The sequence below is a fragment of the Diceros bicornis genome, chromosome 2 (assembly GCF_020826845.1).
Source record: "Diceros bicornis minor isolate mBicDic1 chromosome 2, mDicBic1.mat.cur, whole genome shotgun sequence".
In the NCBI taxonomy this organism is placed as follows: domain Eukaryota; kingdom Metazoa; phylum Chordata; class Mammalia; order Perissodactyla; family Rhinocerotidae; genus Diceros; species Diceros bicornis.
The window spans coordinates 88,111,865-88,183,953 of NC_080741.1; the positions used below are offsets into that span (position 1 = coordinate 88,111,865).

Here is a 72,089-nt window from a genome sequence, read left to right on the forward strand (position 1 = left end):
ACTCATGTGTTCTGACTCATTTCATGCCAGACGATGAGACTGAGGCACAGGGAGTGTGCACCCACACAGACGCGCGCGTGTGGGAAAAAACATGTAGTTAGTATACAGCGGGGCTGGAACCCGAGCTCCAGCTGGTCCCAGAGTTCCCCCTCTTGGCCAGGGGTCGGCGAACTTTTTCTGTGAAGGGTCAGATAGTAAATATCCTGGGCTTTGCTGGCTCCACAGTCTCTGCTGCAGCCACCCAGCTCTGCCCTTGTCGCTCTAAAGCAGAGGAAATGAATGCGAGTGGCTGTGTCCTAATGAAACTTTATTTACAAAAACAGGTGGTGGGTCAGACATGGCCGGGGGCCATAGTCTGCCAGCCCCTGCTCTTGATCACTCTGTTCTACAGTTTCCACCTTAAGTCACATTTTAAAACAGATTATTTTATCAAGATTTACAGACCATGAAATTCACCCGTTTAAAGTGTACATTTCAGTGGTTTTTAATATATTCACAAAGTTGTGCCACCATTACTGCTGTCTCATTTTAGAAACCTTCGTCATTACTAAAAGAAACCCAGTGCCCGTTAGCAGTCACTTCCCATTCCCTGCTGCCTCCAGCTCCTGGCAGTCACTCATCTACTTTCTGTGTCTAGATGTGCCTGGTGTGGACGTTTCGTATAAATGGAATCACACGATAATGTCTTCTGTGACTGGCTGTCACTGGGCACCGTGTTCTCAAGGTTCGTCCACGTGGCAGCATGTATCAGTACTTCGTTCCTTGTCCTGATCAGATAACATTCTGTTGTGTGAGTACACCCCGTTTTGTTATCCGTTCATCCGTCGGTGGACACCTGAGTTGTTCCCCCTTTTGGCTGTTGTGAATAATGCTGCTGTGAACACTCTTGTACAAGTGTTTGTGTGGATGTAGGTGCCCGTTTCTCTTGGGTACACCCCTAGGAGTGGAATCGCTGGGTCACAGGTAACTCTACGTTTAGTTTTTTTGAGGAACTTCCAGACTGTTTTCCACAGCGGCTGTGTTATTTTACTTCTCATCAGCAGTGCGTGAAGGTTCCAGTTTCTCCACATCCTTACCAACACTTGTCATTGTCCATCTTTTTTGTCACAGTTAAGTCATTTTTAAGTCACTTCTATTTTTCCCCTGGGCGCGCGTCCTTTTCCTAAGGCGGTTGGTGGAGATGTCAAGATTGGGGACGTGGCCGCTCCAGGCTTCCTGTGCAGGACAGATGCTCAGTGGCCCTTGACAGGACCCTGGGCATCCACCTTTCACCCTGCTCCCACTTCTCGGTTTCGATGGCACGTGCAGCCCATTCCAGAGCAGGAGGTCGAGGTTCACCGGCTGGCCTGCACCCCCTGGGTCATCACGAACAGCCCCATCGAGACCCCACCTTTGCAGTAAACAGGTGGTGGCTCCCTTCCTCCTTGTTCGCTGTGAGGGTAGCATACTTTCTGGTTGGTCTTCGCTGCCAGACATACTTGGACTAGTACCTTAGTTATCCCTTCTTCTTTCTGAGCCTGTGTCTTCTTTACTGGTCAGACTTTCTTGTGGAGATGAACTTGACCCTTGTAACCTCTGAGGACCTTGCCGCCTCAGAAGGGACATACCTTATCTGGATGGGTGGGTGGTTGTCCAAAAAGAGTCTGCTTGTGGCTCAGCAGACATTGATCGGTGCCCTGTGTGGGCCAGGCCTTTTCCAAGTGCAGTCTTTACCCCCCATTGTGTAGGCAAGCAAGCTGAGGCCCAGAGAGCTTAGGTAACTTGCCCAAGGTCACACAGCTCGTGGGTGGGAGAGCAGGGCCGGATCTCAGGGTGTGGGACTCTGCTGCCTGAGCTCTTGTCCGCTAGGCCACACTGCCTGTCCCATGCTGCTGCGTTTTTCCTGGGCGTTGGGGGCCCTCTGCGTGGGGGCTGGGGTTGACCTTTTTGGCCTGAGGCCGTCTGCAGAGTGCCTCCCTGCAGTTACTGTGTTCACAGTTATCTCCCAGCCCGCACAGGTGCTTTGTGCATTCGTAGAACTGGGCCGGCTCGGGGTCACCAAAGATGCCCCCTCCTCCCCTTTCCTTGTGCCCCGTGTCCTGCTCAGAGCACCTTCCACCTTCCCTTCCCGTCTCTGCTTTCAGAAGCCCTGGTCCTCTGGGCACTCCCTCTCAGATATCTCTCCTCCGGGGACGTCACCCTGACTACCCAGGGTGAAGTTCGTTCCTCTCTTCTGAAATCAGCAGCAATTCACTGGGTACAGGGCATTTTCACGCTGTGTTGTCAAGTTCAGCAATTCGAGGGCAGAATTGGGGTCACTTCATTCGTGCGGACTCTTCCCTGTTTGACACTGGACTTTGGGCCCAGTTGAATTGCTTCCTGTTTTTCTGCTGCCCTCCTGGGCCTAGGACAGGGGAGGTGTACCCTCCAGAGACTGGACCCCTGGCTTTTCTTTCTTTTTTTTTTTTTTTTTGTGAGGAAGATCAGCCCTGAGCTAACATCCATGCCAATCCTTCTCTTTTTGCTGAGGAGGACCAGCCCTGCGCTAACATCTATTGCCAATCATCCTCCTTCCCCGCACCCGCCCCCAAGTCCCAGTAGGTAGTTGTATGTCGTAGTTACACATCCTGCTAGTTGCTGTATGTGGGACGCCGCCTCAGCATGGCTGGACAAGTGGTGCGTTGATGCACACCCAGGATCCAAACCCGGGCCACCAGTAGCGGAGCGCACGCACCCAACCGCTAAGCCATGGGGCCGGCCCCCCCCCACCCCGGCTTTTCCTCGTTAATGTTAGCACTTGGCTGTGAGGCTTCAAGGTGAGGGCTCTGTCTGACGCACATAGTAGGTGCTAATAGCTACTTTTTGAATGGAAAAAGCAAACCTTTAGGTAGAAGTTTCTTGAAAACATCCCCCTCCTCCAGCCCTGCAGATTGCTGCTGAAGTGTCCGTCTTGGAGCCTGGTGTTGGCTGTGAGGTACCTTCCTCACTCACCCTCCGCCCTGGCTGGTGCTGGGGTCACAGTGACAGTCTCCTGTGGTTTTATTTTGTCACCTTGTAGTTGGTCCCTTCTTCCTGCGCACAGAGCCAGCTTCACACAGGGCCTCCTGCTCAGAAGGGCCCAGGCTTGGTTTAGTGCTCTGCAGGCAGCTCCTTCTGGAAATTAATAATTTCATTTGTGTTTTGCGAATGGCATCCAGTGGGACAGAGGAGCATGCACCGGGGACTTGGAGCCTCAGTAATTTGAGGTCCTGTTCCTTGTCACCTCCCTGCTTCCTGGGATGGGTTCTCAGCCACCTGCTGCTCCCTGTACCCTGATGTCCTAGGTCCTGCCCAGCCTCTCCCTCCCCATCCTTGCTCTGTGACTACTGCCACCTGGCATCCCCGGTGGGGTCTGGGTGGGGACGGCTGGGTGCGTGTGCCCCAGGGACGTTGGGGTGGAGTGTGGTGGTGGCTGTCCCTGCCCCGGGCTGGCGGCGCCAGGGCACGTCTGGTCTGGAGGCTGCGTATTGGCCAGAGTGAGCCTCTCACCCACCCTCATCCAGGTACCCAGCCCATCCTGGTGCACAGGCTTAAAGGGGCTGAGTAAGGGATCAGCAGGCCGTGGGAAGGAGAGATGCCTCACTCAGTTTCCCCAGAGCCTGCGTCAGCTGGGACGTGGCGTGTTGGTCCAGTAGCTGGCAGGAGGGAATCCCAGTGGCTGTCAGCCCCAAATTGCAGGACAGGGCCTCTGGGTGCCTTTAAGGATCTGCACTCACCCTGGCATGTCCCTGCACCCCAAGGGAGCACTCCCTCAGGCCAGCTCCGTACCTGGGGCCCTCCTCTGTCTCCTTCCAAGCTTCTGAGTCTGACTTGCCTTCCTCGGGCACTCGCTCCTGCCTTTTAACGAGAGGCCCCGCGTTTTCATTGTGCAGAGCCCTGCAAATGATGTAGCTAGTCTTGCAAGTTGGTGCAACTTATGGAAGCCCAAGGACGCTTCCTGCTCTTGGAATTACACACATTCGTCTGTTCTTCCACGCTTGAACGTGGTGGGCTTCCAGGGGAGACGGGGCGAGGGGCAGCAAAGATGCTGGGCAGCAGAGCTGCACGCGTGGCCCCTGAGGTGGAGGAGGACGGGGCTCCCATCGCACTTTCCACGTGGAGAGACCCGAGCAGGCTCCCCCGCCTCAGAGTCCGTGTCCTCAGAAGGCCGCAGGGGACAGTACTTGCTCCCTGGGGCTGGCCAGCACGTTCCAGGCGCCTCGCTGGGGGTGCTTTCTTGTTCGATCTCCCCGACGACCGTGTGGGTTGCTGTTTTCATTCCCATTTTACGGAAGAGAAGAGTGGTGCGTGGAGATGACCGAGCTGGAAACACCCGGGGTAGGTGTTCAGCACGTGTTTGTGATGTTTGAATGGACCTGTGATAAGAGAGCGGACTGTCTGATGGGCTTTCGTGTTGAATTTTTCTTTTTTTTCTTTTTTTTTTTGTGAGGAAGATCAGCCCTGAGCTAACATCCGTGCTAATCCTCCTCTTTTTGCTGAAGAAGACCGGCTCTGAGCTAACATCTATTGGCTATCCTCCTCCTTTTTTTTTTTTTCCCCAAAGCCCCAGTAGATAGTTGTATGTCATAGCTGCACATCCTTCTAGTTGCTGTATGTGGGACGCGGCCTCAGAATGGCCGGAGAAGCGGGGCGTTCATGCGCGCCTCGGATCCGAACCCGAGCTGCCAGTAGTGGTGTTGGATTCCCAAGGGGAAGGGGAGGGAAATCCCAACTCACCAGGTCTCGGGATGACGCGGGCCCACAGACACAGAAGACCGAACTTGATGCAAACGCAAGAGGTTTATTGAGCGGAGCTCCGGGTCGACTCGTGTCTCTCGCAGGAGACAGAGGGGTCGACCCCGAGCCTTAGGGGGCAAGTTCTTTTATAGGATTTGGGAGCATAAAGCGGGAAAAGGTTGGCGCGGTTTTACATGATTGGTTAATTCAAAACATTCAGACAGTTACATTTTATGGTGCGAATTGCTACGGCGCGAAACAGCTATCAAGGTGCACACACATGTCCCCACCTGGCCCCCCTCCACCCCGACCCTCCCAAACTTATCCCTCTGTAGCACTCCCTTGTTCTCAATTTTCTCTGAACAGTTTAGGGTGAGTCTTCCGCGAACAGAGTCAGTTAGGATCGATAGACTCTATTCATAGAAGACTCGCCCCAACTGCCCCTTAAGGTGTTAACATATTAAATTTTTAACATAATTTACATCCTTCATTCCCCACTTCTTCTTTTGTCCCTAGTTCTAATCTTAGAACTTAGTTTTCGGTGTCTGCTATTAGTGGCTCATTGCGTGGGAGAGCTTGGTAATGGCGTTGGAGCATCATAGCATGCACTGCATTGACTCTTTTTCTTATGAAAGTAGTGATTCTATTGAAAACACACGGTCCAAAAACCAAAAGTAGAAAAAGAATTAACAAAGGCCCTGCTAGGGAGGATAGTAAGGACGTCACCCAGGGGGACTTAGCGAACCAGGATTCAAACCAGCTTTGTTGGGCCTCCCTGCTTCGCTGCCTCATGTCCAATCTCTTCTTTAATTTTTGCATTGAATCTCGGACCACCCCTGTGTGGTCTGCATAGAAACAACGGTCTTTTTTAAGAGCTGCACAGAGTCCTCCCTCTCTTAAAAACAGCAGATCTAATCCTCTTCTATTCTGGAGCACTACTTCAGACAGGGAGGTGAGGGACTCTTCTAATTTAGAGATGGACTGTTCTAAAGTCCTGAGGTCTTCATCTATAGCATTGCTCAAGGCAGTTAATCCCCTTTCTCCTGTGACTAAGGCCGTAGTGCCAGTCCCTACGCCCGCGGCAACTCCCAGTCCCAGGAGTACAGCCAGGGTGAGGGATACTGGTTCTCTTTTCCATAATCTGGATCTCTGGTCAAATTCATCCTCGAAACTATTGGCAGTATGATAATAAATTCTAGGCACCAACTGCACAAGCACGCAAAAATCTTGTGACGAATTGAATACGCTAGTTGAGATGCAGGGGGTTAGGCCCGTGGTGCAGGCCCACCACCTATTGGGTCCTGGTACCAAAAAATGACCAGGAGTAGTCGGAAGGCTGACTTCAATCTTATTACATAGAGCCTGGTAGCCTGGGGGAATTTTTCCTAAGCATAGTCCTGAACCGGTCCCCGACACATCCGTTAGGGTTAGCCGCCCTTCTTTGCCCCAAAGACAAGTCGTGTGGTCTGGGGTGTTATTATAGACCCCCATGGTGGCAATTCCTTCATAATAAGGGGGGCTGACCGCTAGGCATAGCCAGCATGATTCAGTCATTTCAGGGTTGGAATCATTCAAGGCGTAGTAAGCTCCCCATACTAAGTTAAACAGTCTGTGCCATCTTTGCTCAGTAGGTACTGCGGGAGGTGGCGTAGATGGTGGTCGCAGAGCAGATCTGGTGACCATATCTACGGCCCCATTTAGGGTTATGGATTTTACCTGGGGGGGTTTGGGGCTATTTAACCCTATCGGTCTGCTGGCGGGGGATTTTTGGGGCAGAGGGGACCTCTGATCGGCTAGGATCCCGTTTGGCCCTATTGGTCTGCTGGCGGGGGGTTCTATTTTTAATCTAATAGAGAAGGTCAGGCCATCATCGTACCGTTCTTTGTACAATCTTATTCCCCATGAATGACCATTCCCGATCCAGGTTTTAATTGTTTTTCCCTTCCCTGTGAACTGAATGGTTAAGGGGTGGCACCAGGTATTGCATTCTGAGCCCCGACTCATCTGGTGGCTATAATTTGCTCTAACCCTGATTAAATCCCAAGAAGAGGAGGGTTCCCAATAAGTAGTCCCACTGGTTTCACATCCCCAGTTTTTACAGTAGAAGTCTTCTTTGCCCCCGCACCAGGAGTCAATTGAACGAGGTCTGTGGTGACCGGGGCACACGTAAAAAGGGGTATGCCTTTAGTTTACCCTTGCGAAGGGGGGAGTGGCATCCTCCGGCTTGTTTTGCCCCCCCTCGTCGACCCATGAAATCCCAGTCGGGGGTTCCTATAGCCAGTTTACAAAGGTCAGGGTGTAAGTCTGGCCACCATGTCCAAGGGGAAGCAGTTTTTTGGATTGACCAGGTTATATCTCCTACCTGGGAGACGACTTGCCACGTGAGCAGTTGAGGAGCGTGGGGGTTAGGATTGGACGGTCTGTCTGCCGTCCCCACGACGCAAACGCAGCTTAAGAGGGTTATCAGTCTTTTCCACCTTCCAAAGATCTGCTGCATTCTGGGGTGCCTTCTTCACGTGTGTGGCGTGAACCCAAGAAGTTATACCGTCCACTTTAACTGCTGTGGGCGTAGTGAGGAGCACCACGTAGGGCCCTTTCCAGCGTGGTTCTAGCGACCCCGTCCGATGTCGTCTCACAAGGACAGAGTCCCCAACCTGGAACTGGTGCGGTATGAGCAGGTCACCAGGCTGGTAGGCTTCCTTTAGTTGGCTCCAGATGTCGCGCCTGACAGCTTCGAGTGCTTTCAAGCGGGCTTCTGCCATAAAGCTGCTGCCGTCGGTGTACCAATTAGGGGCCCCCGCCCATGGCTCATCCGGCAGATCGGGTCGGGTCCCCGTTTCTGATGCCAAGATGTCGCCGCATTGGTGAACAGGTATTTCATCATCTGCTTCGGGCAGTAGTGTGGCCGGGTTTAAGATGGCCGGTGGGGCGAAGGTAATTCTCTCAGTTAGGAGCAGACTTTGGTAGTGAGTCATCCGTGCGTTAGTCATCCATCGATCTGGAGGCTGTCTGATAATGCTTTCTAAGGCATGGGGGGCTACTACGGTTATCTGTTGGCCCAGAGTTAACTTATTTGCATCTTTTACCAGCTGGGCGGTGGCCGCGATCGCCCTTAAGCAGGAGGGCCATCCACTGGCTACCGGGTCCAGTTTTTTTGATAGATATGCGACTGGGCGCTTCCAGGGCCCAAGGGCTTGAGTTAGGACTCCCCGGGCGATTCCCTTTCTTTCATCTACATACAAGGTGAAGGGCTTAGTCAAATCTGGTAGGGCCAACGCGGGCGCCTCTAATAATGCCCGTTTTAGAGTCTCAAAAGCCTTTTGGTGCCCTGGAGTCCAGACAAAGTCCCCGCTCTCCTTAGTCAATGGGTACAGTGGAGCAGCCAGAGTGGCGAACCCAGGGATCCATAATCGGCAGAAGCCGGCTGTCCCCAAGAACTCTCTTACCTGGCGAGCGGAGGTTGGGGCCGGGATCTGGATCACAGTCTTTTTCCGTGCGTCGGTCAGCCACCTGTGGCCGTCTTTTAGTGTGTAGCCTAAATAGACTACTTTTTCCTGGCACAGCTGTGCCTTCTTCCTCGACGCCCGGTACCCCAACTCACCCAACTCGGCCAGGAGGCGCTTGGTCCCTTCTTCACAGTCTTCCGGGGTCTCCGCCGCCAACAGTAGATCATCTACATACTGTAAAAGAGTCACTTGAGGGTTTTTAACCCTATAGTCAGTCAAATCCCTGTGGAGGGCCTCATCGAACAGGGTGGGGGAGTTTTTAAACCCTTGAGGCAGTCTTGTCCAAGTCAGTTGTCCAGCGACCCCCATGTCAGGGTCGCGCCACTCGAAAGCAAAAAGTAATTGGCTCTTTGGGTGCAGCCGCAGACAGAAGAATGCATCTTTCAGGTCTAGGACAGTATACCATTTCCGTGATGGGGGGAGGGAGCTGAGTAGGTTATATGGGTTTGGCACAGTAGGGTGTAAGTCCTGCACTCTCTTGTTCACTTCCCTCAAATCCTGGACCGGCCTATAATCAGCAGTTCCAGGCTTTTTTTACAGGCAGGAGAGGGGTGTTCCAAGGAGACCGGCAAGGAACCAGGCATTCCCTTGCCCAGTGTCCTCTCTCCTTACAATAGGCACATTGGTCCTTGTCTTAGGGCTGTCATCTGCGCGAGCCTGGTCGTGGGGCGTTGCCCAGGTTCCCTGACTGCCTATGATCTGGCCCTGTCGCCTTTATCACTGCGGCCAGTATTTTGGTCAGTTTCTTCTCTTGTCTCCTATCTCTCTTATCTTCCCTCTCTTCAGCCTCCCTTCTCTCTCTCTCTCGCTTTTCCTCCTCACTCTCTCTTTTATGATACACCTTTTCAGCCTCCTTTACCACATCCCGCAAGTCGTAGTCCTGCAGCCCCTCTAGCCTTTGTAATCTCCTTTTTATATCTGGGGCAGACTGTCCAATAAAGGCCATAATGACAGAGGCCTTTTGCCCTTCCGAGGATGGGTCGAAGGGCGTATACCTGCGGTAAGCCTCCATCAATCGTTCTAGGAAAACGGAGGGAGGTTCAGTGGGCCCCTGCTGGATCTCTCTTACCTTAGCCAAATTGGTGGGCCGCCTTGCGGCCCCTCGGAGACCCGCCACTAGAGCCTGGCGATAAACGGACAGCGCCTCCCTACCTTCAGCCGTGTTATAGTCCCAATTGGGCCGGTTGTGCGGAAACCCTTCTTCCGCTTCCGCTATCGTTGCCGGCTGCCCGTTGGTGCCTCGGATATTCTTTCTTGCTTCCTGTGTGATTCTTTCTCTCTCCTCCGTGGTAAAGAGTGCCTGTAAGAGCTGTTGACAATCATCCCAAGTGGGCTGATGGGAAAACATTAGGGACTCTATCAGGGCAGTTAATCCGGCGGGGTTTTCTGAAAAGGGGGGATGGTTATTTTTCCAGTTATACAGGTCTGAGGAAGAGAAAGGCCAGTACTGGAGGGGTGACAGCTGGTTGGGCCCCGCAGGAGCTCCATACTCTCTTAGCGGGAGCGCCACCGTGGTATCAGGCCCGTCCGGAGTGGCTCCGCGGCGGCTTCGGGTTCCAGCGGAGGGACCCGAGCCAGTCGCCCTCCGTCCTGATTGCGATCCTGGAGCGGGGGAGGGGTAAGGAGGAGGCGAGAAAGGGGGCCATTCGGGAGGAGGCTCAATCTCAGGGTAGACCCCGGGGGGGGGGGGCCGAAGGGGTCTCCGACTCCGCTGTTCGAGTTGATTTCGATTTTTGCCGTGTCTCCGCATCCTGCAGCGCCAGGACTCGGGGGCTTAGTTTTTCTGCTTTTACCCATGGCTTAACCCACGGGAGTGGGTTCTGCACCAGATCCTGCCACACTGTAATATATGGTGGTTGGTCAGGATGGGACCCCGGTCTCTCCTGGAAAACAATAGCCCTCACCACGAGGATAACAGTTAGATTAAACGTCCCCTCAGGGGGCCAACCCACATTGAGGGAGGGCCACTCAGAGGTGCAAAAAGTCTGCCAACGCCCTTTTTTTATTTCTACCGACAATTCGTGCGCTCTCGCTCTCACTTCAGTCCAGTGGTCTAAGGTCAAAGAGAGGGGGGTCGTCATAGTCTGTCCCATCCCGTCAAATGAGGTCCACGTAACGAACAAAAACAGAACAATGAACATCAAAAACACAGCAAGACAAAAACAACTTTGCCCGGTTGGTGTCTGTACAAGCCAACCGAAGGCGGTTTCAGACGGGAGGGGTTTTCGTGTCCTCCCTGGGAAAAAGAGTGCCGTTTCTTTTTCTACCTGAAAGGGGGTAGTCAGGCTTTCCTGACTCCCCTTGTCCCTTGGGGCGTCCCCCAGGGTTGCAGCCTGCAGTTCCCAGCACGTCTGCCACTGCAGCCGCTCGGTCCTCACGGGCCGAAGCGGCGGCTGCCCGATACTGAAACCAAAACAATAAAACAATACTTTGCGGCGCCGCACACACTCACACACTCAGTCACTCAGGCCTACCTCCAAGGGGTCTTCGGAGTCTGGGGTTACCGCGTGGATCCCGGACGAGCCCCCAAATGTTGGATTCCCAAGGGGAAGGGGAGGGAAATCCCAACTCACCAGGTCTCGGGATGAGGCGGGCCCACAGACACAGAAGACCGAACTTGATGCAAACGCAAGAGGTTTATTGAGCGGAGCTCCGGGTCGACTCGTGTCTCTCGCAGGAGACAGAGGGGTCGACCCCGAGCCTTAGGGGGCAAGTTCTTTTATAGGATTTGGGAGCATAAAGCGGGAAAAGGTTGGCGCGGTTTTACATGATTGGTTAATTCAAAACATTCAGACAGTTACATTTTATGGCGCGAATTGCTACGGCGCGAAACAGCTATCAAGGTGCACACACATGTCCCCACCTGGCCCCCCTCCACCCCGACCCTCCCAAACTTATCCCTCTGTAGCACTCCCTTGTTCTCAATTTTCTCTGAACAGTTTAGGGTGAGTCTTCCGCGAACAGAGTCAGTTAGGATCGATAGACTCTATTCATAGAAGACTCGCCCCAACTGCCCCTTAAGGTGTTAACATATTAAATTTTTAACATAATTTACATCCTTCAGTGGAGCGCACGCACTTAACTGTTAAGCCACGGGGCCGGCCCTCGTGTTGAATTTCTCTCCATCCTTTCCCAGTCCTCCGTGACAGCAGGGAGATCCATCGTTGTCCTAACTGAGCACATTGTGGAGTCAGCGCGTGTGGCTCTGCCGCCAGGAGGTGGGGGTTTGGGCCGGCTTTGCTTTTGCGCCCATTTCAGTTCAGTGGGCAGAAGAAGGTCCTCAGGGTCAGAGGTGTTAAAACAGAGGAACGGGCTGTGTTTGGAGGCGGTGAGCTGCTCGTCACTGGACTGTGCGAGAAAGGTGTGGGCCCTCCTGTAGTGGGGATGCAGGAGGGAGTGGTTCCCTGGGGTTGGACTAGAGGATTCTTGCGACTCTTGCAACGGACCTGCTTCACTGTCTTGCATTTTACTATCTTCCAAGGTGGTCTGAAATGATTGGAGGTGAGGAGAGCTGAGGTAATTGATGACCTTTGCAAGTGTAGTCAGGCTTCGTGCCTCTATGTAGGACGCATGTTCACAGAATGGCGTGTTAGCATGCCCTGAGGGTGGAGTTCCAACCTCTTGCCCTCAAAAGGTCTCTTATCAGACACATATCTGCCTGGGCCCAGTTGATGGGTTTGTGGTCTCAATCTGGCCTGAAGTGGACAATGGGTTCAATTCCTGAAAAAAAAATAGGTCAAACACCCATTACCATGGTGACCCTGGCTCCAGGGGGATGTTTCCTATAGGAACCTAATGGGGTCAGATAGCATATTACCTAAACAGCACAGTTAACAATAGGTAAGTTTATCATGCAAATTGAAGTCCTCCCTTCCATTCTGATAAGTTTCTGGGTAAGGCCATCCCCCACCTTCTTCCTGGTACAGGGAAGAAGACATCTTTACAAATGGAGATTTCCTTTACAAATGGAAATGTCTCCTACTAGTGGTAACCAGAACTAAGAATAGGCTTAGCAAGGACCCTCCAGGTACCTGGAGATGTCTATGCTGATGGCCTGTTCTGGGGGCAGGCCTTCCAAACTCCTTTGGTCAGTTAGTGGGGGTAGGGGCCAAAATGTCATTCAGGCAGAGACATATTTTGAGGTGGCCAATTCCGATCTCCCAGTTACTAGCTGCTTAATCATCAATGGCTGTTTGCTGGTTTCATGCTCTCTGGGCCTCAGCCTCCACAGGGAGAGGATCCCCTGGGCCCCCTTCGCCTCCCCACCCCCCCACATCTGTGATTCCACAAGGGCAGGGGCTGCAGGCGACCAGGGTGGCAGGCAGTCAGCGGCGAATCCCCTCCTGGGCCCCGGCTCACCAGAACGATGCCCTGCACCACAGCATTGTTCTTCACCAGCAGAGGCGGGTCCTCCTGCAGGGGGCTGTCCAGGTTGTACCACAGCAGGCGGTAGGGGTCATGCCAGCACTGCCAACAGAGAAGGCCGTGCCCATCAACCCCTGCCAAGAGGATGCACTCAGATTCCCGCATCTCAGCCAGGCCCGGTTCCCGCTGAGTCCTGGAGCCCCGGACAGCACCCCTCCCAACTCCTGCATTGCCCCAACGGGGCATTCAGCCCCTGCGTGCGCACCTCCCCTGACCATCCCCAGAAGATGGCCCTGGATCCATTTAGTGCCCTCTACTGGTGAAGGCTGTCATGGAGATGATTGCCCCCAGCATGTGACATCCGCTAGCTTGGCCCTCTGGGGTCTGCAGGACTTGACTGTTCCCGCTGCCTGGGAGAAGCCCTGCGGAGGTTTGAAGGTGTACCATGTTCCTGGTGTACCCGTTTCCAGGATTCCTCCACCCCTTACTCCCCTAGGGCTGCCCCTCTGGACACCTCCCAGTCACCAAATCCAGCGCTGGGACCTGAATTGAACCTACACCTCTAGATTGGGCCTGGTCAATCCAGAGTAAAGCTGGTCTCCTTCCCCTCCTTTCTCCAGATGCTCTGGATCCATTAATATGGCTAATGTGTAATGTGATGTTTTCTGGTTTTATCTGCCTTTTACTCCAGGTGCGTCCAGCTGTCCTGCCTGACCTTTCAGTTTAAGATGTGAAACTCAGACCCGCACCTGGTGTTCTAGCTGTCAGAGCAAGAGGAGTGAGGGAACGTTTGTGCCTTAACCAAAAACACCGGAATGGTGGAACCAGAGTCTCTGAAATCGGACACCCTCCAGGTCTGACCTCTGCACCCCTCAAATCCCGCTGCCCACTCCTCCATCAGCTTCAGCCACCTCCGGCCAGGCCCTGTCCCCATTCACGCTGCTCATGGCTGGGCTGCACCACTGTGTGTTCTCTGCTTAAGAACAATTATAAGAGGACAGTTAATAGCCACCAGCTACACCAAAGTCAACCCTGAGTTCCCCCGTGGGCAGGGATGACATCCGTCTGTACACAGATGGGCCAGAGCAGGTCTCACTAAGTGTTCACTGAATCTGACTGAATTGGAGTGGACCCCAGAAGACATCTGTGGCTTTGACGTACGAGACTAGTAAAAATTAGCCTCCTGGTGTTGGACCAGAAGGGTTCCAACACCAGGCTCCTGGCACAGGCTGGAGTGCAGGCCCTAGGGTAGGCTGCGGGGGTCAGGGAGGCGGTTCTCCTGGCAGGAGGGCTGGAGAAGGTGTCCCCAGGGCATACACAAACACTTAGAACTCGGGGCTGCGGCCAAAGGGAGACAGGGCAGAGACAGTGGATTCGAGAGGGCACCAGGGCAAAGAGGGCTTGAAGGAAGGCACCACGTGGACATGAAGCTCTCTGCTCCAGCCGGTCTGGGGCTGGGGCCACCCCTTGAACTGTGCTAACCCCGCTAGGAATGGCTGCTAACTCAGGATGATGATGAGACTTAGGGACAACTCTGCAGCAAGTAGGTGGGGGTGGTCACGTGTTCCCCTGACCAACCAACCCTTGGGACTTCCACCACAACGAACCGGGACCTAAAGCAGCCCTCTTCCCCCATCCACCTTGGCACAAGACGCTCCCTCTGCCAGGAACCCTCACCTGCCTGCGAAAACCCCCTCGGCCCGGGAAACCATCCCTGACCGTCAGGAGGCGGCAGGCCCTGTTCCCGGCTCCCGCACGCCCAGAGCTGTCCTCTCGTGGCCCTCCTTGGGGCCCGCTGTGGTCACTGCCCCAGCAGGCTGGGAGCCCCTCTGGGGTCCTGCACAGGACGCGTGCACAGTAGGTACTCGGCCATTGTCCGCATACGTTCCTGAGCCCTGGGGATGCGGTGCTGACGTGGCTCTGTTCTGAATTCTCTCACAGTAAAGAAGCACCCCATGCGTGAGTGCTCCGGGAGAACACGACAGTGCCGGACCTCGTCTAAAGGCTCAGAAAAGGCACCCGCCTTGCCGTGGTGACATTCACCCTGGGACAGGAGGGTGAGCGGGAGAGAGGGAAGAGGGAGGGGGCAGGAGGTGGGAACAGTGTGTGCGAAGGCCGGGAGGAGAGAAGGAAGTGCAAGAAGGGCTGCTGTGCTGAGGCCCCGGGGCAGCCTCTTGGTCAGACGTGCAGTCAGTCCTGGCCCCCATGGGGGTCTTCCTCTGCCCGCCTCCCAACCCCCAGACCTCGGCGACAGCTCAGCTAGAGCCTGGACCAACCTGGATGCAGGGTGAGCCACGACGCTGCTGCTGGTGATTGTGGAGTGTGTTTAGCAGCTAGTCCAGCTCCACCGCCATGCTGGTGGGGCTCTGGCCCAACACTATCCTGAACAGCAGCACCTGGGTGGGGTCATGAGGTGCTGACAGGAAGCCTTCCGGCTCTGGCTCCGAGTCGGATACTGGGGGCAGCTTCATTAGCACCTGCATTCCCGCCGGTGTATGTCTTCCTCTTGAAGGAGGGTGGGCGAGCAGCAGCGGAGGGCCGTCCAAGGGTGAGGTCTCCGACCTGCTGGGGCTGCACACCTCTCCCACCTCCCCTCCCCAGGGCGCAGCAAGTGTGCTGGCAAACAGTGGGCGGGGCACATCTTTATCACATGTTTAAAAGGGTTAGTTCTCAACAGATTGGAAATTTTACAAATTGGCCTTTCACCACAGATAATTTGAGAAGCACAACTCTAGGGAATGACCTAGGAGAGAAACTGCTGGGTTGTAAGACACTAGAGCATCTCCCACCTCACCAATGCCACCAAACTGCTCTCCACAGGAACTGCACAAATTTATACACTCGCCTGCAGTGTTTGAGACTTCCTCTTGCTCGGCCTTCACCTCAGCTCTTGGAAACGTCAAACGTTTAAACCGGGGATTTGACCTTTCCACTGTAGTCTTGTTGCTATTGTTTGAACTTGCGCATAAGGGCTGAAGCTTGGGTACCCACCCTTCTCCATCTAACACCATAGCCACTTCTCCCGACTGCGCCAGGCAGGCAGCTGAGAGCCATCTCCTTGGCATTGAGCTCATCCACGAAGCGCCTCGTGATGTCCAGAGGGTTGGCGCCTACTAAAGAAATCATCGAAGGCAACTCATTTTTTGCCGGCATGAGGCTAATGCTTCCAGAAGAGGATCTCCGCAAACGGGTCAGGAAATAAGGGTGGAGTGAAGGTCTACTCCTAGGGCAAGGAAGCGTGAGGGGGCTCCTAATGGGAGGGTCTCGAGCTCTCAAGACGTGTCAGGTGGCACTTTGCTCTCCACCCCCCTTACTCTGTTCTCTTCCTACTCATAGGCCTGGGTACCGATGCTGTTGGTATTTAAAATAATGTGTCTTCTAGAAGACTGGATTACTCACGCGGCTCTAGGTCCCAGCCTTGGTCTTGGGATGACACCCTCGTTGTGGATATGCCCCAGTTCTCATGACTCTCCCTAGTTTTGGCTCTACTGGGCTCTGTCTTGCTGCCCACCGATCGGCCCTCCCAATTTCCCCTCTCCTCCTGGGTGCTGCCTCTCTCCACCTCTGCATCATTCCACAAACTATCCTTCAGTACCTGACCTCACACTGTTCTCCGCAGCCAACCTTCCAGTCTGGACTCAGCAAAGTAGGGAGATGGGAGGAAAAAGTGGAGAACAGAGCGGGGTGAGAGGACGATACTTGGGGGCAGTTGTGGGAAGGAGTTCAATTTCTACAGCAGACCCACGGCTGCCACCTATTCCCACTGCATTCTTATATACCTGTCTGCGGGTGTGGTGGACACACTTTCATCTAGGCCAGACCCTTCTAGGCCCCCCAAAAATGGAGAAGGATCTGGCGAGCCAGCCTTACCAGACATAGACTTCTCAGTGACCATCACCTTCAGGTTCATAATCTCTGGCAGCAGGTGGATGGACTGCTGCTGGGGCTTGTGTAAGGCCTCATGGGCAAAGGGCACCAGATGGCCATGGGTGGGGGAGTGGGTGGAGAACTTGGCTGGCCTAGTGGATGTGGGCAGCATCGGCAGCAGTGGTACTGGGGGTAGAGACGACCAGACGGGGACCGGCGTGGGGGTCGACTCCACAAGCACCACGGGGGGCGGGGCTCCACTGCTGATCTCTAGGCCAGGGATGTTGGATGGGGTAGGTACCGTAGGGTCAGTGATGAGCTCCTCCCAAGTGAACTCGGAGATGTTTCTGATGCCCTTAGGCACGGCAGTGCCTGCCTTCCGGGAAACGATGAGCAGTTTGGACAGGCCCTTAGGCACGGCAGTGCCTGCCTTCCAGGAAACGACGAGCAGTTTGGAGAGGTGGGCCAGCAGCTCAGGGGCCATGGCTGTGTACTGCTGGCCCAGTTCTCGGTTCCTCTTGATGTCGCTCGTGTTGCTAGAGCAGGCACACTGCTAGGTAATACTGTCCATGTCCGACAGGAGGGACTTTCAGCTGTAAAGAGTCAGAGCACCCTGAGAGGTGAATGAGAGCGAAAGTTCTCACCTCAGGTGAAGCCTTAGAGATGGACAGAACAGCAGGTCCTCTCCAGGAAGGATAAGGAAGTAATTGGTCACTCTCCCCACAGTAGGGCAGAGGGATGCCCCTCCTCTTCTTTCTTCGCAGGGACACCGTCAGATAGACCCACATTAGTGAGTCGCTTTGGGAAGGGCTGGGGGATGAGCTGGTTCCAGAAACGGTTCCAGGGACAGTCACACTAACTGAGTACCTACAGAGGGACCCTGGGGGCCTGGGAGAATGGGAAGGGAGAAAGGTTCCACCACACCTTTCGCAGCTGGAGATCTGTGGGTGGGAGATCTGCTTGTGGTCTGTTAATGAAAACCTCAAAAACAAAAGATGTTTCATTGGCTCTCTCCAGAGGCAGGTGATGTGGAAGCTCCCGGTTGCAGCGATAGGATGGGCGTGGAATTATTCCACATGTATATCCAAGGGCAGACAGGAAAGAATGAGGAGAATGAATTTCCTTAATTCGATGACTAGTATCATTTGCCACATCTCATCAAATCTTAGATTTGATGTAATTGGTTGTTAGATGCACCATTTTGCAAGAAAGAAAATGAATGTAAGGTGTCATTGACTGTAAGATGTATCACAACTTCAGAGATGTTACAAGGGGAAAAATGCATACCTTGAAATCAATAAACTATAATGAATATAGTTTCCCACTTGAACACAATGTCTTGAGGGCCCTGAGTGCTCACCAAGTGGACATATGTGGCTGTGAGGTTAGCAGATCAGCGTACTCGTGTCTGGGTCAGCTGTGGTGGTTTTAGCCTGACGTACTTCTCAATTGCACTTTGTTCTTACTTTCTTAATGTATACCAAAAACAGACCACTGGTTGAGGAGAGGGAGTGTGAAGGACGATTTGATGAACACAAACATGGCTAGAAAAATCTGCAAATAGACTTCCAGGGTTTTGTAATCGGATCTGAAAGTTTCATTCATCTGATCAAAATGAACCCCCTAAGCCCACTCTTGAGTAATGTATCAATCTAAAATACATTTACAGAAACATAAGGTCACTTCCTGATCTTACACTACACAACGATGCCGATTTATTTCTTTTAACTCCTGAGGGGCTTTGTGAGAACACAAGCCTCTGTAAAAGACGCTCAAGGGCTGGCCCTGTGGCTTAGCGGTTGAGTGCTCGCGCTCCACTACTGGTGGCCCGGGTTCGGATCCCTGGCGCACACCGACGCACCGCTTCTCTGGCCATGCTGAGGCTGCGTCCCACATACAGCAACTAGAAGGATGTGCAGCTATGACATACAACTATCTACTGGGGCTTTGGGGGAAAAAAATAAATAAAATCTTTAAAAAATAAAAATAAAAGACTCTCAAGAATCCAGAACACATGGGAAAGAGGGATCTAAGGGAAGCTTCAAGCAGAGGGGTGGGGGCCCCTCCGACCACCTTCGCTAGCATTTCCATGCCGTGTCAGCAGCTGTCCCTGCTGTATGGCTTAAATGGCCCCAACCCGCACACTTGCTAGTAATGTCAGCCCTGAGAGCAGAGGAAGGACCGCTGGCCAGCGCCTTCGACAATCCTTGTTATCACAGCCTTCCACCCATCAATTCTACCACCTTCCATCCTGACAGCCACTCCCCACCACATCCAAGGCCTCTTCTCCTGCCAGACAGTCCTCATTCTTTCCCTTTCAAACCCCGTCTGTCGGGGCCGGCCTGGTGGCACAAGCGGTTCAGTGCATGTGCTCCACTGTGGCGGCCCAGGGTTCGCCAGGTCGGATCCTGGGTGTGCACTGTCGCACCGCTTGTTAAGCCATGCTGTGGCGGCATCCCATATAAAGTAGAGGAAGAAGGGCATAGATGTTAGCCCAGAGCCAGTCTTACTCAGCAAAAAAGAGGAGGATTGGCATTGGATGTTAGCTCAGGGCTGGTCCTCCTCACAAAAATAAATAAAAATAAAAAAAATAAAAAGTCTGTCCTCTGGAGCCACTTGAAGTTAGCCATTCCAGGCTCCAGGATGACGTCCTGATGCACACCCTCATCGTTCACAGAGCAGGTTCATGGCCGTGATCTAGTGCGACCATCGTGGGGTGAGAAGGCTCTTCTCTCCCCGGTTTCACTGATGAGGGCTCAGAGGCTCTCAGAGAGACAGAGCTCTTGGTCAGGAGTCACCTGTCTGCAGACTCCTGGCATAGAGGCTTTTCCAAACCCGACACTACCTCCCCACAGCCTTCAAGCTGCCCCTGCCCCTCCATCAGCAACCAAGTCTCCAGGGAGCAAGAATCCCACAGAGCAAGCCCTCCTGACAGCCCGCTGGTTTGCAGATCAAGTAGCTTCCTATGTCTGTTTGCTGACCCCCTGGCATCTCTATTCCTCAGCTATGGAGACTCGAAAAAATAGGTTCATTTTTGAGATGATAAGTCTACAGAACAAAGAAACCACTCAGACTCTTGGCCGTCTGGGCAACCAGCCAGAAGAATCTAATCTTAACAAGCCAGGGCTCAATCCTTGACATGTTAACTGGTTTGAAGAAATTTTCCCGACCCGCCTGCCCCCTAGTTTCTTTCTTTTGAAGTTAATTTTGAAGATATGTCTTACAAACAGATAAAAGGTGATTTTTAGAACAGCTTTTTTGAGATATTCACATATCATATAATTCTTTTAAATCCTGTCTAAAGTGTACGGTGATCTTTAGTATATTCAAAGTTGTGCAACCAACACCACTAATTTTAGAACATCTTCATCACCCTAAAAAGAAACCCATTAGCGGTCACTCTCCACTCCCTCTCACCCCTAGGCAACCACTCATCTGGTTTCTGTCTCTATAGATTCACCTGTTCTGGACGTTTCATACAAATGGAATCACATAATGTGTGGCTTTTTTTGACTGGCTTCTTTCACTTAGCATAATGTTTTCGAGGTGCGTCCATGTTATAGCAGGTATCGGTACTTCATTTTTATAGCAGAATAACATTCCCTTACATGGATGTATCACATTTTGTTGATCAATTATTTGGTGGACATTTTGGTTGTTTCCACTTTTTGGCTATTATGAACAGTGCTTCTGTGAACATTCACATACAAGTTTTTGTGTGGACAGGTGTTTCATTTCTCTTGGATATGTATCTAGGAGAGGAATTGCTGGGTCATATGGTAACTCAATGTTTAACATTTTGAGGAACTGCCAGACTGGTTTCCAAAGTGCTGAACCACTTTACATTCCCACCAGCAACGCGTGAGGTTTCTAATTTCTCCACGTCCTTGTCAACACGTTATTATGTCTTTTTGATTCCAGTGCCATCCTAGAAGGCGTGACGTGGTATCTCAGTGTGGTTTTGATTTGCATTTCCCTAATGACTAATGATGCTGAGCATCCTCCCATGTGCTTATTGGCCACTTTATATCTTCTTTGGAGAAATGTCTATTCAGATCTAAGAGCTGTTTTTTTTTTTAAGAAATGTCATTTTAAGTTAAATGCACAAAGAACCTGTATCTATTACTATATATTTCTCTCTCCAAAATCCAGCGGGAGGTGACCATGTGCTGCATTCTGGCCTGAGACGAGGGTGGAGCTGATGGGACCCCGAGAAATCTTTCTAAAGGAGGCTGCCTCTGCGAAGAGAACGCGTTTTCTTTACTCACAGCCCTTCTCTGCCTTCCCGTCTGGACTAGACGAGATGGCTGTGCTCCAGCAGTCACTTGGAGCCATGACGTTACCCTGCGGAAGGAAGCCACGCACTGAAGGTGGCCGAGCAGAGTGACAGAGCCTGGCTCCTGATGACACCATGGCACGCCCACACCAGCACTTAGCCACCTACCTCCACACTTGTGTCACGTGAGCAAATGAACCCTCCTCCCTTCAAGCCACTTTATTCGGATCTCTAGTCTTGCGCTCCAGTGTGATTCCTGACTGACAGTCAGCCATGGCGGAACATCATCACTCCCTCCTCGCCATTCATCCAGTTTTTATCCTGTCGTTCATTCAATTTTCCATCACTGAGAGACAGGCCTTGCTCTCCAGGAGCTCAACACTGAAAAGGCAGAACAGCCTTACAAAATTAACTTTTAGTATATATGATGAAGGTCACGCTACAGAAAAACGTGCAAAGGCCATGAAAACCCAAAGAAAAAGGTCTAAAGGAAGCAGCACTGAAGGTTGTCATAAAAGATGAGTAGCAAGTTGCCAGGCAGACAGGAAGGAGAAGGCATTCTTGGCAAAAGGAACGGGATGTACAAAGGAACAGAGACATTTGAGCATGGTGAGTTCAGAGCTGCACAACATGTCAGTATGGCTGGGGTCTAGGGGCCTCTGGGAGAGGAGCGGGTGAAGCTGGGAAAGGGGTCTACAGTCAGATCGGGAAGGGCCTTGTACGTCATGCTGAAGAATCTGCATGTTATGTAATCACATACTCAATACAAACACACAAATGTACTGTCTTTAATTGCTAGTTGCATCCCATGTGGTGAGTCTCATCTCTGCAGATGGAGGGCAGGGACCGTGTCTGTCCTCCCTTTTACAGTACTCACAATACTACGTACAGTGCTGCCACGGGCCAGAAACTGAAAAAGATTTTGTGGCACTGAATTCCCACAGTTAGCCTAAAACACCCACGCAGATGGCTGTAAACAAAGTCTCAAGAAACAGCTCCCACAAAGAAATGAAAAGATTGGATAAGAAGTTTATGCAGCATGTAAAAGACGAGCACAGCCCCAACGCCTTCTCCATCCAACAATCCGCTGCCCGTCTCCTCTGCTCCAGGCTAGGGGCAGGACAGAGACAAAGGCAGAGGCACTCACACAACGCTACAACGACAAGACCACAAGAAGGGAAGCCCAGAGAAGGCAGTGTCACCGGGCGGCTAAGAGCTCAGGCTACGTGACCTTGAGCCTGGCACTCGGTCCACGTGACGTTCTCAAGGGCCCTGTGTGGACACTAGTGCCCACCTCCCAGGACCACGAGGGTTCAGTGAGAAGATGCGTGCAAAGGGTTGGCACAACGCCTGGCACAGAGGTGAGTGCTCAATGAAGGTTAAGCAGAAAAGTAACTATTTGAAGTGGTCAAAGGAGGCTGCGCAACCGAAAAGACAGAAACTGCTCGGAGGTGGAAGCTGACTAGCGAACAAGGAAGGAAGCGCATTCCAGGCGACGGGCACAGCGCTCGTCCAGGCTGGAGGCTTTAACCAGCTTGGCAGGTCTGGGGAACTGCAGGTAACCAGGTGATGCCACACGCTAGTGTGGATGGGGTAAGGGTGTGCGTGGAGGGGTGTGCAGGGCCAGCGGAGGGGAGCGTGTGTAAAACGCTGAGCCTGGACTTCATCTTGCAGGTGACAGCAGAGCCTCGAAGGACTGCAAAGGCGGCGTCTGTATTTAGGGTGCTCCTCCCAGGGGCCGGCAGTGTGGTGGGGAGGAGCGTGTGAGATGTACAGCTACCACAGGGATGAGCCAAAGAGGGGAGCTGCACCCACGGCACCCTGATTTCTGCCCACAGCAAAAGGGGATTTCCAGTCCTGGGTGCACCTGGAAAGGTACTTAAAAGGCACAGACACAGCAGACTGCCAGAGCTACACAGTGGGGCACGAGCAGAAGAGGGGTGAAAAGGGGAAAAGTTCTCAACAGGCTTTGGGAAAACCAAGTGCACTCGACTAGAACGAAGCTGAGGGGGAAATGCGGGTACAGATTTAAGAGAAAAGGGCATCCCTCCTTCCCTTTACTGGCACAGATCCAAGAATACATTTTTGGGTAGGAACATACACAGCTGTACACTTGAAAACAAAATTAAACTTCGCTCCCTCAGGTTATCTGGTCCTGGCGTTCTTCGCTTTAACTTCGCTCCCTCAGGTTATCTGGTCCTGGCGTTCTTCGCTGTTTTCTCCAGTTTCTGGCTCTGTCTGGTTTTAATCAGAAACGCTTTGATAAGGACAGTGAGCAGTCCAGATGTAACCGCGTGACCGCAATCTGTGAGCAGTACAGCTTCAGGCTAGGACGGGCAGGAGAATGAGCCCTCACGAGGCAGGAAAGAAGTGGAGATGGGACTAGGAAAACGAATAGACATTGTCCTCTCTATTCGGTCTATAAAGCATGTCCTGGGCAGATGCTTGAATTCTCTTAGCAGATGAGAGGAAGAAAGAAGAGCAGAGCTATAGAGAGAAGCGGATTTCAGAGTAAGCAGAGGTGGGGCCATGCGCATCTGATCAGGCTGAACTGCCCGCTCCCAAGTAAGGTTTCCGCGAGCCTGGAATCTCATGGTCACCGCTCGTCCTGCAGTAGAGTTCATATGCAAGCCACCTGCACTCTCCACCAGGGAGATTTACTGCAGCACCCAGGGCCCTTATTAAGACGGTCTCCTGGCAAGACCTATCAAGAACCATAAAAGTGATCATTCCGTTGACCAAGTGATCTCACCTCTCAAAGTAATGCCCAAGGGGATGGTTTAAACAGGGGAAGGGAAGGTACTCGGATAAAGATCAATGTTGGTTAAGCCAAACAAAAAGATACTTATAACCACTTCACTCATAATAGTGAAATAATGCTCAGACAGCCAACAACTGAGGAGGTGTTTAACAACGGTGTGTGTCAGCTTGATGAACTATCAGGCAGCAATTAAATATAACTGAGAAGCTCAGTTTTAGAAATAATGTTAAGTGAATAACAAAAAAGAAATGGTGTGTTTACATTGATTACACATCCCATAAAAACCTACTGCAGATCATACTGGAAGCAGAGATAAATCCTCATCTTTTTAAGGTAAGGACGGTTATTTTTGGGAAGAAGACAATGAAACATGGGTCCCCTGCAAAGACCGCAGTGCTGTCCTCAGACACCTCAGACATTCCTGTGACCTAGGAGACCCAGGCTGGGCGCAGGGCCCATTCCTGTGTTCTGGTTTTCAGGAACAACCCTGAACCATGTGCGGAGAGGCATGGAGCAGGCAAGGGGTGGGGGTGAGGGGTCAAGTGTCTTAGGCTGCACCCCACGTTCAAGCTCAGGGAAGCTTAACTGCTGATAGTGACCAAATAGAAGCAGAATACAACGGACCGCAGGGAAAATGCTCACAACTGGGCAAAACTGCCACCAAGCAGTGAGCTTTCAGAGTTAGGGAGAATGTGGCAGTTAGAAACGTGGTAGAGAAAGAAGCCGGTTAAATTGAGGGTAAAAAAGGACTAATATTTCCACTCCCGTCACTGGACAAACCTACCTATACTAGGCATGAATATATAAACGCAGCCCGGGATTTATTAAACACAGCAACAGGAGATCGATACTAGGCTTGGGTGACATGTTTTCACTAAAACACCTTGCTTCATGCGATTACTGTGATTTTCTAGTTTCCCTAGACAACAATCTACACCAATCGCATCCTTCTCCCGGCTCCTCTGGCCCCACCCCAACACACACACACAAATATTAAGCTAGATTTCCACAACCTACACTAGCAAAACGCCTCCCCACCAGGCCAGCTCGCAGGGACAGGTGGGAGGACCAGGGAGGTTTCATTTTCTCAACGTTTTCAGCAGGTCAACAAATTCGTTTCAATTATCATCACTTACCTTAGCCATATAATATTTTACACGAACTCCTTGACATATAACAGTCCAACTTACTGGCTGAAAAGAAACTAAACACATATGGTGTGGCTACTCCATGTTACATTAACTGTAAAGACCAGTGCCCACCCCCGCTCCAAATGCTACATTCTACTGTCTCATGTGTATGTCACAACAAGGTTCGCTGAAAACCATCCCACAGGCTGCACTGACTTTAGGAGGAAATAAATTATCTCACAAGTCTTTGGTAAATGTACAGCTAAACGTAACAGGAACCTCATGTATATGGATTTAAAGTTTCTCCTTTGGGAATTTTACAAGCAAACAAAATGATTTATTTAGCCGATTGAAACAAACTATCAAAACACAAAGGCCTGGAGAAAAGATTACAATGAAAACAAAGAATTCAAAGCAATTTCTGATATGAAACATTTCGCTTAGCTCTACAAAGACACAGATTACGTGTGGTCATGGTTTCCAGCAGGTTTCACCACTACTTGCTCCCAAGGCAAACACAGCCATAAAAATATCCTGAATGCTGAATGTATGCCTGGGAGAAACGTTCGTCAATCTGTTAGGTACTAATGGGCGGAATATGTAGTCAGACCATGAAGCATGTGAAAATAGGTCATTCAGAGTTGTGCTATGCAGTACGGTAGCACTAGACACAAGTCTTCTGAGCATCTGAAAAGTGGTTAGTGTGACTAAGGAACTAAATTTTAATTTATTAATTTAAATTTAAAACTTGATAATTCAGTTATTGGCAAACTTTTAAATATGTTCAAGTACGTTTGGAACAACCTGGGTATATGAATCTACTTTTTCAAGTATACTTTATGAAATCTAAATACAGACCAAGTATTCCTGATGAAAATTTAGCATCCGAACTGAGATGTGCTATACGTAGATACACAGTGGATTTTGAAGACTCGACTTGAAAAGAAATGGAAACTATCTCATTAGTGTTTTTTGTATATTGATTAAATGTTGAAATATTTTGGCTATACTGGATTAAACGAAGTATATCATAAAATTAATTCACTTTTTTAATGTGGTTCCTAGAAAAAACTGGAAACGACACAGGGCTCACATCATATTTCTATAGGGTAGTGCTGTCTTAGAGCATGGATCTCAAGTCTTGAGAACTCTGATGCCATCTGCTGGATACCTTCGTACAAAACAGGCCTGTGAGAAACAGGAAAACTAACACTTGAAGAACTCTGGGTCTGAAGTGGAAGAGGATGTAACCTGGGATCACAAAATACTAAAGTAAATGTATGCTAAGGGGGGATGAGAAATAGGTCCCTACAGTCTTTGAAATCCTAGAGGAAATGTAACTTACAGTTACTAGTCGACAGTGACCATGAGCTAATGTGCAAGGACTACTTCGCCGTCCACCCTAGGCGCCCTGGGCAATAAGAAAAGGTGATTTGGGACCCCTTTCGTGGCCACCGTCCCATCCCCCTGGGCTTACTGCTGCCAGGCTAGTCTTCCCGTGCCTTCTCCACAATGAGCCTCTCCAGTCCTTCTGTTCTACCTTATACACACGTCCTCTTTCCATCTCGCTCATATTTGTCTATCGTTCTCCTCCTTCCCTTCCTTTTTTCTATTTTTTCTCATGATTCTAGGATATCTAATAATTCTATTTTTTCTGATTCTAGGATATCTAATAATTCTATTTTTTCTTATGATTCTAGGATATCTAATTCTATTTTTTTCTTTTTAATATTGCAATTTTTCTTTTTGTCTCCTCTCCCTTTGTCCCACAAGCTATTTCAGTTGGTTTTTTAGTTTTAGCTCTTACATTGAGGTCTTCGATCCGTTTTGAGCTGGTTTTGTATGTGGTGTGAGGTATGGGCCCAGATTCATTCTTGTGCATGTGGACAGTCAGATGTCCCAGAATCATCTGTTGAAGAAACTGTTCTTCCCCATTGGATGGTCTTGGCACCACTGTCAAGACTCAACTGACCACAGACGTGTGGAGTTATTTCTGGACTCCCAACTCTGTCCCAATGGTCCACACTGGCTCACTGTCAGTGCCACATTGTTCTGATTCCTGTAGCTTTGCAGTAAGTCCTGCAGTCAGGAGGTGTGAGTCCTCCAACTTTGTTCTTCAAGACTGTTTTGGATATTCTGGGTCCCCTGCGATTGCATATGAGTTTTAGGATCAGCTTATCATTTTCTTGTTTAAATTTCGTATTTCAAAGAGGTATCTGCCTAACTAGGCCGACAGAATGACCATCAACAGGACTGAAACTCTGCCAATGACATGGAGTTTAGAGGTTAAGTTTGCAAGAATTTGGGATTTTTGTCTAATACTGCTTGATATTGGGGCAACAAGCCTGAGAGCAGAAGGCATCAGAGAAAGCATGAGTCTGGAACAAACATGAGCCTAAACAAACTGCATTTAAGTCCCAGATCTGCCATTTAGGTGCCACATAACCCTGGATGAGTCGTTGACCCTCTCTGCACTCCAGTTTGCAATATGCCATGAGAATGAGGCACTCCCATCAACACCACAGAGACTGCGCATCACCGAGCCCACGGGAGGGCGGGCTCCTTCGAGCACTGGAAGATCTGCTCTAGCATGTTCTTATAGGACTCACTGGCCTGGGAGGCGGCCGTAGGAGCCCTGTGGGCCTGGTTGGCCAACTCCTACTGCTCGCCTGCAGCTGTAAAGAGGACACTGAGGTGTAACAGGCAGAAGATGCAGACAGTACTCAGGCACAGGAAGTCCTTCCAGAGCCCTGCTCACCCCCACTGTTAGTAAAGATGAAGGGACCTACCTGCCCCGCACTCCAGCCCACGTCTACTCCAATCAGGCTTCTGAGGTGACCTGGCTCCGAGAGTGATGAGGGCCTAGAGTGGGAACAGCAGGGAGGCAGGCTGAACTGAAAAACTAACTCTTATAGCTAAGGAGTATCTGGCTGTCTGACCAGGCCCGGCAGCCTCCACATGTGCCCCAGCCATTCGACACACACCCACAAAAATGCACACTGTGCTTCGGTGGTGATAACTGCCACTTAGGATGGGATGACAATCACAGTAAGTGACTTCAACCTCTACCGTTCTGGATTACCAAGTTCTCCTCCTTGGTCTTCCTTATCTTTCAACTGTCATTGTCTAACAGTCCACCAGCTTCAGGGTCCTCTTGGAGACTAGGTCACTTGCCCTCCCACACAGTGTCCCCTCACTGGCCACTGTGTGACAGGCAAAAAGTCCTCCTGAGAGATGCTCCATTAACGGATCTGGAAGCTGAATCCTGGGAACAGACATCTGCATGCTAGTATTTGCAAAAGAAAAGGCATGGAGCCTTAGATCTGAATGAGCCGTGGGGGTGCGTATGCAACAGACAGGGCTACAAGCTCCCAGGTGTCAAATAATACAGACTATTTCTCCTCTCTCACAGCTCAACGTAAATCCAGAGGAATACGTCTCCACACCAACTAGAAAGAAAGGAACGGCCAAGGGCCACCAAGTTCCCACAGCGCCATTCACTCTCTTCCTTGCTGACAAATCCAACCTGAAGTCCGTGTCTTCTAGGGAAAGGACTGGAAGAGAACAGTACAATTCACTCCCTAAAGTTAACTTATTTTCCCCATTCTGGGAGAGGAAGGCACGCTCAACAGTAGGAAGGCAAGTCAGAATGCTTTTTAAGGGCCGGCCCCGTGGCTTGGTGGTTAAGTGTGCACACTCCGCTGCTGGCAACCCGGGTTCAGATCCTGGGTGCTCACCGATGCACTGCTTCTCTGGCCATGCTGAGGCCGCGTCCCACATGCAGCAACTAGAAGGATGTGCAGGTATGACACACAGCTATCCACTGGGGCTTTGGGGGAAAATTAAATAAATAAATAAAAATTAAAAAAAAAAAATGCTTTTTAAGTTCATGTCACTTGTTTATAGTATATCATCATATCATCCAGAATTTCAAAAGTGACCGTGGGGGCTTGCGGTGGGCTGCTGGGGGCAGGAGTGGATGACATGTGTGAAGAACCGGGATCATGGCTTTGGCCAGAGTGCTGCCTGGGGTCACTCTGCACAGGAGCAGGTCTGCTCCACCTCTGGCTACTGAAGGAACCAGTTCTCTTTTGACCCACTAAGTAATCTGATGGTGGGGCAAACTCAGGATCTCTCTCAGCTGGGAGATTTGACTGCCTCTTCGACCAGTACCCAAAGGAAAATTCTAGAAAAAATAAGAAAGGGTATTATTAGAACTGATTATTGAATCAGCTGAATTTTTATTATTATTACTTTTCAATTATTGTATATATTTGTTAAAAGCCACCTCCAATTCTCTAGAGAACAAGGATAGCAATAACAAAACTATAATGCAAGGTATATGTAATGCCTACAAAAGTATAAGAAACCAGGCTAAGGAAAGGGAGTGACTACTTCCAGATGGGGAAGGATTCAAGGGAGGCTCTGTGGAGAAGGCTGGTAGGCTCTGGAAACTGCCAGAAAGGCACTAAAAGTACATTTGAGAGGAGGAATAGAGAAAAATCAAACCGTTTGCTTGATATGATGTCATAGGTACTTAACATTAAAACACAAATTTTGTCCTTTACTGAGTTTTAGGAGACACAAAAGGCACCTGTCCAAGTCTAATTTGGTATCTCATCTCTGCTTCTACCAGCAGCACTAACCAAGGCACTCACCTACTTGCGTAGCTTTTACTTTAGTCTTGCATCTCATCAGCTCAAAGAGCATGAGCTAACGTACTACTGAAAACATCCCTTTCAAAGAGGCATAAACCACAGTCTTCTTCCAAAGAGAGGCTGCTGTGGGCACCGTGGTGGTTTTACAGAAAAAATTTACAGAAAATTCTGCATAACCCAATGGAACCATATGTGAATCCAGGTTAATATTCTAGCACGCAGGCTGTTTTCAGTTGAACATAAAAGAGACTGCTAAAAACACAGAGGACATTAAAATACCAAAGCTTCCTAAGATATTAAAAAGCGGTTCCTGAGAAATGGCATTCCAAAGCTGTAAAACCACAAGGGCAGCACGAATTTTAAAAAACTTCCCCTAAGTGCTTCTTAAAAACATCGCCCAGGGGCCGGGCCGGTGGCGTAGCAGATAAGTGCACACGCTCCGCTGCAGTGGCCTGGGGTTGGAAGGTTCGGATCCCGGGCGTGGACGGATGTACTGCTTGTCAAGCCATGCTGTGGCAGCGTCCCATATAAAGTAGAGGAAGATGGGCACGGATGTCAGCCCAGGGCCAATCTTCCTCAGCAAAAAGAGGAAGATTGGCGACAGATGTTAGCTCAGGGCTAATCTTCCTCACGGAAAAAAAAAAAAAATCGCCCTTTTGACATGACGTGCTGTAGACCCTGGTATTTTGTAATCATACTGTCTAGTGCTCCTGGTCACAGGTAGTGTCTGGATATCGAGAAGAAACAAGTTCAAGGATCTGGAGAATTCCTTAAGCCTCAAACAACCACTAAGATTCACTGGAACCACACTCCGATCAGAAGAACCAGAAAAATCTCCTGTGCAGGGCACAGCACTGGAAAGGGTTTCAACCTGGAGCCCACCCCCTTACCTTTGCCTCTTTCACTCCTGGACGTGTGGCACTCCAGGCCTCGTGTTCTTCCTCTCCTCAACAATGACTTCTACTTTGCTACTCTGGGCAGCAGTATGCAGAGTTGGCACGGCCTCTGGTTCTGGAGGCACAGGCCCAAGAACACCTCCATCTAGTTTGTGCAGGAGAGTAAGACATCATTATAATAAAGCTTAAAGCTATTTAAAAAACAAACAAACATTAAATAGAACATGCTGATCCTGAGAGTAAAGGTAACAACCAGTATTTACTGAGCACTCATCACGTCCCAGGCAGGGGGCTAAGTAGTGTGTATACAGTAGTTCATTTAATCTTGTAACAACCCTCATAAAGCCAGTATTAGTATCCCCATTTTACAGATGAGGAAAATTAAGCTCAGAAATGCTACACAGGTAGAAAGAGACAAGAGCCAGGATCCAAACCCAGGTTGGATGGATTTCAGCGTCTCTGTGTTTCCCACTACGCCACTCCACTTCCCCACTCCACTTCCCCAGACCAACAATCGAAGGACCAGAAATCCCCAATTACTGAACTAAAATCAGAGTCTCAGACAAAGCAAGGAGACTTAGCGTGATGAAGAGCTGGAGCCTGGTGACAGGCTGTAGGCTATTCAACTTGAGCCATATTTGAAAAGAACATGGATTTTTAAAAAACACTGTAGTGGCACTTCACATCTTGTGGAAATGACAGATGTTCAGGAGTAGAGCAAAACAGAAACAATATGCAGAGCATGTTACAGGGAGATAGCATTTATACAAAACTAAACAGACAATTTTCCAATCCCTAAATGTTCCTGGGCTCCTTTCAAGACTAAACTGAGGTTGAGTTCAGAATTAGAAAACGGCCCACACTTAGCACACGGCTTCAGGGAGAGTGGAGAGGCTTCTATATGCCCCTAACACCCACACTCCCCTTCTTCCTTCTGGGACTAGAACGCCCCCAGTTGCAGTTGGGCACGTGGCCACCCTGTGAGACAGGCCATTCCCCAGCCTCCCCTGCAGCTGGGTGTGGCCCATGGACTGCGTTCTGGCCAGTGGGATGTAAACACATAGGCTGTGTGTGACTCAGTCACACTCCCAAAAAGGAAGCTGGTTCCCCTCCCCTCTATCCCCTTTCCCCGGGGCTGGATCATGAACAGGCGCTGGGGCAAGCTTCAACCATGCAGCTGAGAGCAACACTCAGAATGGCAGAAACAGGAAGACAGGAGGAAGCCGGGGGCCAGGTGACAATCCAGGGCAGAGCTACCACCTGCCTGGACACCCCTGACGTCTGAAGTGTTAAAACAGAGAAACAGACGTCTGTCCCGTTTGAGCTGGTCTACCTAGGGGTCTCTTTGTCATGGCAGTCGAGCCCAGACTAGCATAACTCATATAGTGAGCTCAGAGGACTACGATTTTTTTTTTTTTTTTTTTTTTTTTTTTTTTTTTTGTGAGGAGATCAGCCCTGAGCTAACATCCGCCAATCCTCCTCTTTTTTTGCTGAGGAAGACGGCCCTGGGCTAACATCGGTGCCTATCTTCCTCCACTTTATATGGGACGCCGCCACAGCATGGCTTACCAAGCAGTGCGTCGGTGCGCGCCCGGGATCCGAACCAGCGAACCCCGGGCCGCCACAGCGGAGCGCGCGCACTTAACCGCTTGCACCACCGGGCCGGCCCAGAGGACTACGATTTTTAACAGTCCTTTGGTAAGCTGTCTCTACTCCTATTTGTAAAATCTTTATTTTATTATCTGACTTTGTGAATGTATTTCTTCTTTAAAATAATTTAATATATAATATCCAACAAAAACTATAGCTGTAGCAAAAGAAATTAGGTCTAAACCGTGTGTGCGCACAACGAAACTTCATCCTAAAATACCTTTTCTCTAAGCCTCAGTTACTGAACTGTGCTGTTCTATGAAGCAACACAATGTACTGTCTGTTAACATCCTTGTTGACATAAAAAGACTCCCTGGAGTGTCATTCTGCATCACTTTGGTTATAGAAACCGCTCCTGGCAGTACCTCAAAGGTATACTGCTTGCTTAAAGAATAAAACTAAATGACTGCTTTCCATACTGCCAGTTCTGTTGGTGAGACAAGACATCAATGGAACTTAAAATTTTTCCTTTTGAAGGTTAGAAACACGAGCCACGATGTACCTCTGTTTTCCTCCTCTGCTCCAGCTTCTTTTGACTTCTTCATCTCTTTTTGTCGGAGTTGAGCAAGTCTTGCTTCTAACATAGCCTTTCGTTTTTCCTTTATTTTTTTCTCATTTTGTTCTCTGATCTGTTGTCTGAACAGAATAGAAACTGGAAAATTAGGTACTTTAAGCCAAATTCACAATATTTCTGTTTAAAAGGATGAAATAATTTTATTTTAAAAACAGACTAATTAGTTGATTTTCATGTCACTCTAAGAAGCTATCTTTGGTATCTTCAAAATGAAGACCCTTGAAGTACTTTTACACAAGCCATCTGGTGTTTTTTAAAGTTTAGTAAGAGTTCTCAGAGCATCCTAGAATGCTTAACATTTGAGAAAACTAACCAATTCTGTTCTACCCTTTAATCCCTTAAACAACTTGTATTTTCTTACCCAGGCCACTCCAAAAGTACCATATTTGAAACCAAATTTAAAACATGAAACTTACCTCTGAGCAGATATAATCTTTTTTTCTTGTTGTGAGGAAGATCAGCCCTGAGCTAATATCCATGCCAATCCTCTTTTTTTTTTTTTTTTGCTGAGGAAGACCGGCTCTGAGCCAACATCCATTGCCAATCCTCCTCCCTTCCCCCCTCAAAGCCCCAGTAGATAGCCACATGTCACAGCCGCACATCCTTCTAGCTGCTGCATGTGGGACGCAGCCCCAGCATGGCCCAACAAGCGGTGTGCTGGGGCGCCCCCAGGATCCGAACCCAGGCTGCCAGCAGCGGAGCGCGCGCACCCAACCGCCAAGCCATGGGGCCGGCCCTGAGCAGATATAATCTTCAAGTCTGAAACAGCAAAACAGCATGGCAATTACCTTTATGAAACCTATAATAGTATTCTGATACTGATAAATAATAGTGATAAAACTGTCACTATTTACAGGTGACATATTATATAATATATAGAAAACCCTAAAGACTACCAAAAAATTGTTAGAATAAACGAATTCAGTAAAGTTGCACGATACAAAAATCAATACACAAAAATCTGTTGCATTTCTATACATTAATAACAAACTATCAAAAAGAGAAATTCAGAAAACAATCCCATTTATAATTGCATCAAAAAGAATAAAATACCTAGGAATAAATTTAACCAAGGAAAGACCTGTACACTGAAAACTGTAAGACACTGATAAAGAAAGTGAAGAAGACACAAATAAATGGAAACATATTCCACGCAGATGGACTGGAAATATTAATACTGTTAAAATGTCCAAAGGTTCAGTGCAATCCCTATCAAAATTCTGATGGCTTTTACAGAAATAGAATAATCCTAAAATTTGTATGGAGTCACAAAAGACCCCAAACAGACATCACAGTCTTGAGAAAGAACAAAGCTGAAGGTATCACGTTGCCAATTTCAAACTACATAACAAAGCTATAGTAATCAAAAGAGTAGGGTATTGGCATAAAAACATACACATAGATCAGTGGAACACAAAAGACAGCCCAGAAATAAACCCACACATCTATGGACAGCTAATTTTCGACAAAGGAGCGAAGAACATACAATGGGGAAAGGACAATCTCTTCAATAAATGGTGTTGGGAAAACTGGACAGCCACATGCAAAAGCATGAAACTGGACCACTGTCTCACACAAAAATTAACTCAAAATGGATTCCAGACTTGAATATAAGACCTGAAACCATAAAACACCTAGAAGAAAACATAGGCAGTAAGCTCCTTGACATGGGTCTTGGTGATGATTTTTTGGATTTGACACCAAAAGCAAAGGCAACAAAAAGCAAAAATAAACGAGACTACATCAAACTAAAAAGCTTCTGCACAGCAAAGGGAAACATCAACAAAATGAAAAGGCAACCTACTGAATGGGAGAAAATATTTGCAAATCATATATATCCGATAAGGGGTTAATATCCAAAATATATAAAGACACTCATACACCTCAAAGCAAAAAAAGAACCACAATCTGATTAAAAAACGGGCAGAGGATCTGAACAGACATTTTTCCAAAGAAGGTATACAGATGGCCAACAGGTATATGAAAAGGCGCTCGACATCACCGACATCAGGGAAATGCAAATCAAAACCACAATGAGATATCACCTCACACCTGTCAGAATGGCTCTTAGCCAAAAGACAAGAAATAACAAGCGTTGGCGAGGATGTGGAGAAAAGAGAACTCTTGTGCACTGTTGGTGGGAATGTAAAATGGTGCAGCCACTATGGAAAACACTACGAAAAAAATGATCCAGCAATTCCACTTCTGGGTATTTATCTGAAGGAAACGAAGACACTAACTCGAAAAGATATCTGCACCCCCAGGTTCACTGCAGCGTTATTTACAACAGGCAAGACGTGGAAACAATCTAAGTGTCCATCGACGGATGAATGAAGAAAATGTGGTATATATATAAAACGGGGTATTATTCAGCTATAAAAAAAGAAAAATCTTGCTGTTTGTGACAACATGGATGGACCTTGAGGGCATCACACTAAGTGAAATAAGTCAGACACAGAAAGGCAAATACCGTACCGTCTCACTCATATGTGGAATATAAAAACAAAACCAAAAACGAGCTCATGCAGAGCACAGATTGGTGGTTGCCACAGGCGGGAGTAAGGGTAGGCAAAATGAGTGACGGGACTCAAAAGGTACAAACTTCCAGTTATAGAACAAATAAGTCATGGGCATGTAATGTATAGCATGGTGACTGCAGTTAATACTGTATTGCATACTGTTAGTTGCTACGAGAGAGATCTTAAAAGTTCTCATCACAAGAAAAAAATTTTATAACTATGTACGGTGACAAATGTTAACTAGACTTATGGTGATCATTCTGCAATATCCACAATATCGAATCATTATGCTATACACCTGAAACTAACATAATGCTATACGTCAACTATACCTCAATAAAAAATAATATTTGGTTTATGGTTATAACAGTATTTATTAAATATCAGAAATATCAATCTTTAATAAAATTGAAAGTTTATTTTGATGTACTTTTGTCCATCACTGCTCTGAATACTATTAAATAAATATTTTTTCAAAAGAAAAAAGCATTCTGAAGATCAATTTAAATTTCTAGTTAATTTACTAGATTTTTTGCAGCATGGTCCAACAAGAAACAAACCGCTCAAATCCTTCTTAACATCAACCCTGAATTGAATTTGTACCTGTTCGCGTAGCATCTCTGTTTTCATTTGCTTGTTTCTCAACTCTTTATCTCGGGCAAAGGCAAAATATCCAACACCAAGTTGCCAGGACTCTGAAATAAGTCAAAATTATCCAAAAGATTAGATTTCCCTGACCAGTCAATAGACTCAGACTAAATTTCCTACCAGAGCAAAAGAAACGCAGTGATATTTGGCACAAGTTAAAAAAAAAAACAGCTAAGCCAAAAGAAGTTAGAAGATGTTTACATCCTGTTGGCCAAGTGATAACATTACGAAGATTCATTAATTTTTCAGCCATAGGCTGTCTCCATTCTCTTGGGGAACAACCTCTTGGATTAACTGACTCTCTGTTAGGAAGATATTCCCAATGTGAGTATTTTTTAGGCTATGAAGTGAACAAGGGATATTTTCGATTTCCAAAGCAGAATCTTTTATTTCTACATAAGTAAGAGCTGCTGCTTCATGAATACTCCCTTTATGCTTGCCATCAGTTCAAGATAAAACAATGATTTAAATGCTGCATGATGATGATACCGTTTTCACGAATGTCTTCATAATGTACGGGCCCCACTGGCCTTTTCAGGGCCTCCCTTTCTTCTTCCTCCCACTGCTGGCGCTGAAGTTCTTTTCTCATATCTTCAGAGAGTAAGGTGTTTTCATTAGCAGGACTAACAAAACTAGGAGGAGAATAGAGCAAAAGCTATCTTTAGATTAGAGCTGTGACAGCAATGCTTCTGTTCAGGCAGCTGGATCACGGATAAGTCACTCCAGCTGATAAAGACAGCTTCCTTACAGAGGTTTCTGGCCCACACTACCACCGGGAAATTGCAAAAACTATTTTCACCGTTCTTGAATCAAGCAGCCCACCTGTTATATTAGCATAATGGAACCTTGCCTCGGCACTCCAGACAAATCCCTTTCCTTCCCACTCTGATCCTGGGCTGAATAGGGCGAGACAGCCCCGGTGGGGAGAAGGAACCCTGGGCCTCCTTTGGATGGTCTCCCACACAGGGCTGAGGGAGCTGCATGACGCTGCACCCCGGGCAGCGCCTCGTATCCTGTCAGACGGCTCAGGGCTTCTGCACTTCCCTCCTCGTGCCAAGCTCGGGCCTACCTGAACCTGGAGGACTCGGACAAGGTGGACCTTCTCCCAACACTTTCCACACAAAAGCCGCCCTTGGTGAGGGGAATTTTATTCCCTGGGATGTTTCAGCAAGTCATCTCTTAGGTGTGTCTTAGGTCCCACAGAAAAAAATCTAGCTATAAGGCTCTTACTTCAAAATCCAAAGATACACAAAGAAAAAGTTAATAAGCTAACCACCTCCCTGCCCCCACTTGCTGTGCAAGTGTATATTCCTTTTTTTTTTTTTTTGGTGAGGAAGATTAGCCCTGAGCTAATATCAGTTGCCAATCTTCCTCTTTTTGCTGAGAAAAATCGGCCCTGAGCTAGTATCTGTGCCCATCTTCCTCTTTTTATATGTGCGACAATGCCACAGCATGGCTTGACTAGTGGTGTGTAGGTCTGCGCCCAGGATCCGACCCTGCACACCCTGGGCCACTCAAGTGGAGCGTGCGAACTTAACCACTACACCACCAAGGCGGCCCCTAAGTGTACATTCTTAAACACCTTTCTCCACAGAGGTTTGTTTGTTGATTTGGTTTGGGCTCATTCTATGTCTGTTACTCTGTAATTAGACCTCCTTCCAAGTAAACAGATATAGCTCTAACTCTGCCCTTTTAGTAGCTACACAATACGGATGATCAACCATTCAGGTTGTTCACCGAGTGTAGATTATGTGTGTATGTGTATGCTAACCATGAAAAAGTGCTTCAGCAAATATTCTTACACATTAAAAAAAAGATCTCCTTACTGGAGCTCCAAAGGTAATTAACTAGAAACAGCCTTGCCCACAGAACAATCCCAAGGTCTGCATTTCAGACCTGGGCAAAGGTTCACCTATCACACACTTACAGCCTCCCCTGAAGATTTTTGTCCATCTCCAGCAGATCTGGCAAATCCTTTTTCATACAGCGCCGGGATCGCCCTAAAGAATCCACATAATCCACCCTGAAATAAAAGTAAAAAGACATGAAGAAGGCTTCGTGCACGACACACAGTTCCCTAAGTGAGGGAGTCGGAGCACAGCAAAAAATTAACATAGGCCTCTCCTCCGGCAAACCCCTCAACCTGAGACCACCACCACTGAAAAGAACAGCTTTTTCAAGTTAAAAGTTGACACAATAAGCTCATCGTGCCCTTTATTAAATCTTAGTTTTAGAAACTGTAGACAATGATTGATCATGTACGTCTCTGATTTCAAAGATAAATGCCCCATACAGACCCCCTTGCTGCAACAACTCAGAACTTACTTTAACCCGGTTTAGACAAATCCAAACATTTTATCAGCATCGTAATAACTCTGCTCGTACCAGATTCTCAACTTGCTCATTTCCTCACAGTCCTCCCAAATCTGACTTTATTTCTTCCAGTCGGTAAATTCTTCCCAATGAATTAGAAATTTCTTAATAAGTCACGGTATTTTGGGGACTCTTTTTAATTCCTCCAAGCAACACACATTTGGTATACAAAAGCACGTCAACAGCGGCCAGGCTGTAATCCTTTACCCTTTGTTCTCCTTTCCTCCTCTGCCCAAACTAGACAGCAGTTAGAGACAGAGGAGCCAGGCAGACGGCAAAGCAAAATGAAATACACGGACTTCCCACAACAGCAAATACGGGCAGATCGTCAGGGAGAACATTTTATTTCCATTATGATACAACAGATGTTTTACTTTTTAAATTATGGGCGGGGAATTTCCCACAGCCTTTAGCAGGTTGCTAGACGCACAGTAAGGGGCCAGAACTCCTGCTGGACTAACGCAAGGCCAGATTCCCACGTATGTGGCTTTGCTTTTGTTAGCACTTTCTTTCCTCTCACACATGCTGACTCCAACTGCTAGCCCATGATTTAAAAACGGAATGTGTGGGAATCCATGACTATAGTCCTAAAGCGGATTACAAGAAATAGTCCTCCAACTCCAGAAAGTGGCGTCTTTCTTCCTTTTCTTTTTTTTTAAATGAATGGAGAAAAGAAAACCATCTAGCCAGATGGTCTGAGTAATTACTGACAGTACTTTTGTGGAAAGGTTTTCCACCACCTGCAACTTAACTACCAAAAACATCTGACAAGCAGTTACAACTCTGGAGCTTAATTTAAAAACAAAAAAAAGTGTCAGAACTGCTTGCAGTGCGTCTTCCTTCACCATATGGTGGCATGTGACACCTTCAATTGCCCTCCAAACTCTTCACATCACTGACAAATTATTTCTAACAGGACTTACAGGCGTTAATAAGAGAAAGAAAATACATTAAAACCTTTCAAAAGAGATGAGATTTCTGCTATGAAAAGCCATCATAGGCTATACTGCTTCTGGAGAAGGCCTCCAAAACACACAGATCCCATCAAAACACAAGTAGCAAGACAGCAGTCAGCAACTGCTCTGTGTAATTAGCACCCACTGAGCAAGCTCTCAGGAAAACCCTTTCTCGAGGTAGGAGAGTAATAGGGGAGGCTCAGAGTCGCCATCTTCAAAGGGCTCTGGGGGGAGTTAAGGCACATGCCACGCTTCCCAACAACCGCAGGCAGGATATAAAAAGTACCAAAAGTTTGCCTCAAATCTTTTTCTGGTAATGAGGCCGGTTATGTGTCAATAATAAATAAAAGGTAAGACGCAAAGGAGCAGAAGTATATTTAAGTGCTACCAGAGTTCAGATGAGGGAGAAGTCCTTTAGACTAGAAATGATGAAGAAAAGCGTCCACGGAAGAGACTGCGTTGTACGTGCCTCTCCTTTGGCGCCTACAGCAAGCGTGCAGCCATAACCTACCCCAAGTAGACGTGTTTTAGAAGGTAGGTAAGGAGACACCTGTTCTATCCCCAAGAGAATGGTATTTCTGGACCAATGTGGTCATCTGCAGGGGTGTGAAGATGCGGATTCTCTGCGGTCCCCAGCGGCCCTCGGTAGCCGGGACTGCTCTCTTCAGCTCACAAATGACTCTGCTCACGGGGCCGATGGCTGACCCAAGGTCAACCAAGGCTGCAGACAATCCTGAGCAGTTCCTAACAAACACCCCCGATGAGAACACCCAAACCTTGAAGGGAAGACGGTGAGCTCGTCACAGGCAGGAGGTGGCAGGCAGGGTTACTCCCGGGACATGTTCCTGGCATCAGTGCATTGCTACACAATTTTAGGCACTTCTTTTTTTTTTTAATTTTTCTTTTTGATTTATTTATTTTTTTCCCCCAAAGCCCCAGTAGATAGTTGTATGTCATAGCTGCACATCCTTCTAGTCGCTGTATGTGGGACGCGGCCTCAGCATGGCCGGAGAAGCGGTGCGTCGGTGCGCGCCCGGGATCCGAACCCAGGCCGCCAGCAGCGGAGCGCGCACACTGGAGCGCGCACACTTAACCGGTAAGCCACGGGGCCGGCCCCAGGCACTTCTGAACAAGTTTCTAAACAGTGTCTTAGGTAGAGAAAATCATTATAATGGAATTTTCATTCTGATCTCTTTACTTAGTGACACAATGGGCTCTCTGTAAGGAAAACACTGGTTTCCCACCATTTGCCTACAGGGAGGTAAAACTCAGAATAATTTTAATAACAAAGCTTCACAAAACGTCTGCTTCTATTTCAAAGACAGCAGTTTCTTGCGTAGCCTAGAAGACTCTCACTTCCTGAAGGGAGTGTAAGGCAAACAATCAGGGAACTAGGCATCACCACCCCTGCATTACAGGTGAGGAAACTGAGCCTCGGAGGTCAGGAACTTGACAAAGGTCATATCGCCAGTGAAAGGCGGAGGCAGTGCCGTCCAGGTCCAAGGTCCCACACTGCCAGAAAATGTCACAGCCAGAGTAAGGCTTTCTGGGCCAGCTCTGCCGGCCTCTTTTCACAGGAAACAGAGATCACCACCACCCAGATGATGCCTCTCCACGAGGTCTGAATAAGGACGTGGTGAGACAGCAGTGCGGGTAACAGAGGAACGTGCTTCTGCCTAAACAACTCTTTCACGTCAATGAGACAGGTGGACTGACACCTCCTGTGCCTGGCACAGTGCTTGGCACATGGCAGGAGCTCAGTCTTTGTTTGTAATTATTTCTTCATTGGAACTACTGTTTCTACGTCTGTAAATCCAATCTTACTTAAAGTGTAGTCTCAAAAGAAAGAAAACTTAGGAAGAATAAAAAGAAATGGCTTGATAACAACCAAACAAAATCACTCTCAAAAAGTAAACAGGAGTCTGATGATGTTAACATGATCAAATCACATATCACCAACCATTCTTCACTGGGGTCCTGGGGAGGAGGTATGTCTTTTTCAGAAAGATTTTCTTCATCATCGTCTCGTTCTCCTGTCTTTCTAGAATCTCTATTGGCACCAAACGCCTCCATTTCTTTGTGTCTATCTATGATCTTCTGTGTGAAATCCACAAGGTATATATCCTCCACTTCTTCATCTAGGACACAAAAACCAATTTTCAGATTCTTGACATCAAAGAAGAAAACTACACGTGGAATTGTTATGAAGCAGCAACATTCCTCGCTGGGCAGCTACATCACCCCTGATGGTTCACTAGTGGATGCCTCCACCCCCTGGAACACTTACAAAGACACAGAGCCACCACCGGACCCCACAGGGGAGCTGTAAGTAGGCCACTGGAAACATACACATGAAAAACATCTTTAAAAAGCCTAAAGTTTTCTACTGCCTCGTCAATACACTGACTGAGCAATACTGTCTCAGAATGCAATTTTAAGATCACAAAACCATTTGATTTCAAGAGACTCATACAACCAACTGCATAACACAGAAGCAGAACTGCATTTCTCATGTCAGACCAGGACAATAGATCTTTGTTGCTACACGTAATACACCTCTCCAATCATGTGGGCTGTATCACTTAACCCTAATTATATTGTTGTGGTATGGTGTTTTCAGCGTCATAACGCAGGTCAAAGAAGACATCTGAAATCTTTTCAATCCAATAAACACCACTTTCAGGCAAGGCATGGTGCCAGGATCTGCAGGCATACAGAGCTGTGTGAGACGCTGTCTGTCCTCATGGCTTACGATCTATCTGAACTAAAGCACACTGAAGGTTAAATAGCAATCCATGACTCTGATTTAATTTAACCCAGGGCAGGTGATGTATTTGCTAATAATGTTTACATGAAGTTTCCCTATGCAGGAGTTAAGATACAGTCACTGGAGTCTTCCTCTGAGCAGAGATGAAGCTCTATGGAACACATGTTAGGTTTCCTATTACTGGGTGCTGGTGTTACCCCCGTGCACAGGGAGAATAACTGAGGCTCCAACACTTAACTCGCCCAAACATGCAGGTCCAATATGCCTGTCAGGAGGTGGGCCTGCCAGTTTGGACAGAACCAAATTTCTACATCCACAGCCACACTCCTTTGGACCTGATTTCTCTATTAACTATATAAGGTAAGTCTGAATCAAAAGAAACAGGATTTTAATTTTTTTTAAGCCACAAAACTCAAATGAGAAAGAGACGGATTCTCCTAGAGCTGAGTAACAAGATCTCATAAGGTGAGGCCTCCTGGTAGATGGCCACCCTGCCACTTCTTCAGGAGGAAGGCAAAACCTCTCCGCACGGCCCCGAGCCATGTGAGTGCCTGACCTTCCTAGGGCGGCTCCCTGCCATGCAGCAACCTGCCCCTGCTGTCTGGAAGAGGGAGCTCAGCTGGCGGGGCAGCCGACGACCTGGGGCCAGCCTCGCCTCTCTCCTGCTGCCCCGCTGCCCCCTTTCCCAGCCCCTAGGGCCAGCCACGCTAGTCTGCCCTGCCAACGATGCCCTGCCCTCTCCTCCCTCTGCTCATCTGCTCTCACCATTCTCCCTCCACAGAAACCCTTTCTCCAGCTCTCCAGGGCCTTTAAGACCACTATCGGAGCTCACCTTCTCCCTGGGACCTCCACACACTCACTTTCCCTGCCTTTTGGCAATGAAACACGCAATGCCTTGTAAAAGCTCTTCTACTCTTGTCTAACTGAAGGTGAGTTTTCTTTTTCTAGAGGGTATGAGGAAAGGAGGATCTTTTTTTATTATTATTTTTAAAGCAATTAAAAGCACATCATAAAAAATAGAGAAAAACCGGGAAAAAGGAAACATAACTCTAGAACGTAGATATAACCGTAATTCCTCCCAGTCCTTTTCTTTGTAAACACAGCTATAATTGTTCGTAACTGTGGCCTACTTAGACCTTGTTTCCTAACCTCGCTTTGTTCTACGTCATTTTCCTCCACTGCTAACACCTCTCTGAGGGTAGAGGCCGAGAATCTGGCTTAGACTGTCCTTGCTTGTCCCCTCATAGCACCCAGCACGAGGCCCAGCACCCACTGGGCAATTAAAAATTATTGTTGCTTTTCTTGTCTCTGTGCTAGCACAGAAAGTAATCAATTTGATTTTTAAAATTTCACCCTATTCTTACAGTTATTTTAACAAATAATAAAAATACCATACAGTTGTATGAATTACAGAAAATAAAGTAATATAAACAAATAATTGTTATCTACCTATAAAGTCTTCTTTAGTCATTTTTTCATATAATTTGGCTTTTTCTTCCAATTTTTCCCTAGGAAAAAAAAAAGACAAGTATTAGAAATGGTCTTACAGCTGCCACTCCTGATAAGCCTGCTCCACTCTTGGCCTGACTGCATCCATCTGCCCAAGAAGTCCAGCCCAATGAGGTGACCATAACTAGAGCTGACTACCCTGCCCTAAAGGGACCCTCAGACCCAGCCACAGCTGCTTTGCCAACTAAATGTAAGCCCCATGAGAGCACGGCCTACATTTCTCATTCATGACTGTAGCCCAGTGCCTAAAAAATACCTGGCACATAGTAGGTGCTCAATCAGTATTTGATGAATGAGTAAATGAGTGAATGAAGATTCCAACTTAATTTAAATGCCAAATGCAACTTAAATACCAAAAAGAGAGATGTCTAAACAAAAACATTTTTTATTTGTAACCTTCCAAACGGATCAACGCAAACTCTTTGCATTACTGTTTTTACACAAAGGTCCCTCGTCATCCACTCCTTATTCTCTAAGGGAGCTAGACACTAACTTCCTCTAAGTCTGTTAAAAGTATAATGTCTATTTGATACAGAGCATGAATAATTTACTCACACACATAGCTAATAAAAAACAAACATCAATCCTGGTATTTCAATACAGCAGCCTCTCTGCTCACATTCATTCTGGTGACATTTTTTAGTGGGCAGAGACCAGGTAAGACGGCGGACAATTCTTTATTCTAGAAATACTTAATGATGGTAAAGAGCCCCAAAGAGGTCATCTGAGCTTTTGCTGTGAAGGATCACACTTAATCATAAGGGAAAATTTCATTTCTAATGGTGTCCTGAGGCAACGAAGTCCCCGGTCACATGGCTGTTTGCTCTGGAACAAGTTATTTAACCTCTCGTGTGCCTCAATTCCCAAATCATAATAGATGAAGAAGACACCACTGCCTCTTAGGGTTGTCATGAAGATTAATCAGATAACACATGTAAAGCATGCCATCAGTTATGTCATCTTCATCTTTATCATCTTTGTCAGAAAGAGTCCTCTTTAATTTCACACATTCATTCAACAAGTTCATGCCTCCTCTGTGCCAAGCACTGTTTTAGGTGCTGAGGACTCAGTGGTGAACAAAGACAAAAGTCCCAGCTCTCATGGGGTTTACATGCTAGAGGGGTAGAATGATAATGAAGAAATCAGTGAAAAAGAGGATTTCAGACAGTGAGAAGTGCTCTAAAGGGAAGGAAATAAAAGCAGGTTTCGCCAGTGGAGGCCCTGTCATGCATTCATGGAGTGCTCTGTGGACCAGCTTAGTCATTTCAACTTCTAAGAGGTCAAGTTGCTCTACTTCGGAGGGGGCTTAATGTAACAACCTGTGTCATCATGGAATCTTATTGTCTTAGTGAAAATAAAAGTTCAAAACACTTAAAAAACAAAACACACAAAAAAGCAGACATGAGGACACAGTACCTGGGTGGGATGCTAAGTAAGGTGGGGTAGTCAGGGGAAACCTCTTACGATGTTTGAGCTGAGGCCTGCACAGCAAGGAGAAATGGGCCCTGGGAGGATCTGGAGGGAGAGAGCAAGTCGAGCAGAGGAAAGCTGAAGTGGGAATGAGCTTGACATGTTCAAGGAGAGAGCAGCATGGCAAAGGGTAGGAGCCAAGGAGAGAGTGGTACTAAGTAAAGACAGAGACAGGCAGGGACAAGAGCTCACGGGAAAGCACAAGAAGTCTGGAGGCAGTGGGACACAAAGAGGGCAGTTTCAAGACAGCAGGAAGAGTCTACACATGAATAGAGATCAAGGAAGATGTCAGAGAAATGGCCACTGGATTCAGTAGATGAGGAAGTCATTGGGGACTTGGAAGAACAATTTTCTTCAGTTGAGCAAGGAAGACGGAATTCAGAGGGCAAGAGTAGGAGACACTTATCTGGAACCCACTACATGGCAGACACTACGTATCGCCTTTAATCCCTAAAGGGCTTCATGAGCTGGGTATTAACCACCTCATTTCACAGATAAGGAAAGAGGCATAATGGATATGTAACTTGCCACAGGCCTTATATCCTCCTGGAACTGCCTCTGCCTGTTTTGAGCTCAGGAGAGATGCAGAGGTTGCACAGATCACGGACAGTCTTGACAGCTCACAAGTACATGAAACCAAAGTATTACATAAAAAGTTACTAGATAGAAGAAACACAGTAAAACACCAAGGAAAACTCTGTTATACAGAGCAAATAATAAAAGATTATGCCCATAGCTAACATCACACTACGTGAAAAGCTGAAAGCTTTTCCTCTAAGATGAGGAACAAGACAAGGATGCTCACTCTTGCCACTTTTATTCAACATGCTATTGGAGGTCCTAGCCAGAGCAATTAGGCAAAAAAAGAAATAAATGGCATCCAAATTGGAAAAGAAGAAGTAAAACTGTCTCCACTTGCAGATGACATGATATCATATATAAAAACCCCAAAGACTCCACCAAGAAACTCTTAGAACTAACAAATTCAGTAAAATTGCAGGACACAAAAATCAACACACAGAAATCTGTTAGGTTTCTATACACCAATAATGAACTATCAGAACAGACACACAGATCAATGGAACAGAATTGAGAGCCCAGAAAATAAACCCACACATCTATGGACAGCTAATTTTCAACAAGGGAGCCAAGAACATACAATGGAGAAAGGACAGTCTCTTCAGTAAACGGTGTTGGGAAAACTGGACAGCCACATCCAGAAGAATGAAAGTAGACCATTATCTTACACCATTACCATACACAAAAATTAACTCAAAATGGATTAAAGACTTGAATGTAAGACTTGAAACCATAAAACTTCTAGAAGAAAACATAGGCAGTAAGCTTTTAGACATTGGTCTTAGCAGAATATTTTCAAGTACCATGTCAGACCAGGCAAGGGAAACAATAGAAAAAAGAAACAAATGGGACTACATCAAACTAAAAATCTTCTGCACAGCAAAAGAAACCATCAACAAAAACAAAAAGACAACCTAACAATTGGGAGAAGATATTTGCAAACCATATATCTGATAAGAGGTTAACATCCAAAATATATAAAGAACTCATGCATCTCAACAACAAATAAGCTAACAACCCAATTAAAAAATGGGCAAAAGATCTGAACATTTTTCCAAAGAAGACATACACATGGCCAACAGACACATGAAAATATGTTCAACATCACTAATTATTAGGGAAATGCAAATCAAAACTACAATGAGATATCACCTCACGCCCGTCAGAATGGCTGTAATTAACAAGACAGGAAACAAGCGTTGAAGAGGATGTGGAGAGAAGGGAACTCGCATACACTGCTGGTGGGAGTGCAAACTGGTGCAGCCACTATGGAAAACAGTATGGAGATTCCTCAAAAAATTAAGAATAGAACCACCATACGATCCAGCTATTCCACTGCTGGGTATTTATCCAAAGAACTTGAAAACACAAATGTGTAAAGAAATATGCACCCCTATGTTCACTGTGGTGTTATTTACAATAGTCAAGACTTGGAAGCAACCGAGGTGCCCATGAAGAGATGAATGGATAAAGAAGATGTAGTATATATGGAATACTACTCAGTCATAAACAAAAAAGATGAAATCTTGCCATTTGCAACAACATGGATGGACCTCGAGGGCACTATGCTAAGTGAAATAAGTCAGAGCGAGAAAGTCAAGTACCGCATGATCTCACTCATAAATAGAAAATAAAAACAACAACAAACACATAGAGACAGAGACTGGATTGGTGGTTACCAGAGGGGAAGGGGGGAGGGAGGAGGGCGAAAGGGGTGATTAGGGACATGCGTGTGGTGACGGATGGTAATTAGTCTTTGGGTGGTGAACATGATGTAATCTACACAGAAATCAAAATATGACGTACACCTGAAATTTATATAATGTTATAAACCAATGTTACCTCAATAAAAAATAATGATGAACTATCAGAAAGAGAAATTAATAATCCCGTTTAAAATTGCATCAAAAAATAAAATATCTAGCAATAAATTTAACAAAGGAGGTGAAAGACCATACAGTGAAAACTATAAGACACTGATGAAAGAAACTGCAGACACAAATAAATGGAAAGATATTTTGTGCTCACAGATTGGAAGAATTAATATTGCTAAACTGTCCATACTACCTAAAGCAATCTAAAGACTCAATGCAATCCCTGCTAAAATTCTAATGGCATTTTTCACAGAAATAAAACAAACAATCCTAAAATTTGTATGAAACCACAAAAGACTCTGAAATAGCCCAAGCAATCTTGAGAAAGAAGAATAAAGCTGGAGGCATCACACTCCCTGATTTCAAACTATATTACAAAGCTATAGTAATCAAAACAGTAGGGTATTGGCATAAAAACAGACACCGATCAGTGAAAGAGACTAGAGAGCCCAGAAATAAACCCATGCATATATGGTCAATTAGTTTATGACAAAGGAGCCAAGAATATACAATGGGGAAAGAACAGTCTCTTCAAAAAATAGTGCTGGGAAAACTAGACAGCCACATGCAAAAGAATGAAACTGGACCACTGACACCACACACAAAAACTAACTCAAAATCAACTAAAGACTTGAAAATAAGACCTGAAACCGTAAAACTCCTAGAAGAAAACATACGTGGTAAGCTCCCTGACATTGGTCTTAGTGATTTTTTGGATTTGATACTAAAAGCAAAGACAGAAAAAGCAAATTAAACAAGTGGGACTACATAGCATAGCATAGGAAAGCATAGCAAAGGAAAACATCAACAAAATGAAAAGGCAACCTCCTGAATGGGAGAAAATATTTGCAAATCATGTATCTGATAAGAGGTTAATATCCAAAATATATAAAAAACTCATACAACTTCATAGCAAAGAAACAAACAATTCGATTAAAAAATGGGCAGAGGATCTGAATAGACATTTTTCCAAAGACATACAGATGGCTAACAGGTACATGGAAAGGTGCTCAACATCATTGATCATTAAGGAAATGCACATCAAAACCACAATGAGAGATCACCTCACACCTGTTAGAATGGCTGTTATCAAAAAGACAAAAAATAACAAGTGTTGGTGAGGATGTGGAGAAAAGGGAACCTTTGTACACTGTTGGTAGGAATGTAAATTGGTGCAGCCACGATGGAAAACAGTATGGAGGTTCCTCAAAATATTAAAAATAGAACCACCATATGATCCAGCAACTCCACTTCTGGGTATTTATCTAAAGGAAATGAAATCACTAACTCGAAAAGATATATGCATCCCTACGTTCACTGCAGCATTATTTACAATAGCCAAGATACGAAAACAACCTAAGTGTCCAGTGATGGATGAAAAAACTGTGGTGTGTACAGACACACACACCCACACAGGAATACTATTCAGCCATAAAAAAAAATGAAATCTTGTTTTTTTTTTTGTGAGGAAGATCAGCCCTGAGCTGACATCCATGCCAATCTTACTCTTTTTGCTGAGGAAGACTGGCCCTGAGCTAACACCTATCGCCAATCCTCCTCCTTTCTTTTTCCCTTTTTCTCCCCAAAGCCCCAGTAGATAGTTGTATGTCATAGTTGCACATCTTCTAGTTGCTATATGTAGGACGCCACCTCATCATGGCCAGACAAGCAGTGCATCGGTGCGCTCCTGGGATCCAAAACTGGGCCGCCAGTAGCACAGCGTGCACACTTAACCACTAAGCCACGGGGCCAGCCCCAAATCTTGCTTTTTACGACAACATGGATAGACTTCGAGGGCGTCATGCTAAGTGAAATAAGTCAGACAGAGCAAGACAAATACTGCATGATCTCACTTATATGTGCAATCTAGAAAAACAAATAACCAAAAAAATCCCAAGTTCATAGATAAATAAAACAAATTGGTGGTTGTCAGAGGTGGGGGGTGGGGTGAAACAGGTGAAGGGAATTAAAGGGTCCCAACTTCCAGTTATAAAATAAATAAGCCATGAGGATGTAATGTACAACATGGTGACTATGGTTAATAATACTATATTGTATATTTGAAAGTTGCTAAAAAATCTTAAACGTTATCGTTACAAGAAAAAAAAATTTCATAACTGTATGGTAATGGGTGCTAACTAGACTTACTGTGGTGATCATTCTGCAACATATACAAATATCGAATCATCATATTGTACACCTGGAACTAATGTTATATGTCAATTATATCTCAATGAAAAACATATATAATTAAAAAAAAGATTATGTTACCTTTCAAAAAAATTAAAATTCTGAGACTATGTCCAGTAGTGAGAAAGATGTCTCAAAATGAACATATCTTTAAGTAAAGTCTCATGTCTGCTGGGGACATGTCAAACGCTAAGAAAAACAATCCCCCAAATGGGCTAATATTCTGTCTTATTTTCAGACCCAAAAGAGCTGAGTAGTCTCGGCAACCACTCTTTGCCACCGCAGAGTTTTATCGTGCAGTGGATCCACAAGCACACGTGGCAGTCAGGACAGACATTAAGACTTGGGATTCTGAGTCCAGGGTGATACTGCAAATAAGGGAGGAGCTCTTCTTTACAGCATGCCAGCTAACAAACGGAATGAAAAAGTAATAAAGACTAAACGACAGAATTAGAAAAATCATCATTCTGAAATCGTCGATGTAATAACTGATGAGCGGCAAGACTCATCAGTGATGACGAAACGCTGCATGGAAATGTGTTGGTGAATGGGACATTCACACAGTCTCATGGTTTCCCTCCTCAGATTACTATTAATTACAAATGGGGAAGAGCACCTTACAGTGGAAAAGTCTAGCAGACCGACCTTAACCCCAAGGGATCAAACTTATCATCACCAATAATGACTCGAACTGACATTATGAACCTCCTGACGAGATTCAACGGGAAGGACACATCATCACCTATGTATTCTCACCAAAACCAGTTAATGTGACTCGAATCAGACTGTGGAACACTGTAGAAACAACCGGCCTGGACTCTTCAGAAACATCAATGGCGTAACAGAGAACAAAAAGGTAAAGGAATTGTTCTAGATTAAAAGAAACTAAAGAGATATGACAACTAAGTGCAACGTGTAATCTTTGATTGAATTCTGGATTAAATTTTAAAAAACAACTATAAAAGATATAATTGTACTAGGATAACTGATGAAATCTGAATATGGAGCATGTAATAGATAATACCATTTTATCAGTGTTAAATTTGTTGAGTATGACAGCACTAGTGTGGTTATGTAGGAGAATGTCTTTGCTCTTAGAAGATCTACCCTGAAATATTTACAAGTCAAGTATCACGTTTTACAAGTATCACATTTAACAAAGTTTCTCTATGAGAGAGAGAGAGAGAAGGAATGCAAATGTGGAAAAATAACTGGTGGACTTCAGTGAAGAGTATTACGATGTTCTTTGTATTCTTTCAATTATTCTGTTGATTTGAAGTTTTTCATATTAAAAAGTTGGAGAAAAAATTTGGTTTCTAAATGTTAATGTTGGGCCGGCCCCGTGGCTTAGCGGTTAAGTGCGTGCGCTGTGCTGCTGGCAGCCCGGGTTCGGATCCCGGGCACGCACCGACGCACCGCTTCTCCGGCCATGCTGAGGCCGTGTCCCACATACAGCAACTAGAAGAATGTGCAACTATGACATACAACTATCTACTGGGGCTTTGGGGAAAAAAAAAAGGAGGAGGATTGGCAATAGATGTTAGCTCAGAGCCGGTCTTCCTCAGCAAAAAAAAAAAAAAGAAGAGGATTAGCATGGATGTTAGCTCAGGGCTGATCTTCCTCACAAAAAAAAATAATAATAAATAAATAAATAAATAAATAAATGCAAATGTCACACCACCTAGCCCAGAACCACACTGCCTACCATGGGGACACTTAAACACTTGTTGAGTCTTAACTCCTAACAGGGGCTCAAAGTGGAACTCTGTTTCATATTTTAAACTGAGGCTATGTCTTCTCTTCTCATAAGACTACAAATACATCTGCCAATTATACTATTTTTAGAGTCTCTTTTATATTTATAGAGTATTTGGCTAGAAGAATGATAAAAATGAAAATTGTAAATCAAAAAGAGTAAAAGTTGAACTTTCATTTCTTTGCTTGGGTAGCCTCAGCAGTAACTACATTTATCAGAGCTCAACTTCACCTTGATTTGTCTAAAGTCTTCTGTTCCTCAGTCTTCTGCTCAGCATCCTTCTCAGCTCGCTTGGAAACTCCTGCATTCTGTTTGCTCCAGATACTTGGTTTCTGCAGAATAATTTAAAAAGACAAAACCGAACCACAAAGTAATTGCAAAAAATCTCTACTTGTACATCAAAAGAAAAAAAGGTGAGAGAGAGATCATTAGATCTTATGAATCCATGGAGATACTACATCTTCTGACAGCTGACCTATGTCCTGCAAATAGACTGCACATGGCAAAGCCAGAGCTGAAAAAAAGCCCAAAATCATATAAAGAATTTCTTTACACAATTGCATAGGGTTCCTTCCCAACTTTTATCTCCTGAATGATTAAACCTAATTCAAGACTCTAATGAAAATGTATTACAGAGAATTCATAATACAAATAGTAGATACTATTACCTACAAAATTGGAAAACCATTTACAAGCCTTAAAGACCCTGATATTTTCTGCTATATTTCTATATTATCTAATTGCTTATCTCTGGATTTATAATACCTACCTACCTAGATAATCTTCCATGGGAATGCAAACAAACCACTTATTAAGAGCATGTACTTTTCCAAAAGAAGTGCTAAAGATTTAGAGCCTTATAATGTGCTTTTAAATAATCTTACCAATTTCTATTTTAATATTTAAAGCACTTCATGCAAATGTTCAAATATAAGACAGGGATTTTTCCTTAACATTTATCTGTAGCAGACACCACAGTCATTTTCAAAAAACCTAAGTTTGGTATAATTCCTCCATGTTTGGAACCAATGGAGATAATCAGATCTTACTTTTACCTTATTAGTTGTTTTTGGTTTTCTCAAAGCTCCAGAATCTTTTAGAAGTTTTTCTTGTTTGAATTCTTCTTGTTTTTGGAAGAGTTCGGTCTTAAGGTCTACCAACTAGAATAAAACCAATAAACAAAACATTTATTTGATTCTAATGACTGACTGGATTTCTGTTATTGTGATTCTCAAAGCAAGATTTCAAGTTCCTACAAATGGACATAAATGGATACAAAACTCAATGTTTAAGCGCAGAATCCAGTACAAAATAAAACCAAGTCATATTTCATCCCAGGTCTGTTGGAAATGTATTTCTACTCCAACTTTCAACACTCAGAGGCTTTCCTGGGCAAGGGGAGAGTGATGAAGTGAAGTAAATGAAGCCTGCATCTTTTAGATTCAGATCCAGCTAACATTATTAAACACCTTCTCTCTGACTCGCACTGTACTTGGCTTTTTCATATGGTATAATCTCATTTAATCCTCACAACAATTTATTATTTCTACAGGGAAATGTCTCTGTTTAGCAACTGAGTACCCAGTATGTGCCTGGCACTTAACACTGAAGAGCAGGATACAAACATGAATCAGATCTACTCCTGCCTCAAGAGGAGCCTACAATCTGATAAGAAAGGTAACTTACAACACCAGTGAGATGTAATAAGTGACTTTAAGAGTGGAAGAAAGTAGCATAAAAGTTCAGATAAGGGAGCATTTCCTTCCGTCCAGAGTGATCAGAAGCAGCTTTGAGCTCAAGCTTAAAAGACAGGCCGATTTCCACAGCCAGAAATAAAATGGACTGAGTGAATGCTAAGGGCAGCTCCAGGTTTGTTTCTGTATGTTTCAGAAACTATAAGTTTAGCTAAATCACAGGATTCAAGAACAGGAAAGGCCAGGGCAAAGGGGACAGGGCAGTTGAGTGAAAACTTGTGCCCAGCCCTCAGCTGTATCAGTCACCACTGTCCACTCTGCAAAAAAAGGATATAATGACAGTTTCCTTTTTAAGGATCCAAGTACAGCTGCTTATACACATGACCATTTGTAAATCATTTACTTATAAAGCCCAGCATCACAGACTTTTAAGGAAACCAAAGTGACTGAGTTAAATGATTTCTATTTCGAAAGAAATCAATTTAAAGTAGCCTTGGCAGGGATTTTAATAATGCAAAGGGCCGTTCATCCTGGGACCTAATGGTCTATCTCTTGCAGCTTTTAGGATTCTCTCTTTAATTCTGGACATTTTAACTATGATGTGTCTTGGTGTGGGCCTCTTTGGGTTTATATTTTCGGTGCTCTCTCTGCTTCCTTTACCTGGACGTCTATTTCCTTCCCTAGGTTAGGGAAGTTTTCAGCTATTATTTCTTCAAATAGATTCTCTGCCCTTTTGTCTCTCTCATCTCCTTCTGGGACACCTATAACACGGATGTTAGTGCACTCGATGTTGTCCCAGAGGTCCCTTAGACTGTCCTCACTCTTTTTAATTCTTTTTTATCTGTTCAGCCTGGGTGATTTCCTCTAGTCTTTCGTCCAGCTCACTGATCCATTCTTCTGTATCCTCTACTCTGCTTTTGAGTCCCCCTAGTGAATTTTTCATTTCCAGTATTGTATTCTTCATTTCTCATTGGCTCTTTTTTGTATCTTCCATTTCTTTGTTGACGTTCCCACTGAGTTCATCCATTCTTCTCCCAAGGTCAGTGAGCATCCTTATGACTCTTTGTTTGAACTCTGTCAGGTAGATTGCTCATTTCTGTTTCATTTTAGTTCCTCTTCTGGGGTTTTGTCCTATTCCCATACTTGGAACATATTCTTTTGTCTCCTCATTTTGCCTCTTTCTCTCTGCTTGTATCTGTGTATTATGTAGGTCAGCTATGTTTCCTGATCTTACAGAGATAACTTTATGTAAGTGATGCCTTATGAGGCCCAGCGGTGTGCTTCCCTCTCATCACAGTTCCAGTTGTTCCAGGAGTGAGACCCCTGTGGGCTACGTGTGTCCTTCTGTTGTGGCAGGGTTGCTCTTGCTGTAGGTGCCCAGGGAGGCTGAGCTGTCCCCCTGGCTGGCTGGTGGTAATGCTCTGCTGTGTGTGGTTGTTGTGGACCCTTCAGGCTCTTTATCGGGTGTGGGGAGCCCCAGCACAGTTGGCTACAAGGTCATTCCTGTTGCACATTCCGGTTGCAGTTTTTCTGTTAAGTGAGCAGGCCCCCAGCGTGGCTGGTGTTAGGTTCAGGGGCTTACAATTGCTGTAGGTCTCTGGTCTATAAAGCTCTTGTTAGCTCTCTGAGGATAGCAGCTGGGTGGGGCTGGCCCCAGGCACAGGAGCACCCAATTGTTTCAGGCTTTGGAAGGTGGGGTGGATCCCCTATGTGGCTGTTTGAGAAGCACAAATCTGCTGCAGCTGACAAGCCCCACCGCCCACAGGTCCACACACACCATCAACACAGTCCTGCCCCATGCGTGCACCCCAACCCCCTGAAGCAGACCCAGTCACCCCACAGCTGAGGCCCCACACACTCCACCAATGCCTCACACACTCCACCTGCTCCTTGCACACACCCTGCCCCACAGGGGTGGACCCACTCACCAGGCTGCAGAGAATCCAGGCACCCAGCCTATGCAGGCCCACAAGCTGCCCGAGGGCTTGTTGGGTGGGGCCAGTCACTAGAGTGGGCTGCTTTCTTTGGCTGAGCTGGATTAAATTGGTGATCTAGTGGGTGGGCTAGCTAGACCCTGGGCTAGCAGGCCACACGGAGAACTCCAATCATCTGCCAGCATCTGTGTCAGCAAGCCCACACCAGATCACAACAATGGCCACCGCCAATGTCCCAGTCCCTGGGGAGGTCTCACCACTCACTGAGATGCAGCCAGCACGTATCAGGTGACTCTCTTTTCACCAAAGGACTGTGCACCTTCCTTTCTGGTGATTTTAGGTTGCTTTCCAAAACGAGTGTATTTATGCATGGGCCGTTTAAGAGGCGGCTTTAATTTCTTTATGTCCCAGCTTTTCTGGGGGTATTCCACATTGTCGTTAGTAGCCAGCAAAGCCAGATATTATGACCCTCATCTCATAATTGTTGTGCTGGGTCCAAAAAATGCCTATAGCAACAACACTCCCGGCTCAGGTCCCCCACTCCTCCAGGGAAGGCTGCATACCTCTGAATTGCTCCCGGCCGGCTGTGAGGCATTGCAGCTTGTGAAGCATTTTTTTCTCTCCAGAAGGGAATTTCTGCCTCTCCCACCTCAGTCAGGATTGTCATTTGTTGCAGGGGTTCCTCTTATCCAGTTTTCAGTTCTCTCTCAGAGGTAACTGTTCCAAGATTAGCTCTAAGTCTGCTATGTCCACGGGAGGAGGTAAGTTCAGAGTCCGCCTACGCAGCCATCTTCTAGAGTCCCCCAGGACCTGATGTTCTAAAATTTTAAAGACAAATTAAAAACTTTCACCTTTTGAGCTTTCTTTACCACATCAATTTTCTAACCACACATTTTCCTATTCTACGACTACTTTTGAATTTTAAAAGAAAGATGCTCAGAAAATTGTCAATTCCCAGAAGGCATTTCTATTACGATTATTGCTAATTTTAGTCTGTTGGGATAGGATAACTTCAACATTGATAGCTTCTTCGTTCTTAATTCTCGAGCATAACAACTAGTACCAATTTTCAGTATCAGAGAGAAAAGAGGCTCAGATATCGGGACACACAGATGTTTTCCTTGGCATCCTAACACTCTGCAGTAAATTCAAGATTAAATCCAAGGTTAGGCAACGTGCCCTGGTGTAACGGAAAAGGCAACAGCTTTGGAGTAAACCAGAGGGACCGAGCCAGTTCTATCACTAAGAATTCTGTAAGTAGGTTGGGACAGCCACCTCCCCTTCCTGAGCCTCAGCGTCATCGTCTATGCAACGCGGGTATCACTAGCACCCACCTCCTAAAGCAGCGGGGGGGATTCCACGCGACAGCGCGTGTAAAGTGCTGGCACAAGTAGGTGCTCAGAACAGGCTTTCTCCCCAGAAGCAGCTACCTTAACACAGCCCCCCGCGCCCTGCTGGGCCTTCAGCTCCCGGGCGGGGCACCCTACGGGAGCATTAACAACTTTTAGCTCCCGGGGGGCCGCTGGGCACCCTCCGGTCCTGGGGAATGTCACGCTCCCGTGCTCTGGGAAGACCCTGCTGGCCCCCGGACCGGAGGAGGACCCAGGAAGGGGAAGGCGCGCACAGCAGGGCTGGCAAGGGCGCCCGACCCTAACCGGGAAGACGCCGGGTTCAGGCCCCTGTCTGAGCGGGAAGCCCGGTCTGGGCCCGCGTCCGAGGGGAGAGGCCCAGTTCAGGGCCTGTAAGGAAGGAAGTCGGCCCGGGGCCCCGTCGGAGGAGAAAAGCCAGGTCCGGGCTCCTGTTCGAGGGAGGCCCGGCCTGGGTCCCCAGGTGAAGAGACAAGCCAGGTCGAGCTCTTGTGTGGTGCAGGCGGGCAGACCGCGGGGGCCGGAGCATCATCTACACCCGCACTCACCGAGGAGGCCGTGACGTCCAGGGGCTTTTTCCTCCGGTCCATGCTCGCGCCAGAGCAGCGCGGCCCAAAGCCAATCTTCCGCGGACCCCACAGGCCTCCTGCGCCTGCCTGCGGCGCAACCGGAAGTGTCCCTTACGACAGCGGCGCTGGGGCGGAGCGCTGGCGCCATCTTGAGAAGGTCACGATGCGGCACGTACTGCGTCCACCACCATTTTGAGAAGGTCATAGACGCCCAGGGTTGAACCTACCTGCCCAGGCCCTCTGGAAAGGGCGAAAGAGGAAAACGGCGGGTGGCGGCGCCATATTGAGAAGGTCGGAATATGACTTGCAGAGCAGTGGACGCCATCTTGAGTGGGGCAGATGGTGTGGGCAGTGGCGCCGTCTTGGGGAGGGCGAAACCACCTCAAAGTCTTCATTTGAAAGGAAACGTGGATTAGTAGGACTGGAAAGATCCAAATACCGTTAGAGGACCTGCTGTGTGGCAGGCGCTGTCTGGTTTATTTAATTCTCATAAGTCATATGAGATAAGGATTATTATATTAATTTCTACTGAAATATATATATAAATATATATTTCTACCGAATATATAAATAATAAATAAATAAGTTTAAATAAATAAATAATAATAATAGCTAACGTTAATAGAGTACTTACTAGGTGCCAGTTTACATATTTCAGCTCATGGGGACATGAATTCCAGAAGCCAACTTCCTCGGTTGAAATTGCTCCTTCACCACTTATTGGCTATGTGACCTCGGGAAAGTTTCTTAACTTCTCTGTGCCTCGGATTCCAAATGGGAATAAAATAGTATTTACTTCATGGGGTTTAATGAGGGTTAAATAAGTTAAATGAGCTAGTTTGATAAAAATATTAATGATTGTGATAGACACACAATGACCTCTCTCCCTTCTAACAACGTTAGAAGATGTCCATCTTCTAAGCCCCATAGTTTGTGAGCATGTTACCTTATATGGCAAAAGGGAATTTGCAGTGTGATTAGATTAAAGATCTTGAGATGAGAAGATTACCTGAGTGGGCCCAATGTGATCACAAGGGTCATTATAAGAGGGAGGAAGAAGGTTCAGAATCAAGGAGAGAGATCAGAAGATGCTACACTGTGGGCTTTGAAGAGGGAGGATGGGACCCCATGCCAAGGAATGCAGGCAGCCTCTAGAAGCTGGAAAAGACAGATTAATCCTCCTCTAGAGCCTTCAGAAAGAATGCAGCACTGCTGACACCCAAACTTTTAGCCTTGTAAGGCGTCATTTCAGACCTTCCACCTTCAGAACTATAAGGGAATAAATTTGTGTTGGTAACCACTAAGTCTGTGGTAATGTGTTACAGCAGCAATAGGAAACTGATACAAAATATAATGACTGTAGCAATAGCATTACTACATGTCAGGCGTGTGTGTAACTCTTTTCGTGGATTATCTTGTTTAATCTTTGCAATGATCTCAGAGGTGGGAGCTATTATCTCCATTTTACAGAGGAGAAAAATGAGGCCCAAGAGGTTAAGTGACATGCCAAAGGGCATTTGCCAGCTAGCGAGTGATAGAGCCTAGAGTCCAAGAATAGCTCAGACATTGAGTTAATTATTTGCACACTGTTTACTTGTGAAGAGAGAACCCATACAGATGGACTTCATCTGAAGAAGCCTAGAAGAGGATTTGTATAAAAGACAGAGGGAAGAGGGGAGAAAGAAAAGCCATAAACAGGTTGGAAACCATGAACTTTGGTTTCCTGGCCCAGCTAGCCACTGGCAGTGAGACCGGTGTCCTGATCTTGGGCAGCTGGAAAGAAAGTGATTTTAGTTGTTTATGGACCCTGCAGAAGACTGTGAGCGTTTAGCTTTCTCTGTTTAATGCCCACAAGTGTCCTTGTTGTCATCTCCATGTTCATTAGGCAGGTTGGTATCATCACCCTTATCGGAAGATGGCACTAGAGCGGCATCCCGCTGATTTTAATTACCTTCCAAGCCATTTAAATTGCTAAGAAAAAGCGAAGAAGTCTCCTCTACTCCCCCAGCCGCCGAACACTTCGAGGTCTAGAGACGCACAGAAAGCTTAATCTTGGAGTGACCGGAGTGCCCTCCTGACACACCAGCGACTCTTCACATGTCCTGTGTCCTCAAATTCTCCTCTTCCGTTGATGCTTCCAAATGTTTGGGTCTGTCTGGAATTGCCTTCCTCCACCAAGTACAGGAATTGAGGCCACAGCCCCTACATTCTTTACAAGACCCCATTCTCCTCCTACGGTGTCATCCTCTAAACCAGATCCCAGGCCAGTGTCTCACACGTGGCCTTGGGCTTGCTCTGGAAGAAAGGGACTGGCAGGACACCCTAGTCTGGTGAAAGAGCACAGGGCTTCCTCCGAGGAGACCGGGACTCAGTCCCCGCTCGCCCCTCTCGCGGCGTGAGAACGGCACGTCACCCCGCTGAGCCTCGGTTCTCATGCCGGGTTGGGCACACAGGATGTTTGAGACAAAGACTGTGGAATGGTTTGCAGGCTGAAAAGTGCTGTGCACGCATCACGTGCGGGATACGAAAGTTCCGCTCAGCGCCAGCTTTCTCACAGCGGAAGGCACGCACTTGACATGACGACGCTGCATGTTCTGTGTGGTTTGAGCTCCGGTTTGCCCCCACCCCTGCTGGGTCCCAAGGTGGTGGGACCGTGTGGGAGATCGATTTTCCTCTTCCTTTCCATCTCGTTAGATTTTAATTGTCTGTCAAATCTCCTAGGTGCTTGAGATAAAGGGGGAGAGAGGAGGCATTTGGAAATACACGGCAATTATTTCCCCGAGAGTGTGGCCACCAAGCCATGCTCTTATTTTTAAAGGGAGCCCTGCAGTCATTTTCCAGCATGAAGGCTCCTAGTGACATGATTGCAGGCTGCAGCCTGTGCTGCTATTGTAATGTTTTCATCGGTGGTTACGTCAAGAGGTTTAATTTAGTCCAGGCCCCCTTTTGGCATGTGAAAGATTTTTTTACATATCCTGTTTCCTCAAACTAAAAATGTGTCTCTCCCCCATGCGTCCAGCCCATAGCATCTTAACCTTTGTTCCGTCTCCAACACACTGTCTCTGATGATAAATTACTCAGCAGTGGATGAATTAGCCAAGTTCAGGGTGAGAAAAAAGATTAGGTTGGACCTAAGGGAATTAGGTTCTAAGCATGGGTGCGGGGTAAGGCATAAAGACACCCTCATGCCCTGGATGACAAAGAAGCTAACCTTTATCAGCATCAGGCATGAAATCTGTTATTGGCGTCACCTCATTGAATCCCCACAACAACCTCAGGCACAGGTGCTATTATTGTCCTTATTTTGTAGATGAAGAAAGTGAGACACAGAGAAGCTAAGTAACTTATCCAAGGTCATACAGCTAGTCTTGGTCCCAGGATTTGAACCCAGGCAGCCTAGCTCCAGGACCTCACTCTGTCCTCCCCCAGTGGATCTGAGACTATATTAGCTTTGCGTTCATTCGTCTATTCATTCATCCGTTCAGCTCTACTGGGGAAGGGGGAAAATTTTGTAGGAGCTGGCCCTAGAATGTTTCTGCAGCAGGGACATGTTGTTAGGTCATTGCAGGCAGAAGGGACCAACTGGGTGGATGCCAGGAGGCCTGATGGTGCAGGCTGGGACTGGACAAGGATCATTTGGTGGCCTGAAGGGCCCAGCGGAGCTTGCACCTGTGGAGCAAGAGGATGGTGGGTGGGACTTTTCCTGCAGCCCGGGAAATTGGTGCCTGAGGCCACAGTTGGAAACGAGGTGCTAAGAACTCTACAGGCTCAAGACAACTGCCAACAAATAGAGCCTGAGTGCTGCCCCCAACCTCAGCCCAGTGGCTCCCTAAGAGCAGGAGAAGATGCCTCACCACGTTCAACCCCACCCCAGCCCCAATGCATATACGGAGACAGCTGGGAGGGGAGAAGGAGCCTGAAGCCAAGTGAGGGAGGGCCTCCAAGGATGGGGGACAGAGGGCAAGTGAGTGACCTGGCGATGCTGGGGGCACAAAGTGCAGAAAAGCATTCATTCACCCTTGTCCCCCAATCCCTCATTTTGGCCCTGTGTTAGTATCCTAGGGCCAACTCGGGTGGCTTGAAGCAGCAGAAATGTATTGTCTGGCAGTTCTGGAACTAAAGTCTGCGATCAGGTGGCAGTAAATATATCTTTATATTTCTAATTCTCTTACATTTTGTTGAATAAGCTGCATTAGGCGGAAAGAAGAGAAAAAATAAAATGTTAAAATTTACTTGGTAAGAGGTTTATGCATTTTTAAAAGCTATTAGATAAAAAATAAATACTTCTGAATGCCTGAAGACTTTTATGGCAATATTAAACAATGAAATTTTTTTTTTTCACAAATGACAAATCTGCAAGTAACTATTTTAACATTTTTATCCACTGCTACCCCCCTCAAGCCGTGTTTGAGCCCAGGACACATTTCAGCAGAGGGATCTGACAGAAGTGCTCCAAGGTGTGGGTTTAAGTGCAGCTTATGTCTCTTTCACAAAACGGTGGACATGCGGGGAAGAGGAAGAAAACTTACAACCAGGTTCCATATATGTCAAAAAAAGGGTAGAGTACCATCTGGTTCTTCTCTAGATCATACATTAAAAGTAACATAAACAGGAATTCCTTGGCTATACGTCAAACAAGTTCAGAGATGCTGACATTATCTATGTGTGGAGGGAGGCAAGGACCAGGGTCGTCGTTTATTCCCTCAATCTCCAAGAAACGCAGCTGTGGATGTAGGAGCTAGGTGCCCTCTATCTGTTCCTGTTGCTGGTTTCTCCAGCTGGCTTCTCGGGCCGTGAGGTGTGGGGTTCAAGGTCATTCTTACACAGCCTGAAGATGGTCTGCACGGCTGCTTCACAGGACAGCATAGAGTTCATCGTCCTGACTTAAAGCCTGTGCAGTTTGCTTGCTAGATTCCCAAAAATCTGTCCACAGGGTCATACCAGAGTAGAGTGGGCCCCTAATCCAATATGACTGGTGTCCTTATAAGAAGATAGTATGGACAGATTTTGGGGAACCCTCTCCCTGGTCTAAGAGGCGAATCTAGCAAGCAAACTGCATAGACTTTTAAGTCAGGACGATGAACTCTATGCTGTCCTGTGAAGCAGCCGTGCAGGCCATCTTCAGCCTGTGTAAGAATGACCTTGAACCCCACACCTCACGGCCGGAGACGCCAGCTGGAGAAACCAGCAACAGGAACAGATAGAGGGCACCTAGCTCCTACATCCACAGCTGCGTTTCTTGGAGATTGAGGGAATAAACGACGACCCTGGTCCTTGCCTCCCTCCACACATAGATAATGTCAGCATCTCTGAACTTGTTTGACGTATAACCAAGGAATTTCTGTTTATGTTACTTTTAATGTGTAATCTAGAGAAGAACCAGATGTACCCTACCCTTTTTTTTGACATATATGGAGCCTGGTTGTAAGTTTTCTTCCTCTTCCCCGCACGTCCACCGTTTTGTGAAAGAGACATAAGCTGCACTTAAACCCACACCTTGGAGCACTTCCGTCAGAGCCCTCTGCTGAACTGTTTCCCGGGCTCAAACCCTTCACGCTGATTAGTGAGTAAACTCCTTCACTAATCTCACCTAGACTCTTTATTTCAGTCCACAACCCCATCTTAAATAATTACATCTGCAACGACCCTACTTCCAAATAAGGTCACATTTTGAGATACTGGGGTTAAGATTTCTAAATAGAGAGACACATTTCAACCCAAAACAGGCGCCAGTGCCAGTCTTGAAGGGGACCACTCCGAGGCCCGCAATGCTGAGTAGGAAGAGGGGACCTGAGACTTCCACCCCAGAGAGCCTGGGGTTATCAACTGGCTGAGAATGGGCAGGAGATAGCTGAGGTGTCATTAAGAAATGACAAGGAAGTGTGGCCAGAGAGCCTGGCTGCAGGCAGAGATGGGACAAAGCAAAACTTTCGTGTGTACACCCCCATCCAGGTCAGGCTGCTCGGAAGCTGGCTAGTGCGGCCAGTCAGTGGGGGGCTGAGATGCCTTCTCACCCCCAAACAGGAGTGAGGGGACAAACTTTGGTTTGAGCCATAGTGAGGCCCAGGCAGGAGCCAAAAGGGTGAAATGGTGGCTAAGGAGGGACCAAATGAAATCCAGACAGAGAAGGGTGTGGCGCAGGGCCAAGGAATGACAGTGTTCCCGCCGGATGGGAGGGCAGAGGGGGACCTGAGAGGCTGGGGTCAGAAAGGAGGACACTGGAACTGGGGAGGGGTGGACAGCCCACAGTGCATGGGTGGCAGGTGCCAGATGGTCCAGCGACAGCAGGGAGGCTGATACGGCTGAGGAGGAGTGAGAGGGAGTCCAGGCAGGAGGGAAGGGGTGCTCGTGTCTCCTGGGGCTCCACGGGCCACTCACAGGGACTCTGGCGCTCGCCCTGAGCGAGGGGCAGCCACGGAGCCTGCTGAACAGAGGAGGGACCGGGTGGGTCTGACTTAGGGTTTAACACAACTCCTCTTGGGAAGAGGTTATTTTTGCCAGAACAATTTCCTTTTTGCACACTTCCCACTGATAGCAGAAAGGGCACCCACCACAGGTCTGTGCTTGAAGGACAGGCATAGGCCTGAGACCGCACAGAACACCCTCTTACACCCACTGGCTCTGAACCCTTGGGAAGCACCCACTACATGCCGGGGACTGTGCTAAGGGCTTTATGAAGATTTTTTTCTTTTAATTAGCTTTTTTATTTTAAAACAGTTTTAGATTTATGGGAAAGTTGCAAAGATAATACAGAGAAATCCCATATAATCTCGTTCATTACTGTAGTACCTTCATTACAACTAACAAACCAACACTGGTACCACATTGCTATTAATGAAACTCCACACTTTATTTGGATTTCACGTTTTCCCCATGGTCATTCTCTGTGCCAGGTTCCACGGGAAGACCACATTTGCATTTTGTTGTCCTGTCCCCTTAGTCTCCTCGGGTCAGTCACAGTTCCTCAGACTGTCCTTGTTCTGATGCCCTTGCAGTTTTAAGCAGTACTGGTCGAGGGCTTTAGGATGTCCCTCAATTTGTATTTCTCTGGTATTTTTCTCATAGTTTGAACGGGATTATTGGTTTTGGGGAGGAAGACCACAGAGGTGAAAGAGCATCTTCCTCATGTCATATGGAAGGTGCATGCTGCTGACAGGACTCATCACTGATGGTGACCTCGATCAGTCTAGAGACAGGATTGGCCAGTGTTCTCCACCAAAAGGTTATCTTTGACCCCTCTGCATACTAACTCTTTGGAAGCAAGCCACCTGGATCAGCCTACGCTCCAGCGGGGCTTTCATATTTTAACTCATCGCATTTGCATGATAACCTGTTGGCAGGGCCTGTTGACATCTCTGTTTACAGATGAGGGAACTGTGGCTCAGGGAGGTTGGGTGGCCCCCCTGAGGCTATGGGGGAGCTCCTAGCCTCACACTCCTGCCTCTCCAAGGAGACGGGGCTCCTGCACCCGTCTCTCCCCTAGTTCTGATACCGGCTCAAGACAAGGTTGACATAACGGGAGCCATATTGTAGAAAAGAAGCCCTATTGTAACTCTGAATGACCTCTGACAAACTAACCCAGCTGGATCTGCACCCTCCAGGAGATCTGACTGCTCTGTAGATTTTTATGACTCCTGCTTGTGCATGTACCTCCCAGCTGCGATAAGATGATAACTTTGTTCTTCTGAGTTCCTTAGGAATACGATGACCCCCAAGCAGAGAGTCTATGCTGAGAGCCATCATCAGTGAAAACTGAAAGATCTGGTGTGGCGACTCCCAGTCTGTAACGCCAGAGAGTCAACATTCCTAATCCTCTCCTCTATAACCCACTGGCCTGTATAACTGCTGTAAGATTTGTGCCCCTTAAGGTGGATTTTTTCAGACATTAGTCGGCCATCTTCCCTCTTGCTAGCAAGCTATAATAAAAAGTCCTTTCTTTCCTACCACCTCACCTCTTGACTATTGGCATGTCTTGCAGCGAGCAGAAGACTCTCCTTGGGCAGTAACAGTCCACCACCTTCTCTGTGTCCTGCCTGCAGTCCTCACCCTCTACACAGCTGGAGATGGAAACAATCCAAAGGCCTTTGTAGCCCCAAATATGATATGAGACTATACTTGAAAGAGTCACCTGAATCACATTCCTTTTTGCAGACGCTCATGGGTCCCAGGGCCTGGGGCCTGAGCTATTTATTACAAATGCCCTGAGGCCCACTTTCATTTCCTGCATAGTCTAGATGGACACAGATAGAGACAGTGGGGAGGTGCCTGCACAGGAGGGGCTATGAATCTCACAAGAGGGACCATAACGATGGCTGCATCCCCCTGGGTCCTCTGAGGGACAAGCAGGCTGCAGGGAAGCTGGGCATCAGCCTAGGGACTGGGACTCAGCAGGAGAGAGCTAGGGTCCCGGTCTTAAAGGGGGGGGATATGTGGGATAGGATCATCAAAAGAGGGGGAAGCAAGCGGCCTGGGTAAACCGGGCTTTATTCGCGAGCACATGTTCTCCATCCTTCCATTCCAAGGAGCCTCCCCCCCGCCCCTCAACTCCATCTTCTTCCTCTCCAGAGTTCACCCTCAACACGACAGCACACAGGGAGTTGACTGCCCTCGTGCTTTCATTCATGCATTCGATATTCCACGCATGCCTTATAAGTGGCTGTTCTGTGCTGAAATCATGCCGGGTGCTCTGCATATGCTACCCCATGTCATCCTTATAGCAGCCTGAGAGGTGGGATTCTTGTGCCCATTTTACAGATGAGGAGACGGAGGCTTAGAAAGTGAAGGTGACTCATGGCTAGGAGTGGAACCAGAATTCAATCCAGGGGGTCCGGCTGCGGAGACTCGGCCCTTTGCCCCCATCGTTCGTTTACTCGTCCATTCAAGAAATTTATTTTTGACCTTTGCACATGTGCCAGCTACTGTGCTAGGTGTTGGAGACACAGAAATAAACAAGACAGACATGGTGCTCATCCTTGTGCCCTCTCATTCCAAGGGGAAGACAGACCCCTCCACCCAGGGAACCAGCACATTCCCCTATTGTAAATCCTGGTCATTGCTGTGAAAGGGTCCTGATGATGTGGTGTGATAGTAGAAAATCACAGGTGGTGGGAGGGGGATCTAATACAGACTATATGACCAGGGAAACTGTGTCTAAGCAGGTGACATTTAAACCATTCCTGAATAATCAGAAAAGCAGGGAGAAATGCGTTTAAGGAGGAGGGAACAGCAAGTACGAAGGCCCTGAGTTCTGAAAGAGCACCCGAAGGAAGGCAAGGGTGATTGGAGTAAAGTGAGCAAGGGCAAGAAGGTAGGCTAGGAGGTAGGAGAGGGAGACAGAATCCAGGGCCTGCAGGGCCTTGTAGATCAAGGCAAGGGTCTGGAATTTATCCTGGGTGTGATGGAAGCCCTTGGAGGGTTTTAAGCAGGGTAACGACAAGTCTCTTCTCTCAAGATGCTCATATTTTAGAGCAGAGTTTCTTAACCTTGGTACTGTTGACATTTTAGGCCAAGTAAATCTTTGTGGTGCCAGCCCTGGTGGTCTCGTGGTTAAGATTCGGTGCACTCACCACCACTACAGCCCGGGTTCATTTCCTGGTCAGAGAACCACACCACCCATCTATTGGTTGTCATACTGTGGTAGCTACATGTCGCTGTGATGCTGCAAGCTCTGCCACCAGTATTTCAAATACCAGCAGAGTCACCCATGGTGGACAGGTTTCAGCAGAGCTTCCAGACTAAGACAGACTAAGAAGAAGGACCTGGCCACACACTTCCAAAAAAATTGACCATGAAAACCCTATGAACAGGGCCAGCCTGGTGGCATAGCGGTTAGTTGTGCATGCTCCGCTGTGGTGGCCCTGGGTTCGCGGGTTCAGACCCCGGACGTGCACTGACGCACTGCTTGTGGAGCCATGCTGCGGCGGCCTCCCATATAAAGTAGAGGAAGATGGGCACAGATGTTAGCTCAAGCCCAATCTTCCTCAGCAAGAAGAGGAGGATTGGCATCGGACGTTAGCTCAGGGCTGATCTTCCTCACCAAAAAAAAAAAAAAAAACCATGAACAGCAGTGGATCATTGAATGACACAGTGCTGGAAGATGAGAGGATGTGCAAAAAGACCTGGCAGGGTTCTGCTCTGCTGTACAAAGGGCCTCTTGGAGTCAGAATCTACTCGACAACACTAACAACAAAAAAATCTTTGGTGGGGGCTGTAGGATGTTTGGCAGCATCCCTGGCCTCTACCCACTGGATACCAATAGCATCTCCCCACCCTACCTCACCCTCTGTTGTGACAACCAACCAAATGTCTCCAGATGTTACCAAATGCCCCTCTTTGGGAATGACTGACTTAACATATCAAAGGTCTATTTGTTGCTGTCACAAAGACCAAAGCATCTGGGCGGTTGGTGATCTCCTAGATGGCTGGCCTCCACACATCACTGAGAAATTGGGGCTTATTCCATCAGGCAGCTCCACCATCTCAGAGCCCTTTGCTTCCACCTGAGGGCGGGGAAGAGAGGGTACGGAAAGTCCCACAGGACGTCGCCTGGCCAGGCCTGGATGTGCGTATGGTGTTACTACTCGCAGTCCGTTAGCCAAAACTCAGTCCCGTGGCCCCAGCCTAACTGAGGGAGGCTGGGAAATGTGCTCTCCTTGTGCCTCCAGGAGATGGATATGACTCTGGCGACGTAAAATATCGCCTCTGCACGGTGAGCTAAGCTCACTGAATGCATTACATGACCCACTGAATGCTCACGACACCCAAGCAGGTGTGTTAATTCCATTTTTCCAACACTTATCTGTAATATGGGCCAGCGGCCAGAGCAGGGACACCGGGTCCCAGGTGACAAAAGGAGCAGGCTCAGGGCAGGGTTCCCTGGCCCACAGCATGAGCCTGACATGCGTAGTAGACAGCTGTGGTTTGCGTCGCCAGCATCCCACCCTCCTTTGCTAGCGCAAACTCCAAGCTTTTGCTTGGAGAGGCAGCCTCGCACACACTTGGTGCAGGTGAGGCTCCCAGCCCACCATCAGCACGTGACACAGGTCTGAGCCAATGAGTGCAATACATTTCTCAGCCGCCATGCCTGGTTCTGGGTCTCCTCAGCCTGCCCGATCAGAGTAAGTCTCAAGATTTGGCTGAGGACGCTGGGACAGAGACTTCTCTTTTTTAGGCTGGGCATGAACTGATGCTGCTGGCAGCCATCAGCCATCAGCCTCCTGCGACCACGAGGGAAAGCCTGAGAATGGAACCAATGTGGAGAAAGTGGAGAAGAAAGACAGAGACAAAGTACAATCAGGGACAGGTGACCTGTGTGTGCCCCTGTGTCTAACCACTCTGCAGGTCAGATATACCCCTGGACTTTCTGGTGACATGAACCAATAAGTTCCCATTTTCTGTCACTTGCAACCAGAAAAGTACTGAACAACATAACACATTTCCCCTCCAGCCCAGAGATACCTGGGAACTGGAAGGGGCTGGATCTGCAGGGAAGCATCTGTGGACCCACCTCTGGGGTGCATGGGAATGTCAGAGTTGGGGACAGGAAGCTGAGACCCAGGGCAACTAGAAAAGTTTCATAATATCTCCAGTATCAGGACAAAGTTGCCGTGACATGCCACCTTGACTTAGAAGCTCAAATAAAGAAAATAATGTCCATTATTGCTTCCAGCTTATGAATCACTAACCTAACTTGCTCTGACCGCAACCCTGAGAAGTAGAGACCTCAGAGATCTTCGTTTTACAGATGAGGAAGCTCAGAGAGACCATGTGACTGGTCACCCAGCTAGGGTGACCTTTAGTCTCTAAATGGTAGAGTTGGGACTGGAAACCAGGTTTCTCTGACTCTGCAGCCCATGTGTTGTTTTGTTTTTGATTATAAGCAGGCACCCTCAGTATTTATTGCATACAATAAAATCTAACATCTTCCTGAGCTTGTTTTAAAAAATAAAGCCAGGATAGCCTTTTGTTTTCATCCAAGACTGGGATTTACCAGGCTACGCATCCAAGTCACCCAGAGATAGGCTTGGGGAAGCCAGAGCACACTCTCCTCCTCCTCCGGTCCTTCCTCCTCTCTCAAGTCCTGTGTTTGGGTAACATACACCTTCAACAGAGAGGACATAGTTAAGCACTCCCAGGGCACACAACATCTGCTACCCTGATGCTTACTTTCCTTCCTGCAGGTGCGTGGTTTAGTGTGGGCGAGACCAAATGTGGAGAAGACGTGCTATAAATGTCAGCACGCTGTTCACACCAGACCAGCCAAGAATGAAAAAGCCCTTGAGGAATGGCTTCTATGGGCAGCACCAGGCATGGGGGACCTGCCCCCTTCAGGAGCAGTGCATTCGTGCAGTTGGCATCGAGAGGTTATGTTTTGGAGTTGTGTGTGTGGTGCGTGGGTTGTGGGTGTGCACGCACACTCATGCACACACAGCCCCCAACCAGAACTGAGCAGCCGAGCCTTGAGGAGTCGAGTGAGTGAGTCAGCGCGCTGTCACAGAAGAAAGGGAAACATGGTAATGGTGATTTTTTCAGATGGAATGCTGCTCCCTGCCACTGGAAGGGAAAAAACTGTCATCCTGGTCATTTAGAGGAAGCAAAAAAAACGAATCAAACCCCAACTCTTACAAACTCTAGGGAGATTCATTAGTGGGAGAGGGACTTTATCACAAAGGAACTGGGTTTTTCTTCATGTAAGTGAATCAATGCAGAAGCCTATTTCTCATAACCAATTTTAGACAACAAGCCAAAATGAGTTTTATGAAAGCTTCTGTTTATTCTTCCCCCGGACTGTTAGGAAGGCCACCTCTTCACTTTTGCTGACTGTCCTCACCTGAGGCACGTTCCCAGCCATTGATCTATCACATTGTCTTGAAATAAAACAAGACAGTGGGTATCTTGCTGGGGCATTAGGAACAGGGACAGGCCCCTGATAGCCAGGTATAGGGGTCTAGTGGACACCTGAGGTTTCTGTCTGTCCTATGTCCATTCTCCCTTCTGGTGATAGCACCCCAGTTTATCGTAGGGAGCCACCACACTGTCACTCTCAGACTACATGGTTTGGGAGATACAGAGCCCATGTCTAGTTCTAAAGATGGAGACGTGACCAGGCGTAGTCCATCAGCAAATTCCATTGCATGGCCATAGTCATTGGCCTAGGGATGGGTGCGTGCCCAAGTTAGTCCAGGGAGAGACAAGCCTGGGGCCTTACCTGGAGCTATTGGGAAAGAGCTCTCTTTTCACTGATGTCACTAACTGCAAGGAGGTGAGGCTGGGGCTGCCAGAAGTCATCTTGCCACCAAGAGGGGAGAGACTGTCAGAGAATAAAGCTGACCCAGAGGAAAGCAGAGCTCAGATTGAGAGCAACAGAAAGCTTCCAGATGACATCCATTGGGCACCTAGATCCAGCCATGCTTGAAGCTTTAATTGTCCTGGGATTTATTAGGTAGGTGAGGCAATAAATCCCCATTTGTGCTCAAGCCAGTGTGAGTTGGGTTTCTACACTTTCAACCAGGAGAATGCTGACTTACTTCAGGCATTGATTTGATCGGAAGGGATCTGATGCTCCCAAGAAGTTAAAGGCGGGGCTCGGTTCAAGAGCAGACTGAAAGTGCCTGCTTATAGCTAAGGAAAGGTGAAGTTAGAGTCTGTCAGATGCTAAAGGCCCAAGCCCAAGACTAGGAATTTCACTCCATGTTGTGTGCTGATCAAAAGTAACGCTCTATGAAAAGATGCTCAACGTCATTAGTCATTAGGGGAATGTAAATCAAAACGACAGTGAGATACCCCTTTTCACCCACTAGGATGGCTAGAATTTTTTTTAATGGAAAATAACAGACTTTGGCAAGGATGTGGAGAAATCCACACCCTTATACACTGCTGTCAGGAATGTCAAGTGGTGCAGCCACTTTGGAAAACAGTCCGGAAGTTCCTCAAACAGTTAAACATAGAGTTACCATATGACTCAGTGTTATAAGAGGTTCGGGGATTCCATCGGAGACGTAAAAGAAACTTTTCACTCCAAACAAATGGACTGAAGGTATATTTTATTATATAGAGGATAGTAAAGGCGACAGTCTGCAAACAGATCCTCATAGGTCAAATATTAAGCGGGAAAAACATCAGCTCAACTGGAAAGGGAAAACATCCACATCGACTGAAGAGAAATGACACAAATCAACCTGAAAGAGAACACCAGGTTGACCGAAAAAAGAACACATCAGATCAATTACTTCACAATAAATCAATTACAATAAATCAATTACTCCACAATAAATCAATTACTTACAACATCCACGCCCCACTGCCGGGAAAGTCCTGTCATTTGACACGGCTGGGCGGGGATCACACGTCCTGGGTAAGGTGTCCCTTCCACAGGTGGAACTCTCACCAGGCCTCAGTTTCCAGCAGTTTATATAAGCAGTTACAGAGTTTTGCAGAGCAAGCATTTAGTGTTCCCATGCACAAATGGTTATCAGTGGCGTACGTGCACTGAGCCCCCTGGCTATCGTCCCAGCCCAGCAGTTGTATACGTGCATTGTTCTCTCTGGTTATCGTCCCAACCCAGCACAGATGGCCAGTCCGTCCCGTGCTATGACACCCAAAGAGCCTTGAAATGTTACAACTTGCAACTCTCTGCATGAGAGAAGGGCCAGTTCCCATCACAGAGAAAATAGCTTTATATTTCCTTGTGTGCTGGTGGCTGTAGGTCAATGAAACGGCCAAACGTGGCTGTACTCATGTCAAGACACCCAGCAACTCCACTCCTAGGCCTATACTCTAGAGCACTGAAAATGTGTTCACACAAAAAATTGTATATGACTGTTCACAGAGCATTATTCACAGTAGCCAAAAGATGGAAACAACCCAAATATCCATCAACAGATGAATGGATAAACAAAATGTGGTCTATCCATACAATACAATATTATTCATCTGTAAAAAGGAATGTGTACTGGTACATGCTTCAATACGGGTGAGCCTTGAAAACATTGTACTAAATGAAAGAGGCTAGACACGAAAGGTTACACATTATATGCTTCTATTTATATAAAGTGCCCAGAATAGGCAAATCCAGAGAGACAAAAAGTAGATCAATAGTCACCATGGAATGGGAGAGGGAGGAATTCGGACTGTTAATGGGTACAGGGTTGCTTTTAGGGGCGATGGAAATGTTCTGGAATTAGATCGCGGTGGTGGTTACATAACATAGTGAATATACTAAAAACCACTGAAATGTATACTTTGAAAGGGTGAATTTTATGTTATGTGAAGTGTTAGCTCAATAAATCCTATATAAAAGAAAAGAGAGAGAAAAAAACTAGATGTGCTGGAAGGAGCTAGAAGAAACAGGCAGAACCTAGTTCACAGGGAGGAAGGTTGGTTAGAAGGGAGCAGTCAAGGGGCGAATAGCTGGATAACAATCTAAGAGGTGGGTGTGATTTTTGACGGACTTGATTTGTTGTACAAAT

General features: G+C 47.2%; 1 long non-coding RNA gene and 1 pseudogene across 1 annotated transcript; one reads left to right on the top strand and one right to left on the bottom strand.

Annotated features, from left to right (window-relative positions):
- Positions 1 to 13,300: 13,300 nt before the first annotated feature.
- Positions 13,301 to 21,363, top strand: LOC131420196 (uncharacterized). Its single transcript, XR_009223497.1, has 3 exons — positions 13,301 to 13,459; positions 14,547 to 14,662; positions 20,625 to 21,363. It is a non-coding gene; the product is annotated as an uncharacterized LOC131420196 (long non-coding RNA).
- Positions 21,364 to 28,017: 6,654 nt separating this feature from the next.
- On the bottom strand, positions 28,018 to 56,704 carry LOC131420191 (coiled-coil domain-containing protein 174-like; annotated as a pseudogene).
- Between the last annotated feature and the right edge of the window lie 15,385 nt (positions 56,705 to 72,089).